This window comes from Ziziphus jujuba, chromosome 11 (assembly GCF_031755915.1).
Source record: "Ziziphus jujuba cultivar Dongzao chromosome 11, ASM3175591v1".
Taxonomy (NCBI): Eukaryota; Viridiplantae; Streptophyta; class Magnoliopsida; order Rosales; family Rhamnaceae; genus Ziziphus; species Ziziphus jujuba.
This window is the reverse complement of record NC_083389.1, coordinates 11,560,136-11,623,387: the sequence shown is the minus strand read 5'-3', so window position 1 is coordinate 11,623,387 and position 63,252 is coordinate 11,560,136. Positions and strand designations below refer to the sequence as shown.

Below are 63,252 nucleotides of genomic sequence, written 5' to 3'. Positions count from 1 at the left end.
CACCTTGGCCGACTCTCTCTTTCCCTCAATCATACACAACACTTTTATAATTATTTTGTACAAAGCCAAATTTATAACAAAACATAATTGTTTTTCTTTTTTCTTTTTAAGTGAAAGGAAATTTGCCAATTAGAAAAATCAAAGCGGAATATGTGAAACATTTTTCTAGACTACTATAGTCTATTTTATATTTGTTTAATATTTTGACGGAGCACCTCATAATACATTATAAGACAATGTCTGTGGCATTGATGACAATTATATATTCCAACCAAAAAGATGATATGTCAATATCCCTTGGCTTGTTCTTAGAGACTAGCTATAAAGATATACACCTAATTAATTAATTTAGAGTATGTACGATCTATAGTTGTGATCTAATGTTTCATATTAAGAATTGAGGCCAAAGGAACAGGTCCCGACATATATATATATATATATATGGACCATGGGGAAAACTAATCAAGTAAATATTAATTAAAATAAAGCTAATTATCAATGTGTACAAACAAAAAAACAAACAAATGTTTGTACACTGAATTTTCTAGTGTATGTGGCTGGTAGCTATTAGTTGTAGAGAAAAAGTATGGGGATGAGTCATCTCTTTACAACTCAACGAAATGATACACCTTCCTTTTTGTTTGTCTGTGTATCTAGTTTCTGAAATCGTGGACTCTAAAGATCTGTACTTTCACCTTTTTTGCAAAATAGATTAATTTGTTTTGGTCTACATGCCTTGTGGTTGTAAGGGTGGTATATATATATACATACACATATAGAGCCCAAGATATAGATTTGTAAGCATGCATATAATTGTGAACAAGAATTGGTTAAGATATATTTATGGTATTATTAAAATCATAAACTATTAAGAACTAAACATGAATACGATGTTGTTTTGTCTGCTTCTAGCTGGGTTAGTAATAAATTTATGAATTTATGACTTAAGTCAATGTTAATAGTCCTCTGTGATTTGCTAGCTTAATTAGATAGAGATGTTTGTCCATTTTCAACATGTAATAATCAATCATTTTCAAATACAAACCAGAGCCAACCACCCCACCTCCCTCTCAGCAAAATCCAAAAATAAAATAAAGTTTAAAAACCTAACTTTATAATTGAACTTCATTTAATGTGAAATATCGACCATATATATATATTTTTTGGGTCAAGACCATATGGAATTTTAAACTAATAATATTATTATTGTTGCTTATAACTCCAACTATGCGGTTGTGACCTACCATCCTGAACATCACACGTGGTACCATAAACCATGAACCAACTGTGCCAGAACATTTGTCTCTGTGTTGTGCGATTAAAATAGATTGTACCTTAATTTGGAATTATCAGAAATAGATTGATCGAGAAGACTGGAAAAACATACATACATAATATATATATATATATATATATATATAGCCCATTCATTAATCACAAAAGTCACACTCAAACAATCATACCGGTATTTATATGTAAGGTTAAGACGCATATATACACCCAACTATCCAATGCGTCTCTTATTACTCCATGTGTCCATTTCTCATATATATAATTGTCATATATATATATATATATATAGTCTAATAGATACCAACATAAAGTCACATTGATGATCATCACATTTCAATATGTGTGAACCATGATGAAAATGATCGGTGATGGTGATGCTTCGGTGGGACCACATTATCAAAATAGTAAATTGATGTATATTTATGCTCCATATGGGATGCGCTAACACCACATGAATATGTACTTGGAACATATACATCAGCTGACAGGATGAGGAAGAAGAACGAGCAACTATGGCTTTTCATTTCCAGAGTGAGAATGGCATTATATAATCAATGGAAGCGGCTTCATGCTCAACACAATGGAAAAACGTACTTGTTACAGCAAAAAGATAGAATGAGGAAATAGCTATATATATATATATATGTGCACATTATATAGACACATGTGGGTTTTGGAGGATTTGGTTTCAATTATTTCTATGCCTCAGAAAATCATGTTGATTTGTGGGACCATACTGATTTTGATTATATATCTATGTGTGTCTTATTTGTTTTTCAAGGGGGTTCAAATAGTGTCAAAGTCAGAGATCTCCAATGGTTATGCCACTTAGGCCTTATGATAGACTTTGTCATCAAAACTCATTGTTTAATTATAAAAAATTATAAAATTTTAATATAATATACATTCTCATCTGTTTTGCATGCAAACTTAAAACGAAACTCAGAAATTTATTAAGACGGTGGTATAGGCAAATAATTAAGTCTGCAACTCAAGTAATTTTAGTATGATAGATTTTCATTTATTTATTTGTTTTTTTTTCAGAATTAACTTTTACTGTAAGTTTAAAATGTACTACAAGAAAACTATATAACGGAGCAAAAATAAATAAATAAATAAGCTAGCCAATTGTATTAAGGTGATTTGATTGATGTTTATACGTAGCTTTCTGCAAGTAGTTATATAAATAAGCTATAATTATAGATGAATTAATTAAGGACCTCATCATACAGGCTCCGTTTAGAAAGCAAGCGAAAGTTTATTAACGGGCATAGCCGATCCAATATTGAATGCAATTTGCGAGAAAAAATCAGGACAAGCAATTAGCTTGTTCTGATAACGGTTTTTAAAAAAATTATTATCAATATTTTCATATAAAAATGAACATATACTGATTTTTTTAAAAGTTATTATTAATACTGAAATCTATGGTTTAGAATTTCCTTTTATATATATATATATATATATATTTCCCTTTTTGTTCTATTCAACCTGCAAAAAGCCCGTGGAAAAATAAATAAAAAATTAACGTGCCCAACCGAGGGAGATCAAGAAGAGCATAATGGTTTTGGGCTCCAATCGAAATTCAAGCCCTACCGATCAGGCCCAATGTTGTATAAGATACCACATAGACTGCACGTTATGCATACACAAAATGGAATTTCATTTTTATTTTTGAACCAAGTCACTTTATTATTATATTTTTTTTTTTGGGTAATAATTTGAACAAAGTCACATGCTCAACATAAAGTCATAAACCCACCCATCTCCCACTCTTCCAGTGCGGTGGTCTTCAAACTCATTCATAACTTGTGCAAATATTCACAATTTATTTTATTTTATTTTTACTTTACCCGAGTCATTTTATTATGTAAAGAAATGATCACTCCCTCGACAGGGAACAAAAAGTAGGTAAGAAAAAATGAGATTCTCCCTGATAAGAATATACCATGGAATAAACAATAAATTACTTTCCATTCAGCCATATTACCAATGGCATATACATGAGTTCTATGAGTCAATGACCTTATGATTTCATTAGCTTTTGTTTTCGTATTCTTATGTGGTAATTTGGATGTGGGGATTTCAATTTTATACTTTTACAAAATAAATAAATAAACAATGATTTTCCCACTAAAGTAGTTTGCACTAAACTACCACAATAACCTTTTAAGGCTTCCGATGGATAACTTTATCCAAGTTTTGCTGAGCTTGGATGATTCAGTGCTCCCAACCGGTTCCAACAGCTCCTGATAATCCCATGTTAGGGTTGAAGAGGTTTCTTCTCTCTCATAAAACTAGTACATAAGAAAACTTACACAATCCCAAAAAATAAATGAATAAATAAAGCTTGGAAGCTCTCATCTAAATGGCACCAGAGAAATGCAAGAAAGATTTGAGTTTTGTAGAACATTTATATGCCAATTTTTTGTTTTTTTAAAACATATTTACAACCACATATAAGCAATTTCCCTTCTTTCTTTTACAACGCATTCCTCCCTCCTTTCCAAACACCCCTCACACCAAACAAATTGAAACACTTCCCAACACCCAAATCATATTATCAAATTAACCTCATGGGGCCCTTATCCTACTTAACCTGACCCATCTGAGGGACCAAAAATAAGACAACACGTTCTAAAGAAGTTTTAAAAAAAAAATTGACAGTGAGCAAATTAGAACAGGATGGAACAAGAAAAAGAATTACAAAAAACAAAAAAAAAAAAAAACACGACAACAACATCAACCGGGGAGAAAAAAAAAAAAAAAAAAAAAAATCAAAGATTCTTTTCCTCAATGTGCATCTTGCCACGAGTAAGCTTCTTGTGTCATTCTTTCAGTAATAAATCTAAAATCTTATTGATTGTTCAACTGCAAAGATCCATCCTGCATCAACTTCTCACTCAGACTGTTGAACCGCTCTCGCGAGTACTGCCTTGATGCTTTTCTCCAATCCGTCCCGGCCTTCATCATAGCAGAAAATTCCTCGTAACTTATGCGTCCATCCTGCAAGTTCATGGAAGGAAATTAAGTCCAGATACCAAGAAAGCACAAGGATGGAATTGGATAACGGTCCACACAAAGGTTGCATAAAATGGACATTCCATACGGCCAAACTTTAAAAGGAATATATTTGGGGTACATCCATACCTTTATTTCATGACTTTCTACTTAGTTATAACTTATGATAAATTTAAAACGCTTTTGTTTTCCAAAACCTCCTTTTAAATGCCTACAACTTTCTGGCTGGAATATCCTATGACAATTAAGGACAATAGGATACAGATATTCGAGATCTTATTGATAGAAATTATGGCTAACCTTGTCTGTGTCCACATCATGCATGATGGCATTGATGACTTCTTCACCGTTGTCATAAATTTCATCAGCCAAGGCATGTCGTAGCTCTTCAATTTCTATATACCCAGTCTTGTTTTGATCCAAGAATTCAAAGGCTTTATGGAGGTGTTCATCATCATTGCCCATCTTTCTTAAGTGCATGGAAATTGCCACAAATTCTCCGTAGTCTAGATGTCCATCCTTATCCACATCACCCTGTACATCAACCTCTTGTAACTCACAAACTTTAAATTTAAAATAAATAAATAAATAAAGAAACCCTAAATTGACGTATTTATAAAAATCAAGGGATGGGGGAGGGAAATGTTCTTAACATTTAGCATACTGTTTTATCTAAACTCCCTCTGGTTCCCCTAGCAAAATGAAGGTTGAAAAACCAGCTGAGCAAAGGTTGCCAGCATGTTCAGATATATATAATTTCGCTTTTCTTAATTCAGGGGAGGTCAATATTGGGATGTCTTGATTTGAAAAAAAGGTTGGAATGCTACAGCTATCAATAGTGACATTAACCCCATTTTGAACTTTATATTGACACTTCAAATTTCTACTTGAAAGTTGGCTTTATGGAGATGAAATTACGGTCATGGATTGAAAGTGATGAGTTGCAGGCTAAAAAAAATACAGGTTATTACTTACAGCTTCCATTAGAATTCGAGCATCTGACTCAGGAATTTGATGGCCAAGTTTATGCAACCCAATTCTCAACTCTTCAAGGTTAATCTTTCCATTGTTATTAGTATCCATTAGCTTAAATCCTTCCTTTATGCCAGCAACTTCCTCCACTGACAAATGTTCAGCTATAACCTGTTTATTTGAAATTCCAAAAAGAAAATGAAAATTTGAAACTGAGACTCACATATGAAACATACAAATATCTAACCAGAGCAGAACACTGAAAAGATCTCCTCAAACAGAAATCTTTAACACATTACCTTCAATGCTTTTTTCTTGAGCTTGTTCATTACAGAGAACTGCTTGAGCCTTGCTTTTACAGTTTCACCCAAAGAAACATTTGGAGCTTTCTTTGCATTTTGTAACCAAGGATGATCTGGATTTTATTGAAAAGCAACTATACACATTAAACTCTATCTTTTGCTACCATACATTTTCAAGATACACATGGCAGAAATTCCAACATTACCTAGCACTTCCTGAGCTGTAAGACGGCGCTTTGGATCAGGATCAAGCATCTTTTTCACAAGATCTTTTGCATTATCAGAAACTTTAGGCCAAGGATCCCTTTTAAAATCCACAACAGACCTTATAATTGCTTGTGCAACTCCCTGTTCAGTTTCTGAAATTACCAGAGAATACAATACATGTTTAGAAAAATTCAGAAGGCCATAGAAGCAGAGGAAAAATAGAGAGATGGACTAATTGGTAACAATCAATTCTGCTTGCAAGCTCATGTGAAAACACGAGTGATAACTACTGCAATGTGGTGGAATCACAAAATGTTTGTTGCTTGCTGAATTATGTGTCAACATAGTTGATCCAATGGGTACTAAAGAACCCCCACCCCAAGTGAAGAGCAACAACAGATTTTGAAAATAAAAATCAGCAAAAAGCGATAATAATGAAGACCGCAAAACTAACCTGCCCAAAAAGGAGGAACACCACAAAGTAAGATGTATAGAATTACTCCAGCACTCCATACATCTACTTCTGGGCCATAATTCCTTTTTAGCACCTCAGGAGCCATGTAATAAGGGCTTCCAACAATCTCAGTGAATCTTTCACCTGTAGCAAAAGAGCAACTTGAGCTAATGTACTCGAAAGGAGGCAATCGATTGATAAGCATTGGTTAATATATTACCAGGTTTAAAGAAGACAGATAAACCAAAATCAATTGCCTTCAAAGGTGCTGTTTCCTTCTTGTTTCCAAACAGAAAGTTCTCGGGTTTGAGATCCCGATGCATCACACCATTTTTGTGACATACCTGAATATAAAAAGCACGATGAACTCATATCCAAAGAAATTTGAAATAAATAAAGATAAAACAAGCTTCTGATGATAATACATATTTATATTATGTACTTATAAAGTACTTCATTGTAATCAGCCGATTATACATTTATGCCCAGAGCAAAAATTTACTTTAATTTCTGGGTAACTGACTTGAGTAAAGAATATCAAAATTTCACGAAAGCAGAATCAGAATATGTTCAAAACATGTCAGGTCAGAATCAGACCATCTACTACACAACCCAGATGCAATTAGTTTACTGGTTCCATATGGATAATTCTAATCACCAAATCAGCATAAACATAAATTCAGAGACGAAAAAATTTGGCATATTGACAAGCAGATCTAAACCACCAATAAAATTACCATCAGGGGTTCAAAATCGCCAAATCCTAACCTGAACAACTTCCACGATGGTCTTGGTGACAGCAGCAGCGGCACGCTCTGTGTAATGGCCTCTGGCGACGATCCGATCAAACAATTCTCCGCCCTCGCAGAGCTCCATAACCAGATGGACCGCATTCTCGTCCTCATACGTGTCTTTCAAGCTCACTATGTTGGGGTGCTTAGGCATGTGCTTCATGATCTCGACCTCCCTCCTCACATCATCAATATCCACAGCGGTTCTAAGCTTCTTCTTCGATATCGATTTGCAAGCGAACTTATCCCCAGTTCCTTTATCGGTGCAAAGGTAGGTAATTCCGAACTCTCCCCTTCCGAGCTCCCGACCCAGTTCGTAGCTGAGCTCGATTTCACGGCCAGTCGGGTCCTTCAACACGTGGAACTTGCTTCCACCATTTCCTTGGTGGTGGTTGGCATTGAATTCTATGGCAAATGGGTTTTGTTTCGTTTTTTTATCTTTCTTTCCATGTGATTCTGGGATTGCACAACAATTACCCATGAATAAAACAAAAAAAAAAATCGCAGAAAAACTTCGATCGGAGTTGAGGAAAATACTGGTCAAACAATCAGAAACTTTTTTTTTTCCCTCTCCAAACGGTAAACACGAAAAACGCGATCGTAACCCAAGATCCAAAATTCTACCCGAGCCAATTTGAATTCCGAAGCTCCCCACGCAGTTTTGCCGGGAAAATTTGGTTATCCCGGAAAGAAATCCAAAAGGGTATCAATATCCGAGAGAAAGTTCGATTTTTTTTTTTTTTGGTGAGAGAGAGAGAGACAGAGACAGAGACAGAGAAGCTATTTGTATGAGAGCAAAAAAATTTTCAAAAAAAAATAATAATAAAAAAATACCCAATACCCAGAAAGGCGTGAAATGGGAGGGGGTGATTTAAGGGAAATAAGAAAAGGGTTTAGGAAGAAGAAGACGTTGAGAAATGGAATTTTTAGCGTGTCTAAGCCACCATGGATTTGGGGAATTAGAGTACAGAAAGGACAAAAGGAAAGAGCGAGAGAGAGAGAGAGAGAGAGAGAGAGAGAGAGAGAGATGGAGAGGGTGTTCCAACCTCTTTCCCAGAGACTTCCCTCCTAACCCTCCTTTCTTTCTCCAGATTTTTTCTCTCTCTACAGACTAAAAAAAATAAAAAAAGAGAGAGAGCTCTTTTGTTGTTTACCCAAAATATCCAAAACAAATTTCAAAAAGTTATTTCAAGTTTTCAAACATCTAAAATATAAGATATTTGCCCTTCATTTATCTGTCTAATTTAAAAAACACCATTTTTATTTTCAATTTAATATTATTCTCAATTTTTCATTTTACAAACATACCCTTTCCCCTATCAACCATGTCAACCAAAGTAACTGTAGTATTTGACAAATCAAAATTACCCCCGTGTCATTTACATTTTCTTGGGGGGGAAAAAAAAAATGTTTTCTTAAATCTCAGGTGGGAAGAATTATTGTTCAGATTAAACTGTCTGATTTAACCATAAGTTCACAGTTAAAAAGTTAGATAGCAAACTTTTTTGGGGAAAATATGGCTATAAAAATATCAATAGATTTTATTACAAAGAAGATTTAATTCTTTAGTTTCTCTTTAACTTCCAAATGCATATAGTTTTTTTTTTTTTTAATTGAAGTGATTTTCAAATTTAGGATCTATGCAAAAGATATATAATTTTGTAAAACTAATATATCCTCCATCAATATATCTTTGTTGTGAAAAAATATTTTACATAAGCTACATTGTCATGTGGTATTACTTTACCAACCAATTATTGTTATATACGTATATAGATAATAATAAAATCAAGTGTCAATGACAAATCGTTATGTAAAGTTTCCAATACAATTTTGTAGGAGTTTTGCTTTTAACTTTTATATCATGACTTGTGTCTCTTCCTCTACACTAAGAAAGATTTTTTTTCTTTTGGGTGAATGAGAAAGAATTAAAATAACAATTGGACATTTTCTTTTATGCCCAAAATAATTTAATGTTGTGGACCTAACGTCCGCCGGCCGACCTATTTATCACCCATATCGATGAACAACCTTTTATTTTATGTTGTTTTGTTTTTGTTATATTATTTTATTTGTTGGGCAGACGATTAAAAATTCTTGAAAGTGAAATATTTTGATTTAACTTTGGGGTTACAGTAAGAAGATAAAAAAAATAAAAAAATAAATAAACGTTTTGTTCTTCAATATTTATTGTAATATTGTTTGATTGGATGTGTTACCATCTAATGATCCTTTCCTATCTTTTTAATTTTTAATTTAATTTAATTTAATTTAATTTTTTTTGTCTATTAACCCACCTTGAATTTGTGATATATAATGTTTATTCCAGTAAAATAATAAGCCTTATAATAGCCCCTCTTTTATTATTTCATAATAGAATATTACATTTTAAAACCAAATCATTTAGTTGTGACCTGTAACTTTGTGGTTAGTTGGAACTAGGAAGTTTCATTTTCATTTTTCTTATTGCCAATTTTATCCATATTGTTATTAAATAATAACCAATTTAGGTGCCATTTGTTCGTTTTAAACATTTGAAAGTAAAGAACAATAAACAAAAAGAGCCACAAGATTGGAGTTGTATCAATCAAATGAATTGCATAAAAATGTGTGTATTTTTTATTTTTTATTTTTAAATTTGAATATTATAGTGTTTTTGCAAAGGACATTGTCTTAGACTCTTAGTCCAAATATCCAACAAATGTTTCAGAATTGTGTCAATTTGCTGTCAAGCTATCCCTATAAACTTATTTATTAAAACTCATCCTATTAAAATCTAATTAACATTACATTCGAAAGTAAAGTGCTATATATAATATTAAGTGATATCTTATTAAATTAAAATCTTTAATTTGAGATGTTAAAATAAAAAAACATATTATAAATGATAAAAGAAAAAAAGTGGTATAATATTACTATAATAAATAATAATAATAATAATAATAAATAGATTAGCAAATGCGAGGGGAAAAAAAAAAAAAAAAAAAAAGGAAAAAAGGATAATGGATAATGAATGGATAATATGGTAAACATACTAAAGGCAAGTGTATTGGTCAACATGTATGCCGACACTTCGAACATTTAACGACCAAAAGCGTGAGGATTCTTGATACAACTACTGACAGCATGGCACGATTTTATTGGTTTAAACTTGTCACACTATATCTTCTAGAAGCCAACGAAAACTACATAAGAACGAGTAAGAATATGAATTTGGGGTATCAAAAAAAAAATATATTTATACGATTCGAATTTTTTAAGTTCCAGGATCCAATAATCTAGAAAGGGCAATTTCGTCATTCATTTGTTTACGATAACGTTTATTAAACGTCAACCATTCAATTTTAAATTGTATATTATTCAGTCTCATACATCACACATACAAATTGGTTTGTCTAAAAAAATAAATATTATGATGAGCTTTGATCACCAGCAAAAAAGTAATATATATTATGATGGATTCACCAAAATGACATTTTTGCCCTAGCTGATCATCGAAGGCATGAGCTTTTTCTTTTATATAAAAGATACCAAAAGGCAAGGTAGTAAATTGGAATTAAACGGCTGTGTTTTTCTATCACAAAGTGGGGAAAGTATGACTTGGAGAAATAAAAAGCCATTTTCTGTCTCCATCCAATAATGGGCAAAAACGTAATTCAACAATTTTTTTATTTTGTCAAAAAAGAAAAATAAAGCATGAAAAGCATCGCCTACTTTAGCTGGCCAGTCAAACTCGACGATTTTGACTTTTAGAAGGTAACGTATGGAATATTGGACCGCCCATCGTTGCTTTCAGTGTTGCTCACCTGCACCGCGTTTTAATCCCTTCTGCTTTTAATCTCCACCGTCGTTTTCATGTACTTTTTATATACCTCATCTTACGGTTCCGGTAGCACACTTTTTTATGTAAAAGTCAAAACAATTTCCCACTGTTCAGTTTTTCTAAACTCGATAAAATAATTAGGTAAATTTGATAACCACAGTTTTTTTTTTTTTCCAACAATTATTTCATGCAGTTCAAATTTCACCACCTTTAATATATATATATATATATATATTAAAAAAAAAAATTGACATAGAATTCTTGCATTCCCCCACTTATTCCAAAGTGAAAATTGGGACTAGTAGTAACTAAGGATGGACTAAAAGTGGGTTAGTTGGAAATTCCATTTTGAAATTATAATTTAATTAACTTAAACCTATCTTAGTTGATTTTAGAAACATGAATTAAAAGTGTAATTAGACATCTAAATCGAAATAAAACAATAACAATGATTACATTTATTTGAGTTTGAAGTTAAGTTTTTGAGTCAAAGTTGTTTAAAAATTTTTTCTTTATTTATTTATTTTTTTGTTTTACTTTTCCTTATTTTGAATACTAATTAAATAAAGCTCACCACTTGGGGTTGGGTGTTGGAGGTTGAGACTTGAGAATTTCGAAGTGAGGCAACACTACTCCTAATCCCAATTTTGGAAAGTATTAAAAACTGGTCTGGTATACTGGTCTGGTCAATGTCAATGATTAATCACTCATAATCATGCTATTTTTGGAAGGATTTTTTTGTTTGACGAGGAATTAATTCAGCTCATTGAGCATGTATTCTAGGGATAACTGGAGTAGCAAAACTGCAAAAACTACTTTATGTATGAGTCATGACATGAAGTTGTAATTCTTTTTACAATCTTTCACCGAAACTACAAAAGAAAATTATTACTTATGAGCACATTGTCCCTTATCATGGGACCAGAAGTATGATTACTTGATGTCCATAAATGAAAAAGATAAATCATAGGTTAAATTTGGGGAGAGAGATTATTATTATTATTATTATTATTATTATTATTTTCGTTTCCTGGATACTATATACATCGAATTTAACTACAACTAAATTATATGGTAAAATTTTCATTGAAAAATAAATGACATCTTTGTTCAAAAGTACAGCCAAATGTTCTATAAAGGATTTACTTTATAATTTATATTTTAATAAATTGAAGTTGATACGATAAAATTTAACGATAAAATTACCATTTTATCTCATAAAAAAAATTGAAGATTTGAATAGTATGATATCAGGGAAAAAAAAAAAAACAAAAACAAAAACAAAAAAGTTAATATGCCTCCCGTTGTCAATTAAATTAAAATATGAAAAGCAAATTGTTTTTGCTTGCTGAATGGTATTCTTCCTTTCAATAATACATGTGAACATCTTTCGTCCCCAAAAAATAATAATAATAATAATAAATAATAATAACACGTGAACATTTTAAATGTGGCATTCAATTGTACATCTTTTTATTTTTTTTATTTTTATTTTAATTCTCTCTCTGTCTCTCTCTTTGAATTTACCTTAAACTTATCCATGATCTCCACCTCCACAAGGTCATGAAATGAGTATTAATTCAATTCTTTCTTTATCTCCAACAATCCTTAAAATTAAATATATCGGTGTGTGGATAACACAACAAAAATAAATAAATACTTATTTAAAGGACGTTGATATAACTCAATACGATGAATTGAGGAATACATTGAATAAATCAGTCCAAAGAAAGATTTATAATTTTTCAAATGTTGAAATCTAATCAAGAAAAGAAAAAATTTTGAACTTATTAGTCTCTTCTTATGAGAGACAAACAAAAAGAAAAAGGTGTAAAAAGTGGGAAATTTGGCACAATACCAAAAAGGAAAGAGTCGAAGAGGTAGTGGTGGTTGAATTGTGGTTGGGTTATAAAGCAACAAGCGTGGATTCAATCAGGAAACCCAAAAGTTACATGGCATGCATTCCCAACAAAATCATACAATTTATCAGAATCACATTAGCTCAAAAATAAAAAGTGTGAATAACAGTATAGTTTTATTTCTAAAAAAAAAAAATTATATATATATATATATTCATTTTTGGCTGCGCAATGTTTGTCCAGAAGGAAAATGATAAGCATATTGTTTTAGAAAACAAGAAAAATAAAAGAATATATATTATTCTAGGAATCTAGAGGCCTTGTGATGCAAGTCTTGACTCAGACTACCACTGATCTCATCGGTTTCAGTCTCAAGGTTGACAAGAAAAATTCCAGGAAAATTTTCTTCGAAATGAGTTTGGAGTCACTTTCCTTTACGAAACTATGATGGAGTCTGTTAACTAATCCTCATTTTTGCCAGACAAATTACATAATATTGTTTTTAAATCCTACTAGATTATTTAATTTATACGTCCCTTTTATTGACTATTATTATTATTTTCTTTGTTTTTAATAATATTGTATTTTACATCATCTGGAAAACAAAAACTTCAACTTTGTAACAAGCTCTCATGATCTGATAATTAGACAACAAAACCATGATTGACGAAATTTAGGTAATTAAGTTGAAATCGAGGGATTGAATATTATATGAAAATCCTTTGACCAAATTCAGGAAGATGCTATGGAATCTTCTAGATGCAACATTTATTTATGGACTAGTTCATGGAATGGAATATATTATGCATACAGAAATATTTATATATATATTGTGTATTTATTTGTCGCATTGTATACAGTCTGTAATTTACATAATTTGTTTATCAATCTTTGAATAATTAATCACCCAATCAAATGAAAAAAAGAGTGGTGGTAGTAGACTGGAGCATAATAAATAAATAAAAAGATACTTGCTGAGCTATATGGACAAAGAGACAGCGTATCTTATGGACTATGTACCGGTGACAATTTCTTCTTATTATTATTATATTTTTCAGCTAAGGGGAAAAAAAACAAAAATTAAAAAAATTAAAAAAATAGGAATATGCCAAGTCTAGAATGGATTGTGTGACTAAGTCATACTTGGTGGTCAAGCTCTACACGTGGCATTAACTCATGCATTGGGTCGTTCCTTCGAATATACGTATTATCAATTTTAAAAAAAAAAAAAAAACTAAAAAGTCAATGATCTTATAAAGTTAAATCAACCTCACTTGATAAGGGCATAAAGAAAATGAAAAGGGAAAATAAAAAATTGATCAATTCATCAATTTCATAGACGCACCAGATGATCTAAAAGAAAGTGACAAAAACAGTGGGGAAGAAGAAGAATAAGTCTTACGAAATTGGTTGTGGCTGGACAGGTTCATTGCTGACTTTTAATCACACACACAAACACCAAAAAAACAAAGATCTTCAAGATGAATGAAATTGGTGTTGGTTCCACACGCTCATCTAGATACACACGTGTAAAGAAAGGATAACGACTTAATCCATTCTTTAAATTTCCCATTTTACTTGTGACTAGCAAATCGTAAGAAAGCATACAAGTAGAAATATAAAGCAATACAATTTGGATAAATAAAGTCATTTATTTTTATTTTATTTTATTTTTTGGGTTGGAGAAGGAAAGTCGTATCACCTTGGAAAAAACATATATATATATATATATATATATATATATAAACGACAATATTCCTACCCTCCTAGACCATCAAATATTTTCGCCATCCTACTTTGGTTCTTCTCAATACTTGGATTCCTGAGAGCTTGCTTGTCAATGAAAAACACAACTTCACGTGAACCATAACTTAACTTTGAGTGTGAACCTTGCCTTATTGTCATTAATGGTGTCACTTATGCACGCGGTGTTTACTTTCCATCATTCAAAACTTAGTAGTAAAGTCATTTTTTTTTTATATAATTAAAAAAAAAAGAGAGTAAATTCAATTATGATTAGAAATTATGATATACTAAGGAGAAAAAATAAAGAACTTTCAAACACTAGTTTCAACTTTCAACTAATTATAAAGGAAGGAAGCGATGATAATAGAAAGCATAAAAGCAAACTTGTGCATTGACCAACAGTAATTCAATTAGCATTTACCATGTTAATAGTATCTGGAAAGTTATCAGCTGATTAAAACTGTATATGTAAATATAAAATATACTGCCTACGTTATATAAGAAATTTCTTCTAACTTGTTCATAAAAAGTGCTAATTAATTATGGGAACTTTTTAATTTGTACCAAAAAAGAAAAAGCAGTATTTGATAATTTTCCTTAATTCTAAAACAAGAAGGTTTTATTTTGATGTAAATGAAAGATTTATATTTATGTTTCAAAAATTTTGATATAAATGAAAGGTTTTATCAACAAAAATTTTTCTTCTTTATTTATGTTCCAAACGAATTTATTGTTAGGCGTAACGGTTATATAATGTAGTTAACAAGAACAAAAGTATATAATTTATAGGATTTTTTTTTTGGTTAAATCTGAATTTTTTTTATTTTTTGGATTTAGGATAAGCCTGACGTATGGAGGTCTTCAGGAGGAAGGTGGAGCTATTGGCCATCACGCCCAGTACACGAGAATTAGAGGAGGCTTCAACTGTTGAAGAATATTTACTTTAATGGACAGCACAGCCCTGATTTCTGGTCTGTTTTCAGGGTTGTTCATCCTTAAGATATTTCTAAGTACCCTTTGTTTTTTTTATATGCTCAAATTTAGCCTGTTTTACCATTAATATATAACCAAGGGGTCAACCTGTAACTATAAGGAAGTTCTACAATGTAGAACTAAGAGGTATTTTTAGTTTTTGTATTTAATTTCTGGTTCATTTTGTATAGATATACTACAATCTGAATAAATTTAACTTATAAGTTAATTGCAAGATACAAATTTAAGTTTGATGATAATTTAAAAAGTAAAATATAATTTAATAATGCTACGGAGGAATTATCCTACAATTTAAAATATCATATAACACTCTAATAAATGATAATTTATTAGAGTGCCAATGAAAAACCTCTCAGCATAGTTTTCCTTTCTAGAATTGCTTGATGGAACTAGATATAATTCTTTTATTCGTGATAAGGTGCTTTTGTTCTTGTCCATTCCTAACCTTTTTTTTTCCCCCTAATTTTTTGTGTTTTATCTGTATTGTATACATTTTAAGTGCTATGTGAAAAAGTTGAGAGGGACAAGGTGAAATCACATCATTGGAGATGCGAACAAGAAAATAGCAGAAAAAAATGATTGATGAGATTTTATCAATGGCTTTAACTTCATCTCTTTACGAATTTGGTATGTATATATAACTATATTGCGTATATAATATAAGAAATTTCTTCTAATTTTGTTGGAAAATGATATATAAAAAGTACTAATTAATTGCTGAATAAGCAGCGCCTGTTACTTTTCTTTAACTTCTAAAAAGAGAAGGTATAATGTTTACTTTTTTTTTTTTTTTGAAATAATATTATTTTGATATAAATGAAAACTGCACATCAACAAAATTCTTCTTCTTAATTTATGTATCAAAAGAAAATATTGTTTAGCGTAGCAGTTATATAAATTAAGTAAAAAAGAATAACGATATAATTTATAAGATTTTATTTTCTTCCACACAAAAAAATTTCCGACCCGCTAGGCAAATTACATTCACCACCTTTAAACAGGACTTAATTATGTATTTTTTTATAAAAAAATCATCAAAAATTAATAACAAAAAAAAATAAATTAAGTAATTTATAAAATAACAATAACAATAAATAAAAAGATTATTAATAAATTTAATAAAAAAACAAATACAAGCAAATAAATAAATACTCATTAAATAAGTTTTGAAGTCTAAAAAAAAAAAAAAAAACTTATATATTAATCGTATAAAATTATACCTTAAAAAATCATACAAAATTATATTTAGATTTCAAAGACTACACATGCCACATATACATATATATATATATATATAATCTTATTAAATATATGTTTGTTTATGTTTTAAATTTTCATTAAAGAATGTAGGTATAAAAATATAAAAATTAAATAAAATAAAGATAGTACATTTTTTTTTTTTTTTGGACAAAGGAGAAATAAATAAAAAATAAAAAATCAATAAATATTAAACATATTTATCTAGTTTCGTTCCTAACTTTATTGTAGGAAGTTTTGTTTCTTTTGGTTCCTTTTTTGACATTTGGTGCTCGGTTGTCAATCATAGTGAATAGGTTTATGCAAGAGAGATTTGCTTGCATTCTATTTTGTCGGCAGCTGGGAACTGTACGGAGGAATGCTCTCATCCCTGCATGATCATCTGACTTTTGTTTGGATAATGCTCTGCTCTGGTCTACTCTATTGGGTCGGTGAAAAAACCAGTAGTGTCTCTTAACAGTTTTCTGGTGCACCAAGACAAGGACAAGTCTAGCTAAATTTGGGCTTTTTCTGTCTTTTTATACTTGGGGATAAAAATATGGTGGCTTATGAATTGAATAGATTTTCCTTCTTTTTTATTCAAGATTACACTTGAGCGATCAAGATTTAAACTTTGAATTTAAAATTGTATTTTCAATGATTTTATTACTAGTTAAATTAAATATCTTTTTTCTTTCTTTCATGATTTTAAAATTTCAATGTTACATATGTCTTCAATATCTAATATTTTACTTCATGCATCATAATTATATTATTTGTACATTACAATAAATATTAATATGGTAACTGTTGTATTATTATTATATCTAAAGTTTTTTTAATTTTTAATAAAAAATTCAAGGTTTTTGTAGTAACATATCTGGTTGTTAAATTTGTTAGATTTTTCTACTACTAAATTAGGCAGGAGACAAAGATAAAGAGTACGGTTAGCAAAACAAAGAAAGAGAGCAGCTGAACTGAGTGCTCTGATCCCCCATTTGATAGGTTTTGATCATTTTTATTATTTTACTCTTAAAATGGGAATAGACTAACTCTCATAATTATTAGCTAAGAATTTGTTTGGACGGCCATGTTTCGATCTATTTCTACAATACCTTGTTCGGGATAATATATTGCAACTAACTGTATTAAATCTTAAAAAAAGTTAATTTAACCTAACTTCACAAGGGAATAAAGAATTTCAACCAAAAAAAAAAAGGGACCAAATTTCATTGATGCACTAGATGGTCAAAGGAAAGTGACAAAAACATATGCCGAAGAAGAAGTATACAAATTTGGTTTTAGTTGGACAACAACTTCTTCATCGATTCTTCAGAGGAGTAGGAACAAATACAAATAAAAAAGTCAGTATCTGATAAAGGGAATAGTCAAATGGAACTATTTTACCATTTCAATGAGAATCATTTTCTGAATTACAAATCACCATAGGTGGATTTCACCGTTCCAGCTTGTCACAGTTCGATCCACCGAAGAATAATGACCATCTTACAGTAGTACGATTCTGATGTCCTATTCTTTTGTATACAATTTGCAAAATTTGACTTTCCAATTGAAATCTTAACATTATATCTATATAACTGTTATGAGAGAGAGATGGAAAAGCAATTAATGCAAGAGAAGTAGTTTGCATCTGGCTGCTGTAAGTACGTTTAGGCTTCTCCATTGATATTGCAAGGAGTTTTGCAAAGAATTGACAGTGCATATCCACATGGTGTATGATCTATCTTGTTTTCTTTGCGAGCTTTGGGTTTTTGCACATACGAATACTTGAAGGAGTGACCTCCACCAGTTCATCTTCTTGAATGTATTCAATGCAGTCATCCAGACTATAATCCAATGGGGTATCAAGAACAACTGAAGAGAAAAAAAAAAAGACAACATGCAGTAAATGCAGATTAATTGAGGCTCACAATTAAAATTTGTGATTTTCCAAAACTAAAAATATTGGATGGAACACAGAAGAAGAAAATGCTAAATCTTATTTTATAACTAATATTGGCTCATAAATAGAGCTGCTTCTTACCTGTTTGTTCTTTGTTGGAACGTACATTTGTCGCAGCCTTTTTCTTGCACACATTAAGTGACAGGTCCCCATGCCGTTGATGGATACCAACAATCTGACCTTTGTAAACTTCTACCCCAGGGCCAATAAACATCTGTCCTCTGTCCTGAGAACTAGAAAGAGCATAAGAAGTGCTCGTCCCATCCTCAAAAGCAACCTGAAAATTATTAGCTTGTCATTTAGTTTGGCATTTGTTGTGGGGCATTGACCCGAATCAATTGCATCAGAAAAAAAACATAAAACCAAATAAATGGAGACACTTCGTTTTCAGTAATGGTTTCATGACTTTTGTTTCAAATGATTAATGATTTTTCAAAAGCAATTGGAAAACTTGGTCATTTCTCTTCCAGAGGAATATTAAGTCAAATCTCAACTAGTCAATGTCACAAAAAGGCAATGACTGATAAAAAAACTGCAGTTATCACTTTGCATATACATGAGCCTTTTTTCAGAAATTACCAGCGAACCCTGATCCCGGGTATTGATATCGCCAGCCCAAGGACCATAACAATCAAATATTGTGTTCAGAATTGCCGTGCCACGAGAAGCTGTTAAAATCGCATTCCGCAAACCAAGAAGGCCACGGGTTGGAATCTTGTATTTGAGCAGGGTTGTGCCCTCCGACCTAGCACACAAAAGTGGATCCAGCTTGTATATGAAGCTTACATGACAGAGAGTTAACCATTTTATTTTGAAACTGAATCGTCTTATATAAATAAGAAGCAAAGAAATCATTATACACACCCAACCCCTTGCATATCAAACATCTGCCCTCGTCTTTTGCCAAGTAACTCAACAACAGATCCCATATGTTCTTCAGGTACCTCCACAGTGGCAATCTGCAAGAAATCACATAATAGAAAATAACAATTTTAAAAACACAGATGGAGTGATTTTTGTCCAAGAATTTTCATCATTAAGAATAAGCATTTAAGAAAATTGTTGCCATCTGAGCAAAAAAATTGGCTTCTCAATTAAATAAAAATTAGAAAACACAGGCAGGTAAGTATCTACTGCCTCATCTCCTTTAACTAATAAAAGTTAAAACCATAGCATACAGATTGGTCTTCTTTCATTTTTATCTCTCATCCTTTGTTTCTGCCCAAATTGCAGATTAGAAAATTTACCTCAAATGGTTCCAGCAACTTGTCATCCACCTTTTTGCTGATAACTTTAGGAGGTCCCACCATGAATTCATAGCCTTCCCTTCGCCTGAAAAGCTTGATCCTTTAGAAACTTGCATGCAGAAGAAATGGATGAACAAGAACATTACCCATACTTACATGTTCTCTAAAAGTATGGTTATATGCAGAGTACCCCGCCCACTAACAATGAATGTATCTGCCGTTTCGCCATCTTCAACTTTCATAGCCAAATTGCGCTCAAGCTCACGGTAAAGGCGATCTCTCAAGTTCCTGCTAGTAACATATTTTCCCTGGAAGGTAACCAATGATTACGAGTCATCAGCTCCTCATATCTAAAGATAATCCTTATTAACTAAAGATACATAGATATTAACACGTAAGCATACAACATATTAAAAGTGATACCAAAATACGAGGCAAGATGTTTGAAAAAAAGATAAAACCTGATGCAATTGTAGGATCAATTTAAAAAACTAATTCGTCAACATAGTTGAGAAACCAATGAACTGAAAAAGTTATACATTTATCAACCAAATGCAGATCATCACTAATATTGAGTGCACTTTCACTAATTGGCTTGGTTATAGAGATGCCCTGAGGCAAAACTTATAGAACTGGCAAAGAGTTTATAAAGAAGGCTTTTTCCTATCTCTAGAAAATTTGTTTTAATAATTACACTAGAAGATGAGTTAACTACTTTGTAAACATACCTCACGCCCAACAAAGGGCGATATGTTGATGGAAAATGCCATTTTTACTGTTGGTTCCTCCACCTTAATGGCAGGTAATGGCTTCCCTGATGATTTATCAGCAATTGTCTCACCAATCTGAATGATCAATTCAATATAATAAAGTAAAAAATTCTAATGAGACTTGTAAAAGTCAAAATATCTCTTTGAAGTTATATAGATAGGAAAAAACATTATTACCTGAATATCATCAATTCCACAGACAGCACATATATCACCAGCCTCCACACTTTGCGCTGGAACCCTACTGAATTTTTCATACACAAAAAGCTCACTTACCCTTCCATATCTACATGAATCTTCAGATGTGCATACCTATAAATTGCAAATTATAAGCAGGAAAAAAAAAAAAAAAAAAGGCTTTCTTCATGTCCTGTCTGTCAAAATATGAAATGAATTTCTGAAAACGAAAATAAAGCACTAGGTTTTTCTTTAAAAAATTTCATTTTAACCCTAAAGAAAAATGAATTGATACAAAACCTACAAAGTTTTATGCGTATTGACAAGATATATAATTAATAGGACCCATCAATTGGGATGGGACTTAGTTCTTCACCTTAGGTTGAAAAAAAATCAAGTAACAAATAGTAAAAAGGACTATACAATAGCGCATATTAATTAGCAAGTGAGGAAAAGAGAAAAAAGGAAAAGGCTACAATGCAGCTTATACCAGATTCGGAAGCAAACTTACCCTCACATCCATCCCTCTCTGCAGAGTCCCAGCATGCAAGCGTCCAATAGCTATTCGTCCTTTATGTTCATCATACTCAAGATTTGTAACCTAAAACACATCCATAGCAGTAAATTACAGCATAAGTTATCAGACATAATATACTGAAAAATAATTACTACAATATTTAAAATGCTTAAAATAATAACTTGGGTGCTGTTATTTAGTTCATTCCAAATTGGAAAGTCCATGATAAGAATAAAAGTAAATTTTTGTCCGCAAAAAAGATAGAAGGAAATATTGACAAAAATATACCACTCACCAGCATTTGAAGTGCACCATCTTTTTCAATACGTGGTCCAGGTATGCATCTGATTATAGCCTCGAAAAGTGGCCCAAGGTCTTCTGCTAAATTTTCAGGAGACAAACCTGCCTTTCCTTTAATACCACTTGCATATATTGCTTGGAAATCGCACTGCATGCAAAATGGAAGTTTCTTAAGATTGGAGATTTTCCACACCATGCTTCTGTACCATAGAATCACTATACAAGCTTCAAAAATAAAAGCTAACTCTAAGAAGACTGTTGATGATTAACTCTTTTCTCCTCATACTCTCATCCATTAATTAAAATTTGGTTTACACATACAATCCTGGGCTCCACTGTCTGTGGTATCTATGCAAACATTCCCACTCTGACGATAGATCATGCCTTTTGATGGATCATCTCAATTTTTGCAGGACAAAATGGCTTCAAAACACCAATCTAGGTTTGAATTTGACAAAAATGGTGCCAAAGAAGTTACTTTGAAATGCAAACTGCATATAAGATCCTCCTAAGTATATTTAAATAAAGTACCTGTTCATCTGTTGCATTTAGCTCAATGAAAAGTTCAAAAGTGGAATTAATAACATAATCTGGACGAGCTGAAGGCCTATCAATTTTATTAACTACAACAACAACAGAGAGGCCAAATTCTAGAGCCTTCTTCAGAACAAATCTTGTTTGTGGCATTGGACCTTCAACAGAATCTACCTGCAAAAGGAAAAGCAGTGTTACTTTAACAGTTGATGATCATACGAAAAATAAAAAATAAAAATAAATAAATAAAAGATAATTAAATATTATGTGAACCGCCAGAGACACTGGTATACTGTATACACATCAAAAGATGAGCATATAAGGTGCAAAGGGGTACCACTAGTAAAATTCCTTCCACCATATTGAGGATCCGTTCCACTTCACCACCGAAGTCAGAGTGCCCTGGAGTATCTATTATATTAATCTTTGTCTCTTTGTATGTGATAGATGTATTTTTACTAAGTATTGTAATCCCCCTTTCCCGCTCTAAATCATTTGAGTCCATTATCCTTTCCTGCACAAATTGGTTATCACGAAACACCTGGAAAAAAAGAGAGTTAGAAATAAATATTAATACCAAACTGAAAATTGTTATAAAAAAAAAAAAAAAAAAAAATGCAATTGCCCAAGAATTTGGCCTCAATATAACAACGTTCCATGATTTTTTAAATTTTAAGAACACTACATACATTATTTCCTTTGAACCCAAGCCTCAAATTACCCTTTTTTGTTACCAACTTATTTTTTACATTTAGCATTCAAATGAATTTCAATTCTCACTTGATTTACAGTCTTTTTCTTTTCTTCAGGAGGTTAGGAACATGCTAAACATAGTAGGACTAATTGCATTTGATATAAAGAAGAAATCATCTAATAAACGAAAGGTGAATCAGGTTTTGCTACCTTTGCTTGCTTCAACATTGCATCGACCAAAGTTGTCTTTCCATGATCTACGTGAGCAACAATTGCTATATTTCTTATGTCGCTTCTCCTCTTCAGTTGGCTCTTCTTCTCTAAATTCAGTACAAGGATCAGAAATTAGTCACTTTCAAAATGAAATGTCTAAGCAAGATTATTGCAGACCTGTGTAGCCAAATGCTCTTGGTTCAAAATTGTGCATGCACAAACAACATACACTCTTTAATTAGACGTGCTCAAAAGCAGGGTAAAACATTAACCAAAAAGAAAACATAAAAGGGCATTTGCATATGAAACTGGGTTCCAAAAAGAATTCAATTTCCAGGAAAAATTAGATCCAAATCAACAAGTTACTAAATTCTTTCCAACTCAAAAACACATATTTAGATGTTTGCTACCATATAACCATAAAAAAATCTAAATATCAAACACAAAGAAGAATTAAAAAGATAGGGAAACTTGGGGAAGAAACAGCATAATTAAACAAATTACGGAGGGAAAAAAGAAAAAGAGAGTGAAAGTACCGGTTGCGGTGTCTGTAGCTTCGGAAACAGAGCATTTGACAGGGAGCTTTCGAATTGGATTTCCAGAAGCGAATTTGAGTGCGGTTTTGGCAGTAGCGAGAGAAGGAGAAGACGACGATGAATAAAAGCTGAGACCAAAGAGTTGCTTAGAGGAGAGCGGAGAAGCAGAGGAAGAGATAGTAGTAGCAGTCCTAGAGCTATGAGCAATAGGTATGGTAAAACAGGACGAGCTTTTGAAGCTTATTGCCATTTCCATGGCTCTCAGTCTCACTCTTTCACTCTATCTCTCAGACCCAGTCAGTCGCCGCAAAGAGAGAGAGAGAGAAGAAAGAGAGAGCGCGAGAGTGGATTTGGCAAATGAGGCTCGGATTGGATTTGGAGCTTCCAAGGAAAGAAATAAAGAAGGAAGTAGAGGCCAGCGTTTACAACGGCTTGGGCTTTAGTTTGCCAGAAGGTCCAGTTTTCTCCACGTCATACATTGGGGTCCACCTCAGTGGGTCCCTGGATAACCTAAAAAAAATTTAAATTTGTTTTTTTCTTTATTTTCTCCAAAGGCGACCGTTTGGTTTCTAATCCTATGCCCTGTTTTCTCAATTCAATTCCATGCCCGCCATTTTCTCTCCCACCTTTCATCCATGCCTCTCTGTTACTCAACAGCGCTTCCAACTTTTGGAAGCAAAACCACATGAAGAGGTCGTTTTTGCTCGCACCTTGAAGCACAAGGCGGTCCATTCTTCTTCTTCTTCTAGCAGTGTTGGTGGTTCGGTTCGTGAAGACACTCTCTTATTAAATGACTGGCCTCGGCTCCTCCAACTCTCAATTGGGTCTTGGAATCTCATGCTGGGTCTGGCTGTACATGCTTTTCTGGTGAAATGCGGTTCCCAAAATGGTACCTTTCAAGGCAACAATCTTGTGAACATGTACTCAAAGTTGAAGAAATTGGATGATGCGCAACGGGTTTTCGACGAAATGCCTGTTAGAAACACGATAACTTGGACTTCTCTGATGAACGGTTATTCCGAGAATGGAGATTCGCAATCTGTTTTTCGAATTGCGCATGATATGTTTTGCATTGAGGAGAAGTTCAATGAGCATACTTGCTCCGTGATTTTACAGGCATGTGATTCTCCGGAGGACCGGATACTTGGGGAACAGGTCCACGGTTTTGCTGTAAAAAGTGGGCTTGAAGAGAATGTTTATGTCGGCGCCTCTTTAGTTTCTATGTACTCTAAAGGTGGCTGCGTGGGTGATGCTGAGAAAGTTTTCAATGGAGTGCAACAGAAAGATATTCGCTTTCTAAATAATATGATTTTGGAGTATGGGAAAGCAGAATGTGTGGAGAAAGCAATATCGGTCTTTATCCAGATTTTGAGTTCTGGTTTGGAGGCAAATGATTATACATATACTAATATAATTAGTGCCTGCAATAGTGGAGACATACGTGTGGGTGTAGGCAAGCAATTACATGGGCTTGCTTTGAAGTATGGTGCTGTGGGTGAAAGTTCTGTTGGAAATGCAGTAATAACCATGTATGGAAAGTATGGCATTGTTGAAGAGGTTGAGAAAATCTTTTCTACAATGGATCAGAAGAATTTGATTTCTTGGACAGCACTTTTGACAGCATATCTTAATAATGGCCATGTTGATAAGGCTCTTAAAGTTATTCGAGAGACACTAGACCTGAGTGCCGACTATGATCCTATTTTTCTATCTACAATGCTTGAAGGCTGTTCGGAGTGCAGTAATCTAAAACTGGGTCGTCAAATCCATGGATCTGTAATAAAGCTTGGTTATTTAACTGATTTGAAGATTGAGACTGCCTTAATAGATATGTATGCCAAGTGCAGGGACCTTAAGTCCGCTAGATGGATTTTTGGTGGCGTCTCAGATAAAACTATTGCCACATTCAATGCAATTCTAGTTGGATTCATCGAATTATATAGAGATGATGAATCGGATCCCATGATCTTATTTAATCAACTGAGATTAACTGGTTTACATCCAGATTTTGTAACTTTTTCAAGGCTCCTAAGTTTATCCGCTGATCAAGCTTGCTTAATAAGAGGGAAGAGTCTTCACGCTTATGCTATTAAAACGGGAAATGAAGCGGATTTGCATGTAAGTAATGCAGTCATTACAATGTATGCAAAATGCGGTAGCATTGAAGAAGCATATCAAATGTTTAAAGACATGAATAGCCATGATTCTGTATCCTGGAATGCCATAATTTCTGCATTTGCCCTTCATGGACGAGGCAAAGAAACGCTCTCACTTTTTGAAGATATGAAGGAAGAAGGGTTTGGCCCTGATGAGTTCACAACATTGGCCATCCTTCAAGCTTGCACTTACTCCAGATTATGGGAAAATGGATTATGCTTATTTCACGAAATGGAGACAAAATATGGGATTAGGCCAGTAATTGAGCACTTTGCTTGCGTGGTTGATCTTTTGGGCCGTGCTGGGCAATTTTCAGAATCCATAGACTTCATTAACAAAAGCCCATTTCAAGACTCACCTCTGTTATGGAGAATCTTAGTGAATACGTGCAAGTTACATGGGGAATTGGACTTTGGCAAATTAGCCTCAACTCGTTTGCTTGACTTAGAACCTAAAGAGGCAGGATCTTATATACTTGTTTCGAATATGTATGCAGTCGGAGGAATGCTAAATGAGGCTGCAAATGTTAGAACACTGATGAATGACTTGAAAGTAAGTAAAGAAGCAGGTTGCAGCTGGATTGAAATTGATGATAAAGTTCATTATTTTGTGGCAAGTGATGTGGACCATCCAAAAAGCACTGAAATTTATGCAAATTTGAATTTGATTAGTGCTGAAATGCGAAAATGTGGTGATGGAAATGAACTTCATCTGATTGAGGATCTCGTATAGGGTAGAAAGATACACTGTCCATATACATGGGTTTGCAGCTGCAGAGAAGTTGAAATGAGTTCCTATTACAATTCTTTCCATTCTACCAACGAATAATAATTCGCAAATCCAGATCAGCTAATTGTTCTCGGATAGCACTTGCTCCAGTAGAAATTTCTCGATTATACATGACAGTTACAATATTGGTCAAACTGTTGCATTGATTTTGAGTTGAGCAAAAGACAATTATATTCAGATCACATGTGGCGTCAGTGAACGATCTCAACTAGATTCTGCACTGTACATAGATCAAAAGGTGGAGCCTTATTAATACAACTACCCAGATTTGCTTGAATACCTGTCCTGTTTGTCCCAGAATACCTGTCCTGATTAGCATTCTTCTTTATACCTTCATCTTAAAGGCTTTATATTTTTGTTTGTTCACTTTAACGACTCATTTGATTTTGTTGAATTGAGCTGGGTGTTGCGCTCATCTGAACTGTTAATTAACTTGTTGACTATAAGGCGTGGCTTTAGTCTTTTCCCTATCATCAGGGTTAATTTTAAATTTAAGAAGAGATTGGATTTGGAGTGTCCAATCTCTATATTTATGTTACTTTGCTTATTGTTGTCCACGAAAAGAGCAGAACAGAACCAAACAAAACAAATTTGGTGGACCCAAAGTTTTGATTAGCGGTAGCTCTTCTTTTATGTTAATTCAGTGCTTTCTACTTAATTGGTGCAGGAAAAAAGAGGTTGGGAATTCAACTTCAATTTCAATTTTGATTGGAAGGCTCGGAAATGGAGAAATAATTGTTGGTTCTTTTAGAGAGTTAAAGTTATGATCAACTATATACTTTGACAAAATTAACAATTAATTAATGCACCATTAGGAGGGAGATTTTGAGGTAATCTTTCTTCTTGGCCATTTTACAGCAGACAAAACAATTTGATATCTTGTTTTTCAGTATCAATTTGGTGAAACTGTGACCAAGTGTCGGTGACTAATCCTCATTTTTCAGTATCAATTACTGTTGAACAACTTTTTTAGGTTTAAGGGTTTTTCAGAAAGGTGGTGGGAATTATTTTTAAAAGAAAACAAAAGTGCTTTCTCACTTGTAAAGTGTATCATAATTGTAGCCAATAAGTTAGCAAATCCCACTTTGTGTGGCTTTATTTTTTTGATTAATAACTGTACGGATTCCTATATCCTATTATTTACTTTTTTAAATGTCAAACAATCCTATAGCTTACAATTGACAAGGTTTTTTATTTATTGTCATGTGATATATTTCAAAAGGTTTTTCATTGCTTGAGGGATTTGTAACGTGTAGATTACTCAATACTAAAATTCGAAGAAGTTTTGGTAGAAAATTGAGAATTTATTAGTGAGCTTCTTTCTTCATTGAAATTTCATAAATTAAATTTCTTTTACCTACCATATATAGGAGGCAAATTCAAGCCTCGGTATCTATATTTGTCCTTTCTTTAGTATTGCTTCTTGGTTTAAATTCAAGTTCAATTTGTTGTTCAAAATCCAAGGGAATCCAATCCAAGAGAGACCCTGATATCAAATATTGCTTCCATTATATTCCAGATTTGTAGTAAAAGTACTGGTTGGGTTTTCGACAAGAGCTTAAAAAAATAACAAAAAATAAGAAATGTATACTCCTTATACATTAATTTTTAACTTTTTTATGATTAAGTAATTAAGACAAATGAATATTTGTTTATTGTTTTTCATGTAGAATACATATTTCAAGCACAATGTTCAACTTTCAAAATATTCTATAGATAGATTTCTAAATTGTTGAAAATGTTGAATTAATTTTTTCAGAAAAGAAATAAAAAAGTTTTTTGAAATTTTATTCATATCCAAACAAGCACAAATTATTCTTCATAGAGGGGCGCTTATGCAATAAGCTTAATTTCAAGGCTCACTTTAATATATCTATCCAAAAAAAAAAAAATGAAATAGAAAAAAAGGTTTCACTCTCATTTCCGTCACTCATAGTTATCATGTATATATGCATGTGCCTCGCTACATGTAAAAGATGTTAATTTAGTATTATTTACACAAATATATTGAATTAAAAAATTTTTAATTTTTTTTTTTAAAAAACATCGATTTTAAATCCAATCCGTATACCGATGATCCACACCATAGATTTTTTCATATATATATATATATATATAAAAGAATAATCTAATTCTTTCAAAAAAAAAAAAAGAAAAAAAAAAGGTAAGAATCTGACTTCTGCTTTTGGTTTAATTTTTACATTCAAATTAAGGGAAACATACAAAGTTATGTCTTCCAGAATGGTAGGAAATTCCAAAAAAAACATCCAAATTCCCATTCCAATAATTGTTGATGTGAAGCAGTACCAAAACAGAAAAGGGTAAACATAACAAGCTGCTAATACAATTATTAATAGCATTGAGCAACAAGTCCTTATCAAGAATTATGATAAAACTGTACAAGAACAAAATAGTTGTTCCACCACCACTCTCATCTCTCTCTCTCTATCTATGTCTTCCAACACACTTCAAACACTCAAAAACGAAACAGACCCTTCAAAAGCATTCAAATAAATTCCTTCTTTGCTTTTCTTTTTTTTCTTTTTTTCTGTCCACTCTTCACTGCCCTAATATCATATACGGTGCCTTGTTAGAAAGGGAAATTTAAGGACCTTGAATTTAAGTTTGTGGGGCATATTTATATTTAATTTATTTCCATGTCCAATTTTTTTTTTTTTTTTTTGGGGTGGTTTTTTTTTTCTTTTTGTGGGGTTCATGATGGGTCTAGAAGAAGGAACGTTTAGCAGGAGCTCTACCAACAGCTCTCATCAAGTTGGCAATTTCAAGAACCCTAGCAACTTTGGTTCCTCTCTTAGCCTCAGCCGATGCCCTCTTCTCCTCTGCTTTTCTATGTGCTTTTGCCACCTGATTTTGCATCTTTTCTAGTGCTCTTGCTCTTTTCTCCTCTAGCTTCCTCTGCACAGTTTTCATTATAATTATAAAAATTAAAATATGAAAAAAAAAAAAAAATGAACTTGTGGGTTGTGTTGCTTTACTCATCACTTTTCACATTAACAGTCAAAAAATAGGCAATTACTAACATTTTTGTAATTGAGTGCCAATGAGCAAATTTCAGATAGTTGACAAGAAGAAATCACCAATATGAGAAAGAGGAATGAAGAATTAAGTATTAATTATTTAATTAATGCTAATTAAGTAGTTCAACTAAATAAAAACCATCTCCAAAGCCAAAGGGAAAACCAGAAAAATGAAATTACAACTTTAAATCAATATTGCCTAATTAAATTAGAGTTCAAAGAATATCAACATAAAACATAAAAATTGATATAATTTTCAGCCTTTAGAATAGGTCATAGATGGAAACCCGGAGAAAGAAGTGATCAACAAATAAACAAAATATAATCAATCTTATTGATTAAACTGTTCTGTGGGTTTATTCATTATTACTTTTTCAATCATGATCCAAGATTAAATATTTTAGTAGACAAAACTTTTTTAAGATATTATTAATTGGTACATATCAAAATAATCATGATTAGTAATAGAAGTAATTATTAGTACAAGTTTATCATAACATGGTACGTTACTAGGCGATCACCATTTCAAAGCGAAAACCGTTCCAAATATTTCAACTTGTTCTAATGAAAGTAAATAAGAACTATTCATATTCATCATGATCAAATATATATATATATATATATATTAATCACCACGTACCTCGACTTTCTTCATCCATGAAGTCGCTTTCTGAACTTCCTCAGTCTCCCATCCATTAATAACAGCATCATCCCTCTTAAACCGATTATTAATCTTGGCTATCTTCGCATTCTGCCACGCCGATATCTTCGACTCCACCTCCTCTTTCTTCACTCTTTGTACCGAAACCACCTGATCACCTTGATGACCACCACCAACACCGGTCATGGTCGTGGAAGACGAAGTGTGAGATGATCCTCTAGCAGCCGCCATAGCTCGGCGTCTAGGAGATGCAACGGGATCCAAAGGGTTATTATCGGGGACAATAGCCAAAGGATTGGTCTCCTCCTCAGTGGCCTCATCTTCCCCTATCATTCCCAAATTGTTTCCAGTATTTACAGAACTATCGTTATCAATAGTAGTATTGGTTCCATTATTACCAATGGTAGAACCTGCTAGAACCAGAGCACTGAATTCCCTACTCATGGTTGTGAAATTCTCACTGTTTCCACCTTCACTAGCCATGGATGTTGATGATCTATGACTGCCAGTTTCCCAGATTTCTCTTCGACGTCGCGGTGGAGGAGGATGTGGTGGGGTCAGAGCGTGGATGTCCCTGATTTGCTCATCGTTGCCGCCTTCTTGATGATTATCATCATGATCATGATCATGATCATGATCATCATATTGTCCATAGCTAGTGCTAGCCCTTTGATCATTCAACATGAGGACTTTCTTGTTTTTTTTTTTGCTGGATTATGGAAGGAGATAAAGAGAAGAATCGGTAGTGAAAAGAGTGAAAGATTTATGCATAGTTTTGGTTTATGGGTGTCACAACAATTGTTGGGATTAATCTAAGCCACATATACAGATATGGGGAGAAAAAAAAGAGAAACTAATCAAAGAAGGGACTTGGGAAGTGAAAGCTCTGTCACGTAAAGTAAAATAAGCGTAGTTATATGCAATGCAAATACTATGCCACAATTAGATAACATGATATGAGGAGCTCTACTTTTGGGTTTTTTTTTAATTTTCAACATAAGTCCTTGGAAATTTACCTTTTTCTTCTGTTGCCCCAATTTTATTGACTATCTTCGTTTTGCACCCTTGTTAGTTGATACCATCTTTGTTGATTTGCTTCGTTGGTAAACTTTTTTCCCTTAAATGAAAAGCGGATAAGGTGATAAGGCATATATGCATAAATGCTTCAAATATAATGTCGGCATTGCTGTAGATCCTTCTTTGGTGTCAATTTATATTATAAAATTGAGTAAATTGCATATTCTTTCTTGAATTATTACTAAATCGCAATTAGGTCCCCTCATTGTAAAAGCTTAAAAAGTTATCCTCTAGGTCTTGGGTCATGTGAGAGACTTGACCAAGGATTAATTTCTGCGTGCAAATCAATACCATTGCCACATGGACCACTGGAATTTGTGTGCTTTTTAGTTAGTTACTTTCCTTGCCAATTATTTTTCAAAGAAGAGGACCACTGACTCATGCCTCAAGGTATGCTTTAATTGTAGGACCAAGGGCAATAGAGATATCCAATTAATAATTAACAATTCATATGATGCAACAACATTTGCACTGTACATATCTTTGGATTTTTTTTTTCTTATTTTAGTTTTCAATATTCACAAAAGAATATTTGATCAATTGATTATTTGAATATTATGTTCAATTTGGTGTTTAATATTTTTTCTATACATGAAAATGATATATACAATTTTGAGTATTTTTATAATCAAATTTATGATTGGCTTCTTGTTTTTATAAGAATAGCTACGATATTTTTTTAAGAATCCCATATCAATTTTTTTTCATTTTCAATAACAAGTAAAAATAAAATAAAATAAAAAATCAATATCTATTTAGTAATGTAAAAGCTTTTTGTTGTACAATTTTAGGATCAGCTTACACAAGTCAAAATGTATCATTCATTTTGTTGAATTTGTTTGCCGTCATCCACAAAGCAAATAGATAAACACGTGAAATTATGACACACAAAAAGTTAAAAGGGATTGCGGACATTTTGAATTTGGAAGTATTTGGGCCTAAGGTAGGAAATACACAAGAAGCATAGGTTAAAAGTTTAAATAGGTAAGATTGAAAGGTTTCAAATGCAAAAAGCTCCCTTATATTCCAAAAACTTACCATATTTTTTATCGGTGTCGGCCGAAAGACTTTGCGAGGAGCCCACAAAAATTAGGTAATGCGGGTGGACCATTCCCAACCTACACACGCGTTATACAGTGACAATCAAGTTCTTGTTTACGACATCCACGTGTCGACAATCAATTCGCTGGAGGCCCCATCGGAGAAGCTACGAATGTTCCCTCCATGCAACTGATGATGTAATACCAGTGGGATTGAGGACACGTGTACGGTTGCAGTTAGATATTTATCTTCGGTTTTCAAGATGCCCACGTCTCACGTGATAAATTAATTTAATCCTTATACAAATTTTCCTTTTTCTTTTCTTTTTAGGTGACATATATATTAAAAAAAAAAAAACAAAAAAAAAAGGAAAAAAATAATCTAATATGCCTAATATAATATGGTTAATGGTTTTTAGTGTACCAATCTTTGTTTTATTAGGAATTCATTACCCAATGAAATGCTAACATTTGTGCAATTAATTATTTGTGGGGGGGTCTATCTTAATCTTATGATGCAATGGGAGTGTGAAATGTGAAGGTGCTTTGTGACAAGTGTCCACCATCAACGTTAAGGAACAAGTTTTTGTTATTTTCCTTTTTAACTTTTTTGGTTTTTTATATTTGGGTCTGAATTGGAACTGGGTTAGAATGAGAATGACCCATTGATGATTGATTGGGTCTTTTTCTGTGAGCAGATAATGCTCAAAAATTGAGTCTTAAAATTGGCAACTTTCTTGGGCACAAAGACTTAATAAATAACTCTTTTCTTTTTCATTTTTTCTTCCAATACATTAATGTAACGCATCTGGTTAAAAGTCATTAAATGCCATGCTAAATGAAGTTAATTGTACACGAAAGATGAAATGCTTTCAAAGAAAAGCATAGGTTTTGAGTTATAATTGATATATGGTTTGTAGATTTTTTGTTATAATTGATATATGGTTTGTAGATTTTTTCTATATTGAGATGGGGAAATTCTAATTTTAAAATATTCATAAAAAGAAACAATTATTTTGTTATTGAACAATACTATTTGTCATGATAAAAAAAGATAATGAAATTAAGTTTTTAATTTAAAATTTACCATATAAAATGGTAATAATCACCATGATAATAAATAACAAAATTCTTTATTATTAAATTGTTTATATAAAGAAGTTTATATGTTTTGCCTAAAAAATATATTTAATTTAAGCTTGTTTTATAAATTCCAAAGCCAGATTCAATTTAGATGCAAAAGTTATAAAATTACACATATATATATATATATATATATATAAATATATACAGTAAAGTAGAAAATATCAATTTTTTATAGGGTTGGTATGTAAACAGTTCACACTATAAAATATCCTTTTATATATATATATATTAAATTTATTAATCTAATATAAGAATTCGAGACTAGATGTTTATGGTCGAGATCATGTAGGTTTACATCAGTAGACATACACACAAGGATTTTCAAAGAGAGAGGTGGGGCGGGGAGAGAGAGGGAAAAAAGGGAGAAAAAAAAAAAAAAAAAAAGGTGCGAGGGAAAGTATCGCGTCTATTGGGCTGAATTACAGCATTATAAGATTTGGGGTAGTCCATTACGTCGTATGATCACGGTTTGACTCAGAAAATGATTTAGAAGATAAGCCCAAAAGAGAATTCCAGATCCAAATACTTGCCGAGGTCTGCAATAACAGCCCAATTATTGGTTAACATGCCGTGCTTATGATTGTTGGAGGCACAAGCTACAATTTTATTTTGAACCACAGTTGATGATCATTATCGCATGTTCATAAACCAGAAACAACAGCCTCCATAATCTTCTCTCTATGAGCACCCAACATCCAAATGAACATGATTTTTGTAATGGGGTCTTAAAAGAAGTTTTTTGGTGAATGGGTCTTAAAATAATTGGACTTACAAAATAGGAAAAACATAATAAAAATAAAAAAGAAACCAAACCAAAATTTAAAGTTAGAATAGCCTCTAGAAATCACCTCTATAACAATCATTTTCCTTGAAATTGCTGATATTTATAGTTAGATAGTTTGGACTTTGCAGGTGCGGCAGAGTGACTAGCAAGTTGAGTTCAAATAGGGGGAAAACTTTGGCACATGGTTCTGTCTCCGATGCTTTCAAAGTTGCATATTGATGAAGCATGTCAGCTGCCTAATGCCTTTCATCACACATAATTTACTTATTTATTTATTTTGAAAACATCTGATCAACATCAAATTTGTCTGCAATTTCCTACAAAACTATTTGTTTGTACTTATTATAAATAAATAAAAAAACATAGAAAATAAAGATAAGATAGAAAGATACAATAGATTTTTCTTAGTTTTATAAGAAAATTTCATCTCTTCTAATAAGAATCCAGACATTTCAATTAAAATAATGCACGCAGTTTACATTCAATTTAACTTTCCTAAATAAAAACAATTATATTAATCTATTATAAAATTAGCTATAAACACCAATTATCAATTAAATAGCATTAGCGGAGGAATCAAAAATAGACAATTAAACCAACTACTACTAAACAGTTAAACCAAATAATATAAAATTAAAAAACTAAATATTTATAGCACTTGTTTGTCATTGAAGTAACACGATTTTTTCTTCTTTAATTCCCTACATTTTTTTATTTTTATTTTTTGGAGATTGCAATTTCATAATACAATGCATTAGGTCGCTTGGATATGTAGCACAATGATCGGTTTTTTTGAGTCTTCCATTGATTCCCTCAAATAGTATCTCACATTTCAGTCCATAAATTCGGAGCCATTATTTCAAAACTTGGATAAAAAGCATATTAAGAGAATAAATACAATTTAATGGTCTTAGATTCTTAGCTCTTACATGTGATTAATCCCAGTCAAAAGATTCCTTTATTTGTGTTTTTTTTTTTTTTCTCTTCTTTCTTTTGTAGTTATTCCAAATGATGGGAAACTTTTGATACTAGACCAATAGGCAATAACAGTATCATTATTATTTTTTTTTTTCAAATATTATTTTGAATCATCCACTTTTTAATATGCTCGGCCTTTTGCCATTCCAAGTTGCCCAATTAGGGGATTACAATCACAAATAGGCCATGGCAGATTTTTCTTTTTTAAAAAAGAGAATGTCTTTTCCCCCCTACCGTATGTACCAATGAAAGGGACTCAAATCTTATAATGGAAAAGATAAAAGAAAAAAGTTGATAATTTTAATTTTTCGCCCACCAAAACAGTAAAAAGAGAACAAACAGTGATGCTTGACATGATCGAATCCGCTTTTTGATGCTTTTAGCACAAGCATAAGCTTAAGAACGTAAAAACTTTGTTTTATGTTGAAGATTTGGAAAAGAAAGTCATATTTCCTCTCACGCCCTATGATTACTCATTAATAAAGTTTGACTTTAGGCCCAAAATATATCCAAATAAATGTTTTATTGATTGGTTCATGAACCTACTTGAGCATGATTTGTATACCATGTTTGGGATTGTGGTTCTTAGACGAATTGGTTGTCCACTCACAATTGGCCCATAAAATTAAGGACCTTGTCAATTTTCTATTTCTTTTTTTTTCTTTTTTTATAGGTGAAATGTCAAATTTAGAAGTTGGTCTACCATATCACAGCAAATATTTTTAGCTCTAAGAAGAAGACCGTTAATTTATTGATCATCCAATAGTCAAAATTCAAATTTATCTGCATTGAATTATATTCATAATCTATTCATAGTATTTTTTAAATTTCGTCTTTTGCTATTTCTACATTATGGTCTTGGAAATAACTTATAAAATTATCCAGAAAATTGTGAATAATCCACATTCAATTTCTGCTCTTTTTCAAAGCCTAAAATGTTTTTTTTTTTTTTTTGACAAACTAAGAGGTATAATTGTGTTGAAATCACCTAACAAAATGATCTAGAAAATAGTGAAACAATCAACATTCAAATTCTGCTCTTTTTTCTATGTCTAGGATATGCAATAGTTTTGACAAACTAAGAGCTATTATCGTATAGAAATCAAATCACTGAATTTGTTGACAATATTTAGTTATAAACAATAAGCTAAATTTTAATAATATAATATTGCTGTACCTTTGGACTTATTCTTCACACTATTAGCAGCTGATAAAATAGTAGTTAATTAATTGTCTCATGTACCCTCGATATTTGTTTGGGTATTAAAAATAATAATAATAATAATTAATTATATATATATATATTTTTTATTTTTTTTCTTTTGCTGTGAGAGTTGTTTTCTAACTGTTTCTTTATTGGTATGGGCATCGAATTTGTATTAAGTTGTGAGTTGAATCTCATGCAATTTGTGCACTAACTAAATTATGCTATCCTGTTTGTTTCGTCATCAAAATTCTAAAATGTTTAAATATGTAAAAGCTTTGGTGATTACTTGCTGTAAATGCTCTATAAAATGTTCACTGCATTTATTCTAGTATTTTTGTCTTATTCTAAATGAGAGTAATGGCCTAAGGTTAAAAAAATAAAATAAAATAAAAAATAAAAAATGCTTGATTTTTAAAATTTCATTTTTAATCTAAATTAAACCTTCATATTTTGTTGCTTATCATTGTCCATGTATAATTACGAGCATTTCTACTAACTATTTATTACTTTTTTTTATAGTTAGTAACATTTTTAATATTTTTTTTATTGTAAAAATTTTATTTCGATAGATTTTTGGGTTGCGAATTGCGAAGTATGTTCTATTAGATAGTACAATATATATATATATATTTTTTTTTGTGAATGATAGTACTATATATTTTGATAAAATAGGGTATATGCATTTTTATTTTAAAGTAAATATGTTATTGAAATTTTGAAACTAATATATTGCAAAACCAGTCAATCAAGAAATAGTCGTTTTCTCCGTAATCGTCCATATCCTTCCCCACACTCAACCGAAACCCAACAAAAAACAAACATGGAAGTTGTTGTGCTGCTAAATAAGTAAATTCAATGGAAGAAACATCTATGCAGATTAGATTTCAATTTTTTTCATTTAAAAAAAAAAAAAAAAAGGACATATGATGCTTCATTATAAAATAATGTAAATGTTCCTTGTAGCCAAGAAATTATTTTACTATTATAAAGTTTCAATATTATAATTAAAATACACCTTCCCTAGGAAAAATAGTTGATAAGTTACCTCAAAATATCCAACTGCTCGAGTCTATGAAAGTCAAAATCCAAATATAATAATATTTTAAACCCAGAAAACTCTAACACGTTTTTTCTTTTTTTTGCTTGAAAAATCTAACTCAAGATTCCCAATTCCATCACAGTTTATATTTTAATATGTTGTTCCCCATTCTTACGTGTCATCCATGATATTGCATCAAATTCACTTTTATTCTCTTCAATATATATATATATATATATATATGTTGCAAATTGTGGGGGGAAAAAAAAAGGCATCCCACTTTTCAGATTTTTACCCGGTAAAATAACCTCAATTTATGTAAAACACTCAAGCTTAAATCAATTAAGTCTGCTCCCAACTTTGACAAAGTGTTTGATATTTTGTGAATATTCATCTTTTAGATATTTAAATGCTATAAACCGTCAATATAAATGACTTTTAAAGGAAAATCATGGCCATTCACCCAAAAAAAAAAAAAAAAGAAAAAAAAAGGGAAAAATATGCCCACTTGGCCACCATAATGGTCGACATTAACGTATTAAGAAAAGCCATTGGACTAAGTCCTTGGTGAAAAGAAAAAAGAAAAATTAGTTTAATTATGTTTTGACCAAATTGTTGGCATGCATATGGATATGAATATATGGTAGCGCCAATTAAAACCCGTATTAGTTTAATTATGTTTTTTAATGGAAGTATCATCCATATTCCCTAGCATATTCCAACCATTTTAATTAGGATTTGGCAATTTTGGCAATTCAACAACTTAACCAAGAAACAAGATATTGTCTACTTGATTTTGACAATTTAGCCTATCATTTTCCGACTTATGGTATGTACTACTACCACTGCACACTTTTGAGAATTGGTCAACATAGGAGAAAATGGGGAACCCTAGTGACCCCCGACGCCCATGACCCATGCCCCATCCTCCATCCATATAAAATAGCACCACAAAAGTCATTCTACCAAGACTTGAAAAATAAAAAATAAAATAAATAAATAAAAAGGTCAAGGCTATATATTTTATATGTAAGTAGAATTACCATTATGGATATATGATGTATGGTGGATGATAACCATCTTTTATCGTTGGATTAACATATAAGTTATCTGTAATCAGATGGTGGTAATTATGCATTATCGTAAATAATGATTATCCTCAACAAAAAGTGGATAACATATCTTCTATAACAACAAAATTATATGGTATGTATACCAATGAATATTAAATAATAAATTTTATGTTGTTTATGCTATCTATGTTTCATAAAATACAATGTGGCAATCTAGAATATTATATTTTTATATAGACAAATAAAATGTAGAACACTATTATATATGTATTTAAAATTAAAATAAGAATAATTTAACAGTAAAATATTTATTATAAATAATGATCCAAATTTAAATTTTATCTTTTAACATGCGATGAAAAATATAAAACCCCTTATCCCCAACCTTACCATTAGATTCCTATCTTAATGTTTCTCTTATAAACACTGATGATGGATGGTTTTTTAAATATTTAATACAGAATTCATTTTGGAAATTATATATAAATAGTTTTCACACTATTCATTAAAAATAGAATTGTTTTCTACCGACGAAAATTAAATAGGATTGTAAACGAAAATTACACCTTTTCTTTCTTTGGTTTTTTTGGCCAAATGAAATAAAATTATAACTTATAAAAAGAGAATGCAAGAGGTTAAATAGAAAAACACTCAAGAATCAACGGTGCCGCTATGGATCCTAGGTGTTTCATTGGAAAAAATCATTTGATTTTTGAATAATTTATTTTTATAAAATTTTAATTAATAGTAAAAAATAATTAATATAATTTTAAAATAATTTAATATTTTAATTTTTTTTATTCTATTTACATTATGGTTTAAAAACCATTTGATTTTATCTTATAATATGTTAGTCAAATGAATTTTTCATCACACGCGTCATTCATCGGAATCAGTACTCTCAGACGTGTTGATCTCCCAGTCAATTAGAATCATGAATTCGATGCTTTGACAGTGAATCGAGAATTGTCCGAATGCCTCTCATACCGCATCCCAAAAAATGCCAAAAAAAGAAAAAGAAAAAAAAAACTCGTAAATTAATAGGGAAAAAATAAAAATAAAAATAAAAATAAAACAATTTCATTTTAAAAAATAAAAAATAAAAAAAAAGGTAGGGAAAGAAGCTTCATAAACACCTCACAAGAAAACGAAAGCCGGTCTTCTTGTTCCGTGAATTGAATGCGACCAAGAAACCCACTCTTTCTCTCTCTCTCTAAGATTGTTCTCTCTCTCATTCTCTCTTTCCTACAAATATGAGAATGCTTCTCAAATTTTCTTCCAACTTCTTCTACAACCCTTGTGATTTTTTCCTTCCTAAGTTTGTTCTTCTTTGATTCTATACCTTTTAAAGAAAACAGGTTGAAAAATAGAACCCAAGAACAAAACTGGGCTTCTCAATCCTTTCTTTGTCCCTTTGATTAATACCCTCAGCTCCACCCAAATATATATATATATATATATTTATATATAATTGAAAAAAAAAAAAGCTTATTTTTTCTCCTGTAACAACTGCCACCTTCAAAAGGTTTGTGGGTCTTATCTCTTTTATGATTTTCTGCATTTGTTTTCCCTCTTTCAGTGTTTGATCCATTTGTTTTAGCTGTGTTGAGGTGGGCTTTTGTTTTTGCGTGTTGAAGTTATTTGCTTATTCCTTTTTTTTTTTTTTTTTTTCCCCCTTGGTTTTTTCTCCCTCTCAATGTCTTAGTTATGGGTTCTAGCATGTTTTAAATAAAATGAAAAACTGAATTTTTTTCAATCTCTTCCACCGATTTTTGTCAGTTTTGTTATATATGATTATATACTGCATTAAAAGCGGTAAATGGGCATCTGGGTTTTGATTCAGGGCGTTTATTTGGATTTTGTATTGAGAAAGTCTGCATTTTTTGGAGAATATCGTTTCATTTTATTTTTTTGATGCAACCTCTGCTCCTCAAGCCTCTTGAAGTTACTAGATCCGGAATGATGGATTTATTCTCACCTTTCTCTGCTTGTGTTTGATCAGGGTGAATCTAGAATCGCAAGAGCAAATATATCCATGGTGAGCTTTTAACACTTGCTCGTTCTTTCCTTTGGACACAATGATGTTTAGGACATGGATCAAAATGGGTTGTTTTGCTGTGATTTGATCTTGTATTGGGTTTTTGGTCATTAGGGAGAAGCGCCGGCTTTTTTGGCTGATGAGCTGCAGAAGGGATTTCCAAATGGGTTGGATTTGAAATCAAACGGCTGTGAAACATCCATCGTCATCGGCCAGAAAACAGTATGATTACTGATTTTTCTTGTGGCATGCCTCTGGTTTTTCATTTGGTGATTCATTGGCTCAAATTATTTTGCCAATTGAAAATTTTATGGATATTTATTACAGTACGTGATTGGTGAAACCTCTGATGAGTCAACATTATCAATTGGAGTTCAAATTTTTGACCAATGTAGTGGTGAATGGTAAGATTATAGCACAACTTTAACGGCTGCTTTGGTTTAGGTTTCTTATTACTGAATTTTGAATAAAATAAATATTCAGGGTATATCCTACTGTTTTGGGGACAAAACCCAAGCCAAGCAAAGGCCATTCAGCAGTAGTTCTAAATGAAGAGAGAATATTGATTATTAAGAAGGGTTCCAATTCAGATGATTGTGCTTGGTTTCTTGAGGTCTGTACTTTGACATACAGAAATTCTTGCTATTAAAGTTGGGAAGCTTTTGTTCTTTTATATATTTTTGAACCACCTAATTTTACCAAATAATTATGTTTATTAAAAGCGTGTTGACTCTAAACTTTGTTAGGTGGATACTCAATATGTTAGGCAGCAAAGAAAGATTTTGGGTACTGAGGTTGTTGCTTGGAGCAAGGGTGTTAGTGGTAATGCTGAGAAGCCAGTAGTTATAAGTGGTCCCTCTGGAGTAGGTAAGGGTACATTGATCTCCATGCTCATGAAAGAATTCCCAACCATGTTTGGGTTCTCTGTGAGTCACACAACCCGTGCTCCGAGGGGCATGGAAAATGATGGGGTCCATTATCATTTCACCGAGCGCAGTGTAATGGAGAAAGAGATCAAAGATGGAAAATTCCTTGAATTTGCTTCTGTCCATGGTAATCTTTATGGTACCAGTGTTGAAGCAGTTGAAGTGGTTGCTGACGAAGGGAAGGTAAAAGCTTTTGTTTCTTCCCAAATTTTCTTGGCCCTTCTTCCTGAGGGTGTCGATAACTTGTCCATTTTTTGGTTTGTTAATTGAAATCCAAAACTGGATTCATATATTTGTCTTTATAAGTCGGCTTTACCTAGTAGCAATGCCATATTTGACAGTGACGTAATTGTAATCTTTTGTTTGAAATTGCCAAAAGTTTGAAGAACATACATGAATTCACATTAAGTTTTGGCCTATTCATGGAATGACATTGATTTTGGACTCTTGTATTGGATTAACGGTGAAACTACGTTAAGGACTCTGTCCCAAGCATCAGATTGTCTGTTAAAATCGACATATTTTATTAACCTTTGAATTTGACATGCTTCGTTTGGGTTGAATGTAGAGATGCATTCTAGACATTGATGTTCAAGGGGCAAGGTCAGTGAGGGCTAGTTCAATTGAGGCTGTATTTATCTTTGTAAGCCCGCCCTCAATGGCAGAGCTTGAGAAGCGCCTTCGTGCAAGGTGAAATAAAGATTCTCACCTATTGTTATCTTTCTCATTGTCAAATTCCTCTGTTAGTGCCAACCTGAATATTATCAATACAGGGGAACCGAGACAGAGGAACAGATCCTAAAGCGACTCCGAAACTCTAAGGCAGAAATTGAGCAAGGGCGGTCATCAGGCATCTTTGATCATTTCTTGTTTAATGATAATCTTGAAGAGTGTTATGCTAGTCTGAAGGTAACTTTCCCTGCTTTGCGTTTTATCTTTGTTCCATCATTTCCCAGGTACCAGATGATAGTTTTATTTCTTAAAGCTGACATATTCTCATCTAACAACTTCAATTTCATGCAGAAACTCTTAGGACTTGATGAAACTGTCTATACTTTCCCTGAATCAAGTAAGAATTTGTCCAAAAGTCTAGTATAGTTTATGGTCTGTAAATTTATGATTAACTTGAAATTTTGTTTGTTGTAAATTTCAGCACCTAAAACGGTTGATCTCCCCACATTTCGTTCGATATCCAAAATTGGTAACAAAGTCATCATAAACTGCAGAACTCCTGATCTTGAAAAAGTATCAAAGAACTTGTAAGCTTCTTACCTCTTATTTGCTTAAATCAATACCTGTCCATGAGACTCTTTATTTATATACATGAATATTCGGGTTAAAACAGGATTGCGCTAGATGTATCGTCGATCAAAGGAGGTGCACCGGGGCGGACAAGAGGTCTTGACATTTATACCATGGACTCATTATTGGATGGCCTGGATGCGAACAATCAACTTAGCTGACATTTACAACCCACAAGATGACTAAATTTGATTTTCTTTCTCATTTTCGAATTTTCTTTGAATCTTTCTCTCAATTTAATTTCAAAGAAGAGAACAGTGATGAATCTCTAAGATGGGACAATATGAGATTATCACATAAATTGCAATTTTTTTTTTTTCCCTTCCCCAGTTTTCCATTCTTTGCCCGTTTACATATTATATGACTGGAGCATAATGTTCAAACGATTATTTTGTCCACATTGGCGATCAGAGATGATTTAAATTTCACGCGGCAATGAAAAAGTAGTTCGGTTTCAAATTCTGGACTTTGATTTCTATTTGTCATCTTGCCCCCGTTTTTTTTCTTTTTGGTAGAATCGTCATCTTGCCTTTATTCAAGCATTTCTTCCACCACATGAGGGGAAGCTTCTTTTTGGTCCAACAGCATTTATTTCTGTCAACACTCTGGATTTGGGATATGGGCTTTGGACTAATTTCATTTTAGGTCTCTGATTTTAACAAAATAAACCGACCAAATTTATTCTGGGGTTAGGAAAGCTTCATCCTAATGCCAAGTGATATATATATATATATATATTATATTCATAGAAAGGTATTTTCAGGTTTATAGAATAAGCGAATTCAATTATTTAAAATTGTTGACACTTAAAACAATCAAATTCATTTGTGTTCAATTTTTTAAATTGAGATTATTCTCACAATAACCAGATTGGATATATATATATATATATACACTTAACAGGACAAGTTCAGGAAGCAATGTTCAGTTGGGATTTCTGGATCCCTTACTAATTCCCAGCATTTATGCCTTTGCCTAAAACTCAAAAAGAGAACCAATTCTTAGCAAATACTATAACTAGAAAAGGACTCAAAAAGCTTGGTGCCTTATGTGAAGTTACAATCTAAGTTCAGATATTAGGCCTACTAGAGTTGAAGATATTCTCAAAAATAATTATCAGTGACCGTTAATGCAGTTTTCAGTTGAGAACCCACTTTTCTCTTATATTTTGTATTTGCTGATAAGAGAAGCAAGTTGAGGCCGTAGCGTTGTCAGTGGCAGGCAATAACGCATGGTTTACTGTGGGAGAGAAAAGGTCGGTTGTGATACAGACCCATGTGCTGCTCCTTTTTAATAAATTTTTATGTTCCAGAGGTTGGCATGCTACTGGCCGATACTGTGGAAAGTTTGGTATTGTGGGACAGAGAAAGAAGCTGATAGCAAATTCTTTTGCATTATGTATGTACATTTGGTATTGTTTGGAAGGTCTGTGATTTTCCACATATTATGCCAAATTCTGGTGGCATAGAGAGAGTCTCATCACGTACAGGGTTGGGATGAAATGGATAAAAAAAAATAAAAAATAAAAAAAGCACTTTTTGTATTTAAAAGCAAAAAAACTTGTTGGTGTTTGTTTGCAAGTTGAGTCAGTTTTCAGACAGGGCGGGGGGAAGGTTGGTGGGGTTGTAGGAGGGGGTGGGACCCAGATTGAGACTGAGTCCACAGGGGAAGAAGAGCAAGTGGGAGATGGGAATGGTCCTTGAGATGGGAATGGTCCTTTCTCCGTGTTTTTCTTTTAGTAGGTCCCATTTACATTCACATGCTATGCTTTGATTCTGGTTTTGAAAACCTACTGTTTTTTTGTTATTTTGTTTTCTTTGCTTTCACATGCTTTTGCAAACAACAGCAACAGCTACATTCATACATCGAATACTACTGGCTGCTTATGAGTCTTCCATCTGGGCCTCACTTCTCTGCTGGACTCTCTCAGTTTTTCCAATTCACTGTCGGTGCATTTATGAAAAATCTTTGAAAACTATCATCACTGTTTTGAAGATTAATTTTTTTATTTTATTTTTTCTACTTGACTTTTGTTAAATTTCTTAAAGTTTCTATGAGTTCTGTTTATTGGTGGAAAATTGGAAGTCCTCTTCCACAGTTAGCTTTTTCTCCATTGAATATGTCAATGTCTGGTCCCCTGAGAGAGAGAAATTGTACTCTTTTTTCATATGCCAATGTTTTGGAACATTTTTCATTCACGTCACCATTTCTTATGAAAGGAGAGGGGGGGAAAAAAAAAAAAAGTACCAAAAATGATTAGAGATAGAGCGTATAAAAATATGAAAATTGGAAAAGATAGTAAAAACACACAAAAAACAAAAAAAAAAAAACAAAAAACAAAACAAAACAAAAACAAAAATTTATGGTAGGAGAAGAAAAGTAGGTACCAAAATTCCTCATTTTTGGTGAAAGGTACCAAAATTCTTCATTTTTGGTAAACTAGCATTTTAATCTATCAGGTAGAGGTTAGAAATCTCTTTTATCGAGATTATTATCATGTTGGAAATCTTGAAAATGATTAGACATTAGAGAAAGTACAAGGCAGTTTCTAGGTGCCAGCTGGAACTGGGGAATATGGGCTTAAAAATCAAATTCGAAAAGGGCCCATCGTCCAACATTGAATTTCATATTGGGCCCAAGTTTAGACAGCCCCATCACCAAAATCTGACGGAAATCTCGGCCGGTTGTACTCCAATTCCAAGGGCCCGCCTCAAAATGGGACTGGGTTTTAAATGGGTTAGTCGACCTGAAAGCCCAACCAGCTTAACATCGATGAACCAATACCAAAGCCTAAAACATTACAAACCATGAACCCAAAAAATTACACTACCATGGACCAAAAGACCAGAACGATGACTCTCTCTGCTGAAATTAGCTTGGTCACAATTCAGGACTTCATTTTGGTGAATGAAATTCAGGATGTGATACTACTTACATATGGTCATCACTGTCATTAACTGTTCTTCTGAAGATCGTTATAGCCAGTTTGATTTTAAAGTGTTTGGTGGATTGCTTGAACTTGAATGCATTATTAATATCAATAAATGTAATTTTACTTCTAGCCTGATGCTTGTACTTGATAAATGACATTTAAGCATCAAAACCCCAATCAGAGTTAAAAAGCACCATATTTGTAAACCATTAGAAAGGTTTTTATATTTTGTCAAGAGTGTTATATTTTTTCTGGATGAATAAAAGCAAAACATGGAAAATTTCTAACCATCCCAATCATTATCTTTTTGAATTATTCTTTTGAGAACCATTATAACTAATTTGATTTCAAAATGCTTGATGGACTGTTGAACTTGAATTCATTATTGATAACAATAAATGTAGTTATATTTCTAGCTTCTCTTGTATTTGATAAATGACATTTAAGCGTCAAAACCCCAACCAGAATCGAAAAGCACCATATTTGTACTGTCAAAAATGTTTTTATGTTTTGTCGAGGAATTGTTATATTTTTCTCTGGATGAATAAAAGCAAGACATGGAAAATCTCTCAATCATAAAAGGTGCACAAAGTTAAATCTGCTTTTATCATAGTTACAATCCAGAAAACTCCCAAGTGTCATAACTTTGTAAGTTGGAGAAAAGGACTAGCAACATCAATTTCTCTCCCCTTTTTCCCTCATGCCTTCATATACATGCATACATAGCATTACATACATACATCATCAAACAAAAGCCAAGCCAAGAATGGTTTGCCTGAGATCACAAAACCTGTAAGCAGAAAATTCTCTCCAGCTTTGCCTCTGGACAGCAAATTGCAGTCAATGAGGAAAGCTTATATAGCAAGAACTCGCATTTAGTGGCATTAGCAATGTTGGAGACAAACCTTCTGACCCTTTTTACTTGATGGTTAGAGCTCTATTAGTTCCACTCACTAAAGGTCTTTCGCGCTGTTTCCCCGACAACTCTCCATCGCCTATTAATCTATGATCATGATCCGATGAGAAGTGATATGGAGGTAACTGGAATCCATGGTGGTGTAAATAGAAGCTATTGCCATTGTTGTTCGAGTATGCCTTATATGGGTGCATTTGCTGCTGCTTGTGGTGCTCAGTTATTTCACAATTCTCAGAATTGGATGAATCTGCATTACCAGAAAAGGTTGAAGACACATTTTCTGCGCATAGTGAAACAGAGTCGGCCATGCCCTTTCGAGGTGTGGCATTGGCAGCGTTGCTATCGACCTTTCTAGTGTTCAGAAAACGTCCTCCACAACCTCTTGCTCTTCTCATGGCATGCAAATGGCGAGACTCATGAAGATAAGGCTGTGGCAAATGGCAAACTAATTCAACATATTCTATATGCAAGCAAAGAATTTATTTAACATGTTTTATTTCCCTATATAGTTTGGTCTTAAAAACCAATTAATTATCACCATAAGGGTTAGAGAAGTTACAAGCAAAAGGATAAGAGGCATAAAACGGACTAAAAACATGACATTCATGTACCATAAACTACGTAGAGAAGATTAGAATTCACATTCAAAATATGAAGGATTTAATATTTTACCTTTCGAGCTCTTATGAACTTCTTTTCCAGCTCTGCCTTGGCACGTGACTGTCTTCGCCTGAGAATTCCGTGGTACTGCTTGGCATTGACATAAACAGGTTCCTCTGCCATGTCAAGTGGTAACGCCATTCTAGCTGAATGTATTCCAAGATTCTGCGACTGTGCCCCACACATAATTTCTAATTGTCATTACAAGACATTTTTAGATTGTAATTAATAATATATTTTATGAACTTTGATTCGTCATTCTGCTATTGCAACATACAAAAGTCCAGCCTAAACCTTCACCATAAATTAAGGCCTAAACAACATATTAAATTCTTCACATAGCAATTTTCTAAGAACTAATGCAGTCCTTCCATTGATTTCCTGAAAAATAATCTATGCCAATTCTTTGTCGTGAATGTTGTCTATGTGCCTCGTCAAAATAGCTAGCAACATTTTAGTTTTCCTAAATGACTTTTATTTGTTGAACAACACGGAATTGGTTTTTCTTAAAAATTTATAATTAGGTATCTAAGTTTTTTTTCTTTTTCTTTTTTAAGAATTAATATAGAAAAATAAAATGCACACCAAATTGCAAAATTTACCAGACCTCACCGTTCCAAATTTAACTACCATTGTCTTCTTTCTTACAAACTTATCAATTAAGCTTGTTTTTCCATAGTAAACCAAACCTAACACTCTATTGACAAATTTTCATTTTACTCATTGAATTATAGAATATTCTTGATTTCTACATTAGAATTTAGAGGAGATGAAAATGCACATCCAATTATTAAATTAATTGACCAAAGTCTCACATTTAACTACTTCAAGCACCAGACACCAACTAAAGAAAACTTGTACATTTTACCCTCATCTTTTTTTCTTACCAACTTTTTAGTAAGCCTGTTTTATTTATAGAAAACCTAAAAACTTTCATTTTGCTCATAGCATTACTGGATTCTTGATCAAGCAATAGCTTATGGTATATATGTCAAACAAAAAAATTGAATTGAAAAAATAAATTAGATTACTGATCAAAGCATTGATCAAGCTTTGATCATTTATTCATATCAAAGAGAAATTAAGAATTAATAATTAAGTATTATGGATGGCATAATCAGTTGGCGAATTCTTATGACACAAAATTATTCAAAATAACTTTGCCACTAATTATGCAAACTACAGCTGTGCTAGCTGATGTGAGCCAAATTGTTATGTAAATTAAAACTATATAAGTAGACAATAAATTAGAAGTAGATAAGAGGTCTCGTACGTACCATAGCGTGAGGTCCATAAGAAGACAAGATTCCCCCGTAGTATGGATCAGAATACGGATATGATGCACGGCCCTGCAATTTTATTTCAGGGTTACCCACTCCTCCAACATTTTTATCCTTCTATCAATATACCAACACAAACTTATAATAATATCTCAAAACAAAACACTAAGCTCTAGTTACGACATCCTTTGTCAAGGAGGGAAAAAGGTGTTAAACTAGCAACAATATCGTTTTATCATATATTATATAGAAATTCTTACATAAACATTGTTTTATGGAAAATCATTAAAATTTCACTTATTACTTTTTGATTATTTTAAGGCTAAAATCTAAAGCTATATTTAATGTTCGAGCCTGTACAAGGTTAATTTGCCCTTTTTGCCCTTTTAAGGTTTTACTATATCTTTAGACTTATATTCCACAATTTTAATTTTAAATTTTAACTTTTGTATAATACAAGAGTTTATATAAATAAATATATAATATTTATACATACATGTATACATAAGCTCTGATAATGATATCTTCAATTTAAAAATAAATGCATTCAATCATTTAGAACCTTTTTGGATTTGACATATCATATTACTATTTATGAATTTAAAAATTTTAAGCAATTGAATTCAATTATCCTTAACTTATAAAATTAAAAATATTTTCATTTAAATCTTACTAGATATATATATATATATATATATATATATACACCATCAGACTTCAATTAAATTAATCTAATAGTTTTACCATTAGGATTCCTTCTTCAACTTTAAAGGTTGAGATTTAAAAATCCGCTTATGGGAATCTATATTCCCGTATTGTTCACTTTGTCCAAAATAGTATTGAGTAATCACTAAAAACATGTTTAGTCAATAATTAAATCTCACATCCTAGTCTTAATGTCATTCAAAAGCTAAAAATAACAAACATGATGCTGAACCATTAGATTAATTTAATAAGAACATGACTCTTTCTCTTTATATATATATATATATATATATGAATTCTCATATCAGAGAAAAAAAACCTATTAGAACCTATTTTATCAGCTTTTAAATTATTTTAAAAATTAAAATTTAAAATTATATTTAAAATTTATTTGAATCTTTTACCTTCTAATATTTTAACATTTCATTAAACTTATATAAACATTAAATCATTTTTAAACTACATGATTCAAAGCAATTTAATGCTAATAAAAAATCATGATTTGAATATGACTCGTACATATATATATAATCAAACCTCAATGGTCCAAGTAGAATAAATATATAATTAAAGAGAAGGAGAGATACAATTGAATGGCTGTGAAGCTCTAGCTGGGTAGGAGGCGCAAGATATTCATGATTCATTGTTGGAGGCATATTGATTGGTGAAGCACGCTGCAAATGCTGCTCATCTCTACAATTTCCATCTGTGCGATCGTTAGAAATTTCTTCACTATCTCATTTATTTATTTATTTGGATAAACGACATCCATTTCCTCAAAACAACAAATTAAAAAGTACTACTACACAAATTTCGTGTTCAATTACATATATTCAGCAAAACATGTTTCAGGTTTTCTGCACACATCGAACAGATCAGATTCACAGCCCCATATCAATAACACCATACATACATATACATATATATATATATATATATATATATATATATAATCCATGTATCCATGTTCTGTTCATATTATAGCTGATATTTCCTTCAAATTTGAAACAAGCTCAAGACATAATATTTGAAAACCTGAGTATGAAATTGATACTATAATTAATATGTGGTCCATGCCATTAGATTAAAGTATTGTTACTATGTATCTGAAAAGCAGCAATATACATATATATCCAAACAAAGTGGTAAAATAGGATTCTAAAAGGACAGGTAGTGCTATATAAAGATGTAAAATATTTTATAAACAAATATATACCTCGTTGTTTGAGTAGTAGTTGTTTATCATTAGGTTGACCGAACTTAATAGCTTGGGATTGACTACTCGTTTGGATCGCCGTCCCTAAATCAGGGATAGAAGGCTTGGATAGAGACAAACTTATCCCGGTTTCCCCTAATACATGACTTGCTGAAGAACCCCACCATGGTTGACAACTATTCACTGCACTACTATTCATGTACGGATTGTTACTATTCCCATCTGATTCCGTCGCAGCTGCTTGCGATCCACTCTTTGGTTTCTGCTGCATGCTTCGAATATACAAAACCCCCGACCCTGATTATGATGATCATACAAGAAGTTGTATCATCATATATATATATATATATATCTATATAATCTCTGTCACTACCAAAACCAAGCCATATATTTGAAAACATATATATATATATATACACACACACACACAGAGGTTTTATATATAGAGATGTGATATTTTCTCCAAATATATTGGACTACATCACATATATAAATATATATACACATACATGCATCACGCATGCATGTCCATGATACAGTATAGAATTTATTATACATATATTTATATATGTGCCTAATATAATATTAAAAAACTTTAGATATAATTGGATCACAAAGAGATGATAAACAAAGAAAGTGAAATCACATACAAGTGAAATTAATTAATGACAAAAATCATCAAGTAATTTGAGAAAGAAGAAGAAAAAAAAAAAAAAAAAGAGTTACCAGTTGTGGGAGAGACAGTTGAGAAAGAAGCGGTTGAAGGAGTAGACTAAGCTTGACTGATATGATATGTAGAGAAGAGGCGGCGATGATATGGATATTTGGATTCGTCTATGATCTTTAAATTCCAAATTAAACCCACAACCCCACTTCGTATGTAGCTATAAAACCACCACCACCACCACCACCAAGCTTATTATTACTTGCTTGGGACAGAAATCTAAAGCAACCAACCAATATCCAATTCAATTCAACTCAATTCCATTTTTCTTTTTCTTTTTCTTATTTTATAGTTTTGATTTTGTTATACAACCACAAAATATTGATGGTTGTGCAAATGTCCTTTTCTATCCCCCCCGCTTTTTCCTTTTACTTTTTTTTTTCTTTTTTTTATACAATTTCAAGATAAGGATATAATTAATTTCATAAGTCGACAGATGGTTCAATTTTAACCCAAAAAAAAAAATGAAGGGTAAAACGGTCAAAAGAGAAGGAGTAATAGAAGATTAAAGAGAGAATTTTATCAGCTTGAATTAGTTTAATGGAAGATGCATGCGCTGACAGGCTGATTTGACGCCACAACGTGTCCAGCATCCAGAAAACCGAGGACAACGACCTGTGGGGACCACAGCACCACGATCTTCTTCCACGTGGTCTTCAAGTCCACGCCAACAGTTTCCGCGAGGTTAACGGCGCATCCCCGTTAAGACTGTCGTGGAGTTAGGTGGCAAAAGCCTTGGGTCTTTCTTCGCCAACTGGATGGCTGAAAGTCGGCACAAGACGGACCCCCTGACGGCGACCGTTAAGTAGCCCACGTGTCCCTTGACAAAAGTGGGAAAATTTTCTAGGTCGCCAAAGATCCTTCCACGTGGACTCTTGTGCCTGCTTTGGGAAAGCAAGCCGGGACAGCTCATACATTTTCAATGAGGGTATTGCGGAAAAGTACAAATTTGTGGGACCCTTCCTCCCCCGACTACTACGGAAAAAGGAAGGGTCTTACTAAAGTCACCACAAGATTACGAAATGTCACTGTCACAGCCGAGGATGATTGGACGTGCTCTTAGGCCCCGTAGAAGAAACTTGGGCTTGTTTAATCTAAGATGGCCCAGCTTCATTGGATTTGGATCAAGCACAATATCCCAACTCCCAGTGTCATGGGGGTCATTTTCCAATGCAAATGTTGTTTTTGTACCGTGCCTAGCTATTCGTTTTGATATCTTCGTCGTCTTCTTCTTCTTCTTCTTCTTCTTCAGGTTATTATTACTTTGATATTACAAGCGGGAGATTCTAACCCAAATCATTGTACAGGAAATAATAGCTTTTACCATCAGGAACGGCTAGCTATTTGTTAATTACTCATAGCTCAACTATATATCATATTTTATTTATATATATATAAAATAGAAAAGAAAAAAGATCAAATATCTTAGTAAATATTTTAGCTAAAAAGCAATATTACAATAATTTTCTTGAGCACGGCTCGGTCTTTTTTGTGTTTTAAAGTTCGGAATCAACTAAAATAAAAATGCCTGTATGTTTTTAATTATGAAAACATAAATGTGGTAGCTAGAAACATGTATACATATATATTAATGTGTTCTACAATTTTTTTTTTCCCCCCCAAAAATGTCATATATCTTTTCCTCTTCTTATAGTAACCTTTGCGAAAAGTTAATATTATGTTTCAAACATATATGTTGGGACTTTGTTCTTAATCATATACACACAATGCATGTGTGTGATTGTGGATGTGGTAATGAGAGAGGAGAGAGAAGGGGTCGGAGTCATGGACCCTAAGCCTCTGAAATAACAACATATGTAAGTCGGTTTTGTTGGAACGAAACCATGCAGGTGGCACCCAAAGTGGCAAAGTGTGTAGAAATTGATGGAACATTAATAATGAAGGCCATGTTTGGTAGCAGGCGGATTGCAGAGGTAACTCTTATAGCAGCCGACATTAATATTACTTTTACTACCTCCGTGTCTTTTATAAAAAAACAAAAATTTATTAATAATATAAATTTATAAGAAAATAAATAAATAAATATATATATATTCATGAGAAAAATAAACAAAAATTTATTAATAATATATATCCCACCCGCACGAGCTTTACATTTGATTTCATTGGATTCCCTTATCCCATGTACATCCCACCATGCATTACTACTGCCTTCTTTTCTGACACACAAGAAAAAATAAAAAATAAAAAATAAAAAATAAAAATAATTAATTAAGCACCTCACTACCATCATCATCATCCTCCTTCTCTATGCTTTAATGTTTCATGTTTCACTTTACCCACAACAAGATAAAAACTTATATGCAAATCCAATCCCATTTACCATTAGATCGAGTTAATTTGTACTACTAGTACTTAAAGATACCAAAACTAAATTATTTCTGGCTAGAATATACTCAAAAAGTACCATATAAACAAAAGGAAGCTAAATGATAAAAGAGAGTATCCAAAGCATTTTCTCTCTGCATCTGAATTGATATATATTGACATCTTTGAAGCTACACTGGAGAATTGTACAGATCATTATTGGTGAATATTTAATTGAGGTGTAGTACTCTTTTCATCTATATATGAATATTCAACCATATGTCGGTGTTTAAATATAATATATACATATATATATATATATATATTTCAATTTAAAAACTTTTTTCTTTTTCTGAAACATGATGGATATAAAATATCTGATGGTACATCCCATTCTTACAGAAGAAAAATAAAAATGAGAAAATGAACAAATGTACATATATATATATATATATATATATATATTTATATATGGGGAGAAACTTTGGAGAAACTAAGTTTAGATCGTCTAACGGTCAAATTGTAGCTGTAGATTATTAGACTAACTAATGATCAATGCTTAATAAAGTGATTAAAAGGCGGAATTATTTATTTCGAAAGTTTCACATGGTACTACGCATGCAAAATAACGTGTTTATAATAAGTTAAATTAACATGAATATATATATATATAGGTATATGAAACCAAATTGTCTACATGATATTTGGAAAATATATTAATTTTACCTAATATATCAAATATTGCAAAAAAGGTGATCAAAGTGAAAGTGCAAAAGAATAAGAATATTCAATCATCTATTAATGCAACACATGAAAAAGTACCTTTTTCACATAGCCTTTTCTCCTTTTCTGAGCTGGTTGACCCTTTGAAAAAGTTTCCATTAAATTATCAAAACTAAAAATGTGAAAGTAAAATACAAAGATGCTAATGCCACAAGACTAAATCCACATACATGGATTCACTAATATTAAAAGACAACAACAAATAAACAATACTATTTATTAAAAAAAAAAAACAAGGACAAAAAAGCAAGCAAAACTAGGATTCTAATATAAATAATATATATTTATGTATAAGCGCAAACAAAACCAAATATTTCTACTAGAAAATAAAATTAAAAAAAAAAAAGGTTAATCTAAATAACTTTCATCTGCAAATTAATCGTTCCAAGCTAAAGCATTTATCTAAACCTACTTTTCCATCAGCTACAGTTAATTAAGCTGGTGCAGACAGGATTAAGCTAACTAAATATGCATATATAGGATTTTATTATAGTAAGAGCACAACAAAAACCTTATAGCAAGGACATCTTATAAAATAAAACTATCATCTATGTTGATCGCAGCATTAAAAAAAAGAAAAAGAAAAAGAAAAATGCTATGGCGAAGGTTAAGTTAGGCTGGCAGGCGTATTTCTGAGAGCGAATAAGAAGAAGATCTCCAGATCCGGAGGAGCAAAAAAAGCAATGGGAGATCTACATGATGAGCATTTAGGTGCTACCCTTCTCTTCTTCGGAGCTGGCGGGCACGATAACAACTCAGGAATTCTAAACCTCCGAGCCTTTGGTGTAGAACATGAATCAGCAGCTGCCGCTTTATCATTCTCCATACTATGTGAGGCCGTAGAGCTCGAAGCAGTGCCATCTCCAACTATTTCCATGGATTTTTCTTTTTTTTTGGGTATCACCACCGGGGCCATTTGAGTAAAATTCCGAGCCAAATCTAGGAATGTTTCAGAGAAAGAGAGAGGCAGAGAGCGGGTTTATATATGTAGAAAGCGACCCTCCTCTTTTGGATTTCTATGGAAAATGGGAAAGATATTACCAAAGTTAGTTGAAACTACTTGATCATGTGTATATATACCAACAGTCAAACAAGAAACATTCCAAAACTAAAAACATTTTACTATTTGGAGAGAACTTTGATGGGTGTTTGGGAGCTAAGAAATGTTTTTGTTTCTGCGTAAATCCAAGATAATATTACAACAGCAAATATAACTACTACCACTAGAATATAAAAATTGTTTCAAAAGCCTACCAAACTCTGATAAGGTTAAGGAGGTGGCATAATAGAAATATATAATTATAACCTAAGCTTAAAAAGGGTTGGTGATTTTTAGCTTTGGTTTTTCTATCTTTTTCTCTTTATTGGGAGCAGATTTCAATCATGTAGAACTGATCCCACTTGAGTATAAAAAGGCTTGATAAGAAGGGAAGAGATAAGGTTTTGGACAGAAAAGGCGTAACTCAAAATCCAATGAATGAAATTACCCTATAGTAAAAAAATATAATAATAAAAAAAAGAGGAAAAAAATGATGATTAATAAGGATAACAGACAGAGTATCCCTTTTCATCTCACAAGTTAAAAAACAAAAAGGAAAATATGCCATTAGAAATTTATATGTAAATATATAAAAATGTTAGACAATTAGTACCAGTAATATTTTGGAATTTTTGCACCAATATTGCCTCATGTTGTTTTATCAAAATTTTATAGTACCGAATTAGCACTAATACACCTATTAAACTTTGTAAACAATCCCACCATCAATCCAAAAAGCTTTTATTGTGGCTTTTTAACTGTTAATTAAATATAACAAAATTTTCATTATAATTACACCATATTCATAAAGAGAAAATCTTCTTATATGCAATATACATATACTTTAACAGTTATTAAGTTAAGGAAGAAAATTTTGAATTGATGTTATATCATTTATAAACTTTAGAAAGCATTAATGCTAATTGGATACTACAAACGATAAAATGCAAAAATATTAAAACCATAAAGAAGTATCAGTGCCCAAAACCTAAATATTTTTAAATTTGTTATAGATTCATCAAGTTTTAGGTTTTTGCTTTCTTTTGGCTTCTTTCCCTTAGACTTTCACCATCCCACACTATATATATTAATGGGTATAATTGAGTCTCGAGCCAAAGGATATAATCTTATTTTAAGCAAAATGGTACTGTTCACTACTATTGGTAAGAAGTATGAATTAATTAAGCCTGTGGTGGTAACTCTTATGATCAAAAGTCTTAGAAAGAAAAATACTTACATTCTCATTATCTAATTATTAAATCCTTAATAACACACATGAAATTAACATCATTAGAGAAAGATACATAAACAGTCTCAAATTAACCATGTATATGTCCAAGTATACATGCACATATAAGGAATCTAGCTAAGTAGATGTAAAAACATCCATTATACTATATATATGTGTATATATATATATATATATATATACATATACATACAACTAATTTTATATAAACAATTATTATAAGGTGTCCTCTTACATACATATATATATATACATACAACTAATTTTATATAAACAATTATTATAAGGTGTCCTCTTACATACATACATATATATATATATATATATATACATCATCGAGAGTGGTAGCTTAATGGAAAAAAATCGGTTTAGTCTTCACATTTGTGAATTTCAAAATTGAGATTTAAATCTTGACAAGCTTCATTATTGCCTCGAACGATTCCCTACTGCAATGTGAAAAAAAAAAAAAAATATATATATATATATATATATATATATATATGGAGGGTGAGGAATATTTGTCGTACTAATAACTTGAGGTGGGGAAAGTATTCAAAAGGTGTAATAAACCCTCTGTTACAGAGAATGGGTCCTTACTCCTTTCGCTGATGGCAATCCCAAAAGATCACATTTTACACAATTGGAACTACTTCAATTTCTAAGTTCCCACTTCCCACCCCCTACACACACCCAGTACTTTCATATCAGAACCGAAGCTTCCCGGAACCTATATGCTAAACAACAACGATCGCTCACGGTCTTTTTATTTATTTATTTATTGATTTGAATAAAAGTTCTCGCAATTAGTATTTAAAAAAAAAATAAAGATTAAAAAATTTAAAATAAATTTATTATTGCATATTGATAATCCGAACATAATATTTATTGGTTATTATTTTCTTTTCTTTCTTTTTTTGTCTTTTTTCATGGGTCAATTTATAGTTTTCAATGAGGTTGGGGTTTGTTGGGATGGCTGGCCCATATGCCTGACTAGCGAGTCATTGAAGTGGAGGCCCACATATTGTCCCGACAACCCATCATCCCAATAGGCCCATCAAGATGCGTCTTTGATCTTGGGACACTTTCCTGTTGGCTTACCCTGTTCAACGGAGAAGTACGAAGAAACAACAATTTTTAGAAAATCCTTATTTGGTGGTAAATATTTTTTTTTCAAAATCCTTATATATTCAGAAAATTACATATATATATATATATATATATATCCGTCAGAATCATTATTATTAGCCATAAAATTGATGTTTTCAATAATCTGAATAAGTTAAAATGACGTATTAACAAAGTGAACCTTGATTTAAATCTTAAAATAATTTTACATCACTAATCCTTTAAATAATCCAATAATTAAAAAGTAATATTCTCATAGAAAAACCATCAGGACGTCACACTATGACTTCTCGATATAATTCAATGATAACAGCACTTTTTCCAGCTTTGACGAATTGATAATTCATTTCACCAAGGGATGTGTGAACAAATTATTTATATCTAAAAAGACATAACTATAATTTTAAAATCATATAGTTAGATCTAAAAGTGTTATTATAATTTTTTCGATAGAGAAAAAGTTTGTCTGGTGTCAATTACCAAGGTAGACTGGGATAGCGATCCGATCAACAATTTCCTGTTAACTATTGGCCTACTAGGTCAATTTAGGCTAGTGTATTGCTTTTTACTTGAAAAACTGATCATTTTCTTTGGTTTCTTTTCACTGTCATTGTATTTTCTACAAAATACATAGAAAAAAAGCAACACAACCAACACCTAATAATTGCCTCTGAAGAAAACAAAATTGTCGAACTAGCCATCACTGCCCAATTGATATCATAGTTTTGTTTTCTGGGTCAAATACTGATTTCATAGATCGAAGCATGAAACTAGATAACAATCTCAATCCAATTCATCATAATTCCTATGCTTGCAGAGTAAAAAAAAAAAAAAAAAAAAAAAAAAAAAAAAAAAAAAAAAAGGGAGTAAAGCTCAGAAGTCCCACAAATATGGCACATTTTGAATGCATAAGGAAAATAATAATGGCAGAAACACAGTTGGGTGCAAAAGCTGAATTGAAGATTCAATCAGGAAGCTCCATTTAAAACATGCATCCTTCTCATAATTTGAAAATACATCAGATTGGGAAGAAAATACTTGGCTAGTCTATCTCAAACAAACATGACCCCAACTTTGTCATCCTATGGTTAGTCCCTACTTCTATACACAACTTGAAAATGGAGTTGGGGGAAAAAGAAAGATACAAAAATACAAAAATTAACCAAGATATCTGCAAATCAGCTGGATAATATGGTATGAGATCCTAAGTCCAATCATTCTTCTTGTTCCAGCGACTTCTGACAAGCGAAAGGGGGTGGTGGGGGATCAACACTCAACTTGCCTTCCAATACCTTCACTACCTCCCTCATTGAAGGTCTCCTTCTCCCGTCGGTTTGGAGACACCAAAACGCAATTCTCATTATGCGTTCCATCTCTTCTGAATCCACCCCACAATGAATCCTTCTGTCCAATACATTCATTGCATGCCCCTCCATCCACTCTTTATAAGCCCATTCACAAAGTTCTTCTCCAAGTTCTTTACACCCGCTAAAGATTGTCAATATCATCTTGCCAAAATCTTCTACATCCCTTTCTGCTGAAGAATCAGAGCATGATGTTTCGCTGATTACTCTCTCAAGCCCAAATTCAGTCACTTTGGCATCTAAATTTTCATCCAGGACCACATTTCCACATTTCAAATTTCCATGGTTTACAAACTCCCTACAGCCTGAGTGCAAATAACTAACAGCCCTTGCCACATTTAAGCATATATCAACTCTCTTTCCCCAAGTCAACCGCTTACACAGTTTCGGATCCTCCATATGTTTCTCCACAGAACCGTTCTTCACATATTCATAGATCAGAAATCTGTGATGTAATTCACAACAATAGCCTACCAACTTCACAAGGTTCTTGTGAGAAATGCTTCCTATCTTTGAAACAGCAACTCGGTATCTTCTTTCTTCTATGGTTGCTTTCAGGTCTTTCACTGCAACTGGTTGATCATTTGGGAGGATGCCTTGAAACATTGTAGGCCCAATCTGATGTTCAAAGTTCTGTGTAAGTTCCTTGAGTTCAGAGAAGGGTAACACAATCAAACCATTTGAGTTGGGACCCTTGTAAGCTAAAGCAGCATTTTTCCTTCTACAGTTTCTTATTTTGAAAATGTAGAGGGCAATTACTACGTGAACTACAATAAATATCGCAAATGTTCCTGAGACTGCTCCAATCAGACAAGGGACACAAAACTTATGAGAACCACCTTTAACTAGAAGTAGAGACTGGGGAGGGGGTGGTGATTTAACAAGACTGAGATCAACGGCGAGCGGGTCTGAACACTTCTTGACAAAGGATACTGAACGTAGAGATGGATCCATATAGCCAGACACATACTGTGTTTTCTTCAATAAGCAAGAACCAGTTCCATCATTGGTGAAGGTTACAGCTCTACATAGTGGATCATTCTCGCACAATCTTTTACATTGCAATAAACTAATTTGGGAAACTGAATTGTCAGTTGGAGGGTACATTCCATATAGAAATGTATGCTCATATTTAACCATGGTCCTGCACCGCTGTTGAAATGGAATCGAACAACTAGAAATAGACCCATTTATAAGCCCAAAAGGGCATCGACAATCAGTGGTTGCTGATGCAGTAAAGAGGCAGATGCCATGCTGGCCACAAGTTGCAAATACCTTGCATTGATTCTCAACAGCTTGCCAGACCGACCTCCATGATTGAGAAGCATCTACCCATGAATATAATCGGAGATTGCCATCAACATCTAGCCTAAGAAACCGATAACGTATGGAATCATTATGATCTTCTCCAAACACCGACCAAACAGGTCTCCATTTCTGGTCTCGAAGCTGTAACGCCCCATCAGAGGAGAAGAAGGCTGTGAGATTCGAAATGGAAGGGCTATTACTTGTCCAGTAGATCACATGACTTTCCCATCTTAGTTGCAACTGACCTGAAGCATTCATGAAAAGAGTATAGTAACTGGACATAGAATTCTTGCTTGCAGCCCGAAGTGTTTGTAAAATAGATAAGTTCTGTCCCGGAAGAAGTGTGTCAGTAGGAATATCAAAACTATTCCAAACTATATCTTTCTTAGCATTCAATAGAACAAGATTTCCATTGTCACCAAGAGCAGCTGAAGCAACAGATAATAGGCTAGTTTTGCTGGTCCACACAACTCCTTTCAAAGAATCATGCAAAACCAGTTCTCCATTGTTGGCAAGAAGGAAATAGGATTCGCTACCAACCACTAGATCAGCTCCCACAACCCAGACAACAATTTGTTTATCGACCGGAATAGATTTTGAGTTGAAACGGATCCCAATACTATATTGGTTTGGCTGATCTGAGAGGTTAAAGAATCCAAATGCAAATTCACCATTGGGTGAGACCCAAAAGTTATTGTCCTGAACAGAAATTTTTGAATCCAAGGGAATCTGAGAAACAACAGAATGTAGCAAGAACCCAGCGGAGATAGCTAGCAGGAAATACCATTTAAGGGAATATCCTCCCTGTTCAAGCATATCTGAATATCTCAGAGGTGTAACAAAAACAAGGGATTAGTACTAACGAACACTAAAATTATACAAACAAATCAAAGTAGCTGTATTTGACTTGAAAGCATACAGTAGAATTGAGATACGGCAAATATTTACAGGGCAACAGATATTCATAAAATAATAATTACAAAAGAATTAAACCTATATTTCAATGATATTGGACAAAGCAAAGTGCTGAATTCAAAGTTTCAAGAGTTCTATACATTAGCCGGAAGGGATAACATTCTAAAAGTATCCAACAGAGTTCAAAGTTCAAAGTGGAAGCCAATATTCAGAATATGGTACCTGCGGAAGACAGTCACAATTCCAGATATTCAAGTAGCCGGTATAGAATGCCACCATGACCGTCTCAGAAATATCCCATGCTTACGTTCTTGGACCAATAAAAAAAATTGACATGTGAGAATAGCAATTTTGAAGAAGGTAAGCAGAATTGACTGAGTTGTGGATTTATTGCTTAATCTAGTACCAAACCATAGATAAACTTGGTTCACATGAATGAGCTGTAAGGGGGGGGGGGGGGGGAAAGGGGGAATTTTTTAGGTTATGAGAAAGTGGGTGTTGAATTGAAACATTGGTCTAAATGGGACCCAAAAATTAGGCCAATAGAATACACAATTTGGGCAATGCAATCACTTTCAAGGCTTAAAAGGTTAAAGACTCTGGACAATGATATTGCAGACAACCAGCATTTAAGGATTAAAGAAATAAGAAACTTTCAGAATAAACAAAAGCTCTTAATATATATATATATATATATATATCACATTTATGGAAAAAAGCTTCTTCTATGGATACAAAACCCAGACTACCACCAGCTTAAGCAAATTCGAACTGGGATTTTGTTTGTCTGTCATTTTGCAGGAAGAGAAAATTGTGAGATCTGAAAATATATAACTTCAAAAACAGAATGAATACCACCACTCTAGATAACCCAGTTTGTCAGGATGGAAAAGTCATATCAGAAAGGAAAACTTCTTCTGAACAAAACCTCACTTCTAAGACTTGGAAGAGTAGACTTTCATACCCGTTTATACTGTTCTATGAAACTTTTTTTTTGGAAAAGACCAGCTTTTTTTTTTCCTGAGAAACTTGTAACGGACTTCCTCGCTGCTTAAAACGGTAGAGCTAAAACCGCAGGAACAAATTTGGGTTTTGGAAAAAAAAAAAAAAAAAAAAACTTAGAAAGAAGGAAAACAAAAAAAAAAGGAAGAGACTTTTGCGTGCAGATGGGTTAAAGATGAGGAGGGTTTTGGCACAAAATACATAAAGCGGAAGGAAATCTGGAAAAATGTGGGGCTTGAGAGACGGCAATGTGGCCGGACTGTGACAGCTGAAAAACAGTGTGGATGGAAGTGTTTGAAAAGCCCAAAGGCTCTGACCAACCACTGGGCAGTGGCCAGTAAAAGGGATTCTCAGAGATTTTTCTTTTCTTTTTTTTTTTTCTTTTTTTTTTCTCCTTTATTCTATGAGTCTTAATTATTTCCAGTGAATCTTGTTTAAAAGTTTTTTTATATTTATTTTTCAAATATATTTTCATTTTCAAATTTTAAGATTTTGGTACCGTTCGTACAGTTGAAGACGGAGCATACTAATTTAGAATCCAAGAAAAAAGTATTGACATTATCCTTGGGAAAGGAATGTACCATCTCCAATACGTCTCAACTTTTTTCTTTTTTCCTTTTTTTCCTTTTAATTTTCTTAACCAGTATTATAAATTTTTGAAACTTCATTAGATAAATTACTAGTCAAGTCGTGAATTTAAATTAAAAACCAAATTTTTAATAATCTTATCCTTGTAGAAAGAAAAATGAATGAAGTGTATACTATTTGCTTCCACAAATAGTGAAAACAGCTGATTAGAAAAAT

At 32.4% G+C, this 63,252-nt stretch overlaps 7 protein-coding genes across 9 annotated transcripts; 2 read left to right on the top strand and 5 right to left on the bottom strand.

The window, feature by feature from the left end:
• Positions 1 to 3,676: 3,676 nt before the first annotated feature.
• LOC107432385 (calcium-dependent protein kinase 32) lies at positions 3,677 to 8,129 on the bottom strand. The gene is made up of 8 exons (XM_016043511.4): positions 7,018 to 8,129; positions 6,470 to 6,593; positions 6,250 to 6,393; positions 5,795 to 5,947; positions 5,586 to 5,701; positions 5,290 to 5,457; positions 4,615 to 4,848; positions 3,677 to 4,299 (listed from the first exon to the last, which is right to left on the bottom strand). Exons 1-8 carry the CDS (start codon positions 7,519 to 7,521, stop codon positions 4,150 to 4,152), a joined length of 1,593 nt encoding a protein of 530 aa, XP_015898997.1. The 5' UTR covers positions 7,522 to 8,129; the 3' UTR covers positions 3,677 to 4,149.
• A 9,941-nt stretch (positions 8,130 to 18,070) lies between these two features.
• On the bottom strand, positions 18,071 to 24,031 carry LOC107432368 (putative elongation factor TypA-like SVR3, chloroplastic). Its single transcript, XM_016043492.4, has 14 exons — positions 23,648 to 24,031; positions 23,109 to 23,218; positions 22,543 to 22,746; positions 22,203 to 22,379; positions 21,667 to 21,819; positions 21,366 to 21,455; positions 20,855 to 20,989; positions 20,636 to 20,752; positions 20,064 to 20,215; positions 19,908 to 19,992; positions 19,525 to 19,619; positions 19,240 to 19,405; positions 18,742 to 18,937; positions 18,071 to 18,572 (listed from the first exon to the last, which is right to left on the bottom strand). Exons 1-14 carry the CDS (start codon positions 23,901 to 23,903, stop codon positions 18,439 to 18,441), a joined length of 2,070 nt encoding a protein of 689 aa, XP_015898978.1. The 5' UTR covers positions 23,904 to 24,031; the 3' UTR covers positions 18,071 to 18,438.
• A 78-nt stretch (positions 24,032 to 24,109) lies between these two features.
• LOC107432372 (pentatricopeptide repeat-containing protein At2g33680) lies at positions 24,110 to 27,063 on the top strand. Its single transcript, XM_016043498.4, has one exon. It carries the CDS (start codon positions 24,251 to 24,253, stop codon positions 26,534 to 26,536), a length of 2,286 nt encoding a protein of 761 aa, XP_015898984.2. The 5' UTR covers positions 24,110 to 24,250; the 3' UTR covers positions 26,537 to 27,063.
• Positions 27,064 to 28,932: 1,869 nt separating this feature from the next.
• Positions 28,933 to 31,220, bottom strand: LOC107432367 (remorin 4.1). Its single transcript, XM_016043491.4, has 2 exons — positions 30,272 to 31,220; positions 28,933 to 29,509 (listed from the first exon to the last, which is right to left on the bottom strand). The coding sequence occupies exons 1-2, from the start codon at positions 30,974 to 30,976 to the stop codon at positions 29,318 to 29,320; spliced, it is 897 nt and encodes a 298-aa protein (XP_015898977.3). The 5' UTR covers positions 30,977 to 31,220; the 3' UTR covers positions 28,933 to 29,317.
• An 8,579-nt stretch (positions 31,221 to 39,799) lies between these two features.
• Positions 39,800 to 43,361, top strand: LOC107432391 (guanylate kinase 2). The gene is made up of 11 exons (XM_016043518.4): positions 39,800 to 40,161; positions 40,639 to 40,674; positions 40,789 to 40,896; positions 41,002 to 41,078; positions 41,158 to 41,287; positions 41,421 to 41,783; positions 42,169 to 42,290; positions 42,374 to 42,509; positions 42,624 to 42,669; positions 42,754 to 42,859; positions 42,946 to 43,361. Exons 2-11 carry the CDS (start codon positions 40,672 to 40,674, stop codon positions 43,061 to 43,063), a joined length of 1,209 nt encoding a protein of 402 aa, XP_015899004.3. The 5' UTR covers positions 39,800 to 40,161; positions 40,639 to 40,671; the 3' UTR covers positions 43,064 to 43,361.
• A 3,020-nt stretch (positions 43,362 to 46,381) lies between these two features.
• Positions 46,382 to 51,652, bottom strand: LOC107432355 (nuclear transcription factor Y subunit A-4). 2 transcript variants are annotated; one of them, XM_016043483.4, is made up of 6 exons: positions 51,338 to 51,652; positions 50,612 to 50,908; positions 49,983 to 50,101; positions 48,688 to 48,759; positions 47,423 to 47,581; positions 46,382 to 47,178 (listed from the first exon to the last, which is right to left on the bottom strand). In XM_016043483.4, exons 2-6 carry the CDS (start codon positions 50,880 to 50,882, stop codon positions 46,753 to 46,755), a joined length of 1,047 nt encoding a protein of 348 aa, XP_015898969.3. In that variant the 5' UTR covers positions 50,883 to 50,908; positions 51,338 to 51,652; the 3' UTR covers positions 46,382 to 46,752. The 2 variants fall into 2 exon arrangements, with proteins under 2 accessions (XP_015898969.3, XP_024922178.3); XM_025066410.3 differs by lacking the exon at positions 51,338 to 51,652 and having other exon boundaries at positions 49,983 to 50,088; positions 50,612 to 50,753.
• Positions 51,653 to 58,802: 7,150 nt separating this feature from the next.
• Positions 58,803 to 62,833, bottom strand: LOC107432370 (G-type lectin S-receptor-like serine/threonine-protein kinase SD3-1). Of its 2 annotated transcripts, XM_060813049.1 has the most exons (3): positions 62,411 to 62,833; positions 61,669 to 61,756; positions 58,803 to 61,349 (listed from the first exon to the last, which is right to left on the bottom strand). In XM_060813049.1, the coding sequence occupies exon 3, from the start codon at positions 61,345 to 61,347 to the stop codon at positions 59,074 to 59,076; it is 2,274 nt and encodes a 757-aa protein (XP_060669032.1). In that variant the 5' UTR covers positions 61,348 to 61,349; positions 61,669 to 61,756; positions 62,411 to 62,833; the 3' UTR covers positions 58,803 to 59,073. The 2 variants fall into 2 exon arrangements, with proteins under 2 accessions (XP_060669032.1, XP_015898981.3); XM_016043495.4 differs by having other exon boundaries at positions 61,669 to 62,833.
• Between the last annotated feature and the right edge of the window lie 419 nt (positions 62,834 to 63,252).

Bases quoted from the DNA above. Each gene is read 5' to 3' on its own strand.
- LOC107432391 (XM_016043518.4), top strand. The intron at 42,291-42,373 runs GTGAAATAAAGA...TTATCAATACAG, and splicing joins GAGAAGCGCCTTCGTGCAAG to GGGAACCGAGACAGAGGAAC. The intron at 42,670-42,753 runs GTAAGAATTTGT...TGTAAATTTCAG, and splicing joins CTATACTTTCCCTGAATCAA to CACCTAAAACGGTTGATCTC.
- LOC107432372 (XM_016043498.4), top strand. From the start codon at position 24,251: ATGCCCGCCATTTTCTCTCCCACCTTTCATCCATGCCTCTCTGTTACT.
- LOC107432385 (XM_016043511.4), bottom strand. From the start codon at position 7,521: ATGGGTAATTGTTGTGCAATCCCAGAATCACATGGAAAGAAAGATAAA. The intron at 5,702-5,794 runs GTAATGTTGGAA...AATAAAATCCAG, and splicing joins TACAGCTCAGGAAGTGCTAG to ATCATCCTTGGTTACAAAAT. The intron at 5,458-5,585 runs GTAATGTGTTAA...TCAAATAAACAG, and splicing joins TCAAGAAAAAAGCATTGAAG to GTTATAGCTGAACATTTGTC.
- LOC107432368 (XM_016043492.4), bottom strand. From the start codon at position 23,903: ATGGAAATGGCAATAAGCTTCAAAAGCTCGTCCTGTTTTACCATACCT. The intron at 20,216-20,635 runs GTATGTTTACAA...GTTACCTTCCAG, and splicing joins CGCCCTTTGTTGGGCGTGAG to GGAAAATATGTTACTAGCAG. The intron at 19,406-19,524 runs GTGTGTATAATG...TTTGTGTGCTAG, and splicing joins TTTGATATGCAAGGGGTTGG to GTCGGAGGGCACAACCCTGC.
- LOC107432355 (XM_016043483.4), bottom strand. From the start codon at position 50,882: ATGCAGCAGAAACCAAAGAGTGGATCGCAAGCAGCTGCGACGGAATCA. The intron at 50,102-50,611 runs GTATATATTTGT...ACGATCGCACAG, and splicing joins ACTACTACTCAAACAACGAG to ATGGAAATTGTAGAGATGAG. The intron at 47,179-47,422 runs GTAAAATATTAA...CATTTGCCACAG, and splicing joins AGTTCATAAGAGCTCGAAAG to CCTTATCTTCATGAGTCTCG.
- LOC107432367 (XM_016043491.4), bottom strand. From the start codon at position 30,976: ATGTTGAATGATCAAAGGGCTAGCACTAGCTATGGACAATATGATGAT. The intron at 29,510-30,271 runs GTACGTGGTGAT...AAAACTGTGCAG, and splicing joins CATGGATGAAGAAAGTCGAG to AGGAAGCTAGAGGAGAAAAG.
- LOC107432370 (XM_016043495.4), bottom strand. From the start codon at position 61,347: ATGCTTGAACAGGGAGGATATTCCCTTAAATGGTATTTCCTGCTAGCT.